Below are 72,089 nucleotides of genomic sequence, written 5' to 3' on the forward strand. Positions count from 1 at the left end.
TTCAAACTATTTGTGAAGATCAACGATGAAATTCACATATGAATTTATATGAAGTTAATGATATATAAAAATATGGTAGGGCTCCATCCACATCACTACAGCAATGAGGTGTCTTTCTGGACATACACTCATGGCACCTAATCCCTGATCTGCGATGTGCCGTCCATTTTACCGTCTCTGCTCTCAGTATTTGGCTGCCGCTGTCACTTGTCTAGTATGTAAGTAAACAAGAACCAGATGGAGACAACAGAACGGCTGGCATGGAGCAGCGAGATCCAGAACAATATGTTACTTTTCAGAAATCTTAACTCTGAGGTTCCACACGTTGTTTTTTTTTTGGACTGCCATCATTTTGAGGGCAAAAATATGGCTGTATTTTCATAAGTATGGCCGTAAATAATGATCATATGGTTGTCTACGGTTTCCCTAGGGGTCTAGTCTTGCAACCCATGGTGGTTGGGTAACTAACTGTGGAACAACAGGTCTACTCTATCTGGAACCAGACTGAATCCCACTAGAAAGTGCAGACTAAAGAGACCAGAGAGTGTGTGTAGCTGAAACCTAGTGTTAGCTGCAGCTGTGCTTGTGAGAGTGTGACATCTAGTGGTTGGAGTAAGGAACAGCGGCCACCTGTCCTAACCTGTGACACTAGAGATACACTTTCACCAAGGTGTAAGAAGAAAAAAAAAACAACACTACACATACCTCACACAACCGCTTCTCCCAATTTTCCCCCATACTCTGCAACTCACTACCTGCCACTTGGCTCTCATCCACCATCAAGACCAGATGTGTCAAACTCAGGCCCTCCAGCTGTTTTAAAACTACAATTCCCATCATGCCTGGACAGCTAAAGCTTTGGCTGTCCAGGCATGATGGGATTTGTAGTTTTGCAACAGCTGGAGGGCCTGAGTTTGACATCCCTGATCTAGACCATCAAGAGGAATCTGAAAACCCATCTCTATTAACTAAGCTACAGCCTAAAATAACCTTACACCACACTTTGACTGGCCGCCCCCTCACCTACTATCTCCCTCCCCTTACCGTGTTAGCCCTGGTGGGTTCTTTACTTTATTTATGTCAGTTTTTTTTTTTTTATGTTACGTTCTGTATGTTAACCCTTATAATTGTATAGCGTTCTGGAATTAGGGCACTATATAAATAATAATAATAATAATAATAATAATAACTATAAGCTGTTCAGATAGTGTGGCATATACCATATTTGATACTGGATATTCCAGCATTGATCTACTCATTCATCCAAGAGATGAAGCCATATTTGTCATATTGTCGACTTGACATAAGGCAGCTCAGACATCCCTGTGCTTTGTTGAGGGACCTCTCTTTATTGTGAACTTTATAAAACCTTCAGTATGAAAGAGAATGACAAATTCACTACTAAGTACTTACATCATACATAAGATAAAAGGTCTACGATACAGTGCTACAAGACCCCGCTGACTTCAGTCACTTCAGCTTTGGGAAATACTTGTAATGACAATAATTTTAGTGTTGGTGCCCTGGGTTGGTCTTTGCTTTACTGTTCCGAAAAAACAAACATATTTGTAGATACACGGCCCTGAGTCCGATATCTGCTTAAAGCGACTCTGTACCCACAATCTCACCCCCCCAAACCGCTTGTACCTTCGGATAGCTGCTTTTAATCCAAGATCTGTCCTGGGGTCCTTTCGGCAAGTGATGCAGTTATTGTCCTAAAAAACTACTTTTAAACTTGCAGCACTGTGCCCAACGGGAGTATCTGTGCCCTAACTTTGCACCACCCCTCCGTCCCTCCTCCCTCCAGGATTAGATTCAGATTTTCTTGGCCTTCTGGGAGGAGTGGCAGGGAGTGGAGCAGCACCGACAGGAAGACAGCTTGATGAGCGGAGCGCTGATCAAACTCGCTTTGTTTAGATTAACAGTTCGCTTATCTCTACCCTAGAGCACTGTGTCAGACTGGAAAGGATACACCACTTCCTGCAGGACATACAGCAGCTGATAAGTACTGGAAGACTGGAGATTTTTAAATAGATTTTTAAATGCTTGCTTAGTTTAGATGAGTGATTTGCTCATCTCTACTCTCTGCTGCCACCTCTGTCCATGTCAGGAACTGTCCAGAGCAGGAGAGGTTTTCTATGGGGATTTGCTCCAGCTCTGGACAGTTCCGGCCAGGGCAGCAGAGAGCACTGTGTCAGACTGGAAAGAATACACCACTTCCTGCAGGACATACAGCAGCTGATAAGTACTGAAACGTTTTAGTTTTTAAAAAAAAATAGAAGCAGTTAAATAATTTGTATAAATTAATAGCTTAATAACTTAATAGGAAGTCCTATGTTCCTATTGTGCATGAAGCATTGAGAATGAAGTTGAGTTTATAAAGGTCCATTTACACAGAAGGATTATCTGACATATTATCTGCCAAAGATTTGAAGCCAAAGCCAGGAACAGACTATAAACAGAGATCAGGTCAGAAAGAAAAGACTGAGATTTCTCCTCTTTTCAAACCCATTCCTGGCTTTGGCTTCAAATCTTTTGCAGATAATCTGTCAGCTAATCTTTCTGTGTAAATGGACCCTTACCTTCATCCTCGTTGCCTTTTCTATGATAAATGCAGTTTCTCCCCTATGCTAATTAGGAGTTTTAGTGCACTGGGGGCGGGTCTACTGCCCTCAATGCACCGATCCAGCTGGCCCCTCCCCTGGTCTTCATTAGTAGGGCTGGGGGCGGGACTTCTGCACTGATCAGTGCACCAAAAACACCTCATTAGCATATGAGACACCTCCCTTCATCCTCAGCGCCCGAAACCCTACAAAGACATATCAGCAAGTTAGATGTTTCCCTTTAAACTGAACTTAGTACAAAATCATAACTTATAGATTTTTTTTACTAAAACGCGCCGTATTATTTGTTAGTAAATCGTTTTTTCGCTTGTTTTAGTAGAAATCTTCTTTGCCTTCATCGGCAGCATAAACTATAAACCGCAATTATATTATCATTCGCTTTTCTTATGTAATAGCTGATTATATTTACTTATTGAAACAGCGGCTTAGTAGAATTTATTTACCCCGCATAACATGACTGCAGTAAAAGCATAGAGATTATTATAGTCATTATGTAAATCCCCCAACCAGTCAGTGAATCAGCACAGGCACCTTCACAAATGCTGCTTACTCTCATTAATTCTGCATTCAGCCATTATGCTACATCTATAACGTTTATCTTCGGCCGTCCAGGCATGATGGGAGTTGTAGTGTTGCAACAGCTGGAGAGCCGCAGGTTCCTCATCCCTTATCTATAATCTTTGGACTTTTTTTTATCTGAGCCCTGTCATCCTATATGACCTTCCCTGTGATGGCCTGAAAGTACAGTTTTATTAAAGGGGTACTCCAGCTAAAAATCTTTTTCTTTGAAATCAACTGGTGTCAGAAAGTTACATAGATTTGTAATTTACTTGTATTTAAAAATCTCCAGTCTTCCAGTACTTATCAGCTGCTGTATGTACTGCCGGAAGGGGTGTATTCTTTCCAGTCTAACACAGTGCTGGAACTTCTGTCAGTGCTGCCACCTCTTTCCATGTCAGGAACTGTCCAGAGAAGGAGAGGTTTGCTACTGCTCTGGACAGTTCCTGACATGGACAGAGGTGGCAGTAGAGAGCACTGTGTCAGACTGGAAAGAATACACCACTTCCTGCAGGACATACAGCAGCTGATAAGTATGGAAAGAGTAGAGATTTTTCAATAGAAGTAAGTTACAAATCTATATAACTTTCTGAAAAGTTAAAGGGAAACTGTCCTCGCTTTCATGCTGCCCAAACCATTTGTCAATAGGGGCCCAGTGGCTTCTACCTTCATAACACCAATGGTGTTATATTCCTGTGCAGAGTCGATTTGATCTTTGAGATATTCTGCAGGGTTATATACAAGTTGCCTAGCAACTACTTGACTTCCTGTCTGGGCGACTACTATGTAAGTGCATGTACAGAAGGCTACATAATAGAAGGACTCTCCTTCCTACATCGCCTGACGTTTTAATGTGTAGTCAATGACAGCAACCACAGAAATAATAAAGAAATCTTGGGTAATGAGAAAGCTTTAAAGATTATATGGGTATTCTCAGAATTAAATGATCCTGTTGATCCTGAGCTTGTCAATGTTCTAAAGCTCCATAGAGAATAGATGGATGTAACGCTGTCAGATGAGACTCACCAGCGGCTATCCCGTCCTGTTATTGCCATCGCCCAATCCAGAGTCTCCTGCACTTATCTAAACTAGCTCCACATGCCCCTCCCCTGTCTAAGCATTGTCGCATTGTTGCATAACCAGCAAACCAGCCTTCCCTGTTGCTGGCTCTGGTTGTCAGTCCTGCCTCTGAAGCCTGCTGCCCTGACCCTTCACCTGTCTGACCACGATACCCATCCCTTCCTCTCTTGCTGACGACCTGGCCTGATGACCTCTTATACTCGGCCTGTTCCCCAGTTTATAACACGGACTCACACCGGGAGCAAAATTGTGATCATCTGGCATATGTCTTGTAATGGAGAGATAATTTCTAGAGATGAGCGAACCGGTTCGAACCGGTTTTTCCCTAGCTTTCTAAAATGGCAGCCGCCATTGCCCGGAACACATCCAATCAGCAGGGATCTTGCACTAGCCCACCCCCTGTGTGACGTCGGTATTGCTTTAAAAGTAGCGGTCACAGGACCGCACGACGCAGTCTGCAGAGAGAGAGGAAGGAGACTGTTAGCAGTGCACAGAGCTCGTCAGTGGGAAAACGCTGCTGCTGCTGCTGTACTGAGAAGATATTGCACAAAAGTACAGACATGTTGACTACTGTTGCTCCTGCCTGGCCTCCAATGACTACTGCTGCTCCTGTACTACATTTCTGACCTTTTTCCAGCATAGACCCTGTAATGGTGAATTTCCTGCATAGACCCTGTAATGGTGAGTTTCCTGCATAGACCCTGTAATGGGGAGTTTCCTGCATAGTCCCTGTAATGGTGAGTTTCCTGCATAGACCCTGTAATGGTGAGTTTCCTGCATAGACCCTGTAATGGTGAGTTTCCTGCATAGACCCTGTAATGGTGAGTTTCGGGCATAGACCCTGTAATGGTGAGTTTCCTGCATAGACCCTGTAATGGTGAGTTTCCTGCATAGACCCTGTAATGGTGAGTTTCCTGCATACACCCTGTAATGGTGAGTTTCGGGCATAGACCCTGTAATGGTGAGTTTCCTGAATAGTCCCTGTAATGGTGAGTTTCCTGCATAGACCCTGTAATGGTGAGTTTCGGGCATAGACCCTGTAATGGTGAGTTTCCTGCATAGACCCTGTAATGGTGAGTTTCCTGCATAGACCCTGCAATGGTGAGTTTCCTGCATAGACCCTGTAATGGTGAATATTGAAGTCTAAAAAAAAAAATTTACTTTGAGATATCGAAAAGATAATGATGTTACTGACATGTAGAGACATAAATTCAACCAAATACACTACCCCCGTATCATATAGATGCTTTAAACTATGAAATCCAATGAAATCTGAAATTCAGTCGAACCCAACTTTCCGAAAAAATCCAGAAATCCAGTCGGAACGAACTTTTGAAAAGTTTGCTCATCTCTAATACTTTCTCACTTCTCCACCCTAACTATTCTCAGGCATTGGAGTAGGCAGCATGGGAAGTGGTGTCAGCCGCTGTTAGACATGTTTCTAGGAGAGACAGCAGGTTGAGAGGGTTTGAAAGGAGTAAGTCCGGAATTACAGGGGGGATTGTTGTGCGCTGACCGAGCGTTCCAGAGCGCACAATGAAAGGAGACAGGAGAGGACATACAGCGAATACTGATCAGATCTGCAGGGTTTCTGTGTGTGGCAGGTAAGAGGTCGGAGCTGGAAGTACAATAAGGTGGAGCGGGGGTTAGGAGAGACGACACCTGTAGCTGAATGCCGGGGAATAGAAAGAGACAGCAGATGCTTCAGTCATTTACCAGAGTGACTCCTGTGTTGTACAGTGATGGTTTAACATGAATCGAAAACGTAACAGTGTATGTGAGTGCTACTCAGAGAGAGAGGGACTGGTGCGGGGAGAGAGAGACTGGTGCGGGAAGAGAGGGACTGGTGCGGAGAGAGAGGGACTGGTATGGAGAGAGAGGGACTGGTGCGGGGAGAGAGGGACTGGTGCGGGGGGAGAGGGACTGGTGCGGAGAGAGAGGGACTGGTGCGGAGAGAGAGGGACTGGTATGAAGAGAGAGGGACTGGTGCGGGGGGAGAGGGACTGGTGCGGAGAGAGACGGACTGGTGCGGGGAGAGAGGGACTGGTGCGGAGAGAGAGGGACTGGTGCGGGAAGAGAGGGACTGGTGCGGAGGGAAAAGGGACTGGTGCGGAGAGAGAGGGACTGGTGCAGGGAGAGAGGGACTGGGGCAGAGAGAGAGGGACTGGGGCAGAGAGAGAGGGACTGGTGCAGAGAGAGAGAGGGACTGGTGCGGAGAGAGAGGGACTGGTGCGGGGAGAGAGAGACTGGTGCGGGAAGAGAGGGACTGGTGTGGAGAGAGAGGGACTGGTGCGGAGAGAGAGGGACTGGTGCGGGGAGAGAGGGACTGGTGCGGGGAGAGAGGGACTGGTGCGGAGAGAGAGGGACTGGTGCGGAGAGAGAGAGGGACTGGAGCAGAGAAAGCGACTGTGGCAGAGAGAGAGGGACTGGGGCAGAGAGAGAGGGACTGGGGCAGAGAGAGAGGGACTGGTGCGGAGAGAGAGGGACTGGTGCGGAAAGAGAGGGACTGGTGCGGAGAGAGAGGGACTGGGGCAGAGAGAGGGACTGGGGCAGAGAGAGAGGGACTGGTGCGGAGAGAGAGAGGGACTGGGGCAGAGAGAGAGGGACTGGTGCGGGAAGAGATGGACTGGTGCGGGGGGAGAGGGACTGGTGCAGGGAGAGAGGGACTGGGGCAGAGAGAGAGGGACTGGGGCAGAGAGAGGGACTGGGGCAGAGAGAGGGACTGGGGCAGAGAGAGAGGGACTGGTGCGGAGAGAGAGAGGGACTGGGGCAGAGAGAGAGGGACTGGTGCGGGAAGAGATGGACTGGTGCATGGAGAGAGGGACTGGGGCGGAGAGAGATGAACTGGTGCATGGAGAGAGGGACTGGGGCAGAGAGAAAGGGACTGGTGTGGAGAGAGATGGACTGGTGCATGGAGAGAGGGACTGGGGCTGAGAGAGAGGGACTGGTGCGGAGAGAGATGGACTGGTGCATGGAGAGAGGGACTGGGGCGGAGAGAGAGGGACTGGTGTGGAGAGAGGGACTGGGGCAGAGAGAGACGGACTGGTGCCGGGAGAAAGAGGGACTAGTGCGAAGAGAGAGAGGGACTGGTACGGATTGAGAGGGACTGGTGCAGAGAAAAAGGTACTGATGCGGAGAGAGAGGGACTGGTGCAAAGAGAGAGGGACTGGTACAGAGTGAGAGGGACTGGTGCAAAGAGAGGGGGACTGGTACAGAGTGAGAGGGACTGGTGCAGAGAAAGAGATACTGGTGCGGAGAGAGAGAGGGACTGGTGCGGAGAGAGAGGGACTGGTGCGGAGAGAAAGGAACTGGTGCAGAGAAAGAGAGAGACTGGTGCGGGGAGAGAGGGACTGGTGCGGAGAGAGAGGGACTGGTGCAGGGAAAGAGGGACTGGTGTGGAGAGAGAGGGACTGGTCCAGGGAGAGGGACTGGTGCAGGGAGAGAGGGACTGGTGTGGAGAGAGAGGGACTGGTGCGGGGAGAGGGACTGGTGAGAAGAGAGAGGGACTGGTGCGGGGAGAGAGTGGGACCGGTTAAGGGAGAGAGAGGGACTGGTGAGAAGAGAGAGGGACTGGTGCGGGGAGAGTGAGGGACTGGTGCGGGGAGAGTGCATTGAGGACATCAATACATGGTGGGTTGGAGGGAAAGCAATAGCTAAAATGAGGAAAGAAGAGCATATCTTTGGGTGTCACAAAGTTATACAAATTTGTAAATGACTTCTATTTAAAAATCTTGACTCTTCTAGTACTTACTAGCTGCTGTATGCCCTGCATAAAGTGGTGTATTATGACACAGTGCTCTCTGCTGCCACCTCTGTCCATGTCAGGAACTGTCCAGAGCAGGAGAGGTTTTCTAAGGGGATTTGCTACTGCTCTGGACAGTTCCTGACATAGACAGAGGTGGCAGCAGAGAGCATCATGTCAAAATACACCACTTCCTGCAGGGCATACAGCGGCTGATAACTACTAGAAGAGTTAAGATTTTTAAATAGAAGTCATTTACAAATCTATATAACTTTCTGTCAGCAGTTGATTTGGAAGTTAGGAGGTCGCACACATTACATGTTGATATCCAAGGAAATCCAACCTTAAACTACGTCTGTACCATGACGTGATGTGATATACGGATGACCATAACTCTGGTAGCACAGTCGCTTCGCGGAGATCCTGGGACTTTAGGGACATCATTATAGGAATCCACATATCTGACTCCATCATTTACGTGAGTATCAAATCTGTTCGGAAACTCAGATTATCAGGTGATTCATATTCAGGAACATACAACGGATTCCTTACTCTCTTGGAATAATATTTATTGTCAGGAATTAAAGGCGGCCATAGCAAGGGGAATGATACAGTGTTATGGTCTCCGGATTATTTCATCACTGTTACTGGACGGTTGTCATTCACATTGATATGTGTACAGACATGCAGGATTGTGTGTTTTGTTCTCAGTCATTGTCAGACGCTGCGGTATGGTCGATCTAGTGTGTTCCTTATATTATTCCCTTTCTTCTTATCTTAGCATAGATATATGTATATACCAGGCAGGTTTACATTCTGTAGATTTACCAACCACATCTGCTGACAGTTTGTTCCAAGCATCTACTACTCTTTCAGTAAAGTAATATTTTCTCACATTGCTTCTGATCTTTCCCCCACCTAACCTCTCTATATCACTATCCTTACCTACCAAACCTTCTCCTATGTCACTATACTTACCTACCAAACCTTCTCCTATGTCACTATACTTACCTACCAAACCTTCTCCTATGTCACTATCCTTACCTACCAAACCTCCTCCTATATCACTATCCTTACCTACCTACCCTTCTCCTATGTCACTATCCTTACCTACCAAACCTTCTCCTATGTCCCTATCCTTACCTACCAAACCTTCTCCTATATCACTATCCTTACCTACCAAACCTTTTCCTATATTACTATCCTTACCTGCCAAACCTTCTCCTATGTCACTAACCTTACCTGCCAAACCTCCTCCTATTTCACTATCCTTACCTACCAAACCTCCTCCTATGTCACTATCCTTACCTACCTACCCTTCTCCTATGTCACTATCCTTACCTACCAAACCTTCTCCTATGTCCCTATCCTTACCTACCAAACCTTCTCCTATATCACTATCCTTACCTACCAAACCTTTTCCTATATTACTATCCTTACCTGCCAAACCTTCTCCTATGTCACTAACCTTACCTGCCAAACCTTCTCCTATGTCACTATCCCTACCTACCAAACCTTCTCCTGTGTCACTATCCTTACCTACCAAACCTTCTCCTATGTCACTATCCTTACCTACAAAACCTTCTCCTATGTCACTATCCTTACCCACCAAACCTTCTCCTATGTCCCTATCCTTGCCTACCGAACCTTATATGTCACTATACTTACCTACCAAACCTTCTCCTATGTCATTATCCTTACCTACCAAACCTCCTCCTATGTCACTATCCTTACCTACCAAACCTTCTCCTATGTCACTATCTTTACCTACAAAACCTTCTATGTCACTATACTTCCCTACCAAACCTTCTCCTATGTCACTATCCTTACCTACCAACCCTTCTCCTATGTCACTATCCTTACCTACCAAACCTTCTCCTATGTCACTATCCTTACCTACCAACCTTTTCCTATGTCCCTATCCTTACCTACCAAACCTTCTCCTATAGCAGTATCCTTACCTACCAAACCTTCTCCTATGTCCCTATCCTTACCTACCAACCTTTTCCTATGTCAATATCCTTACCTACCAACCTTTTCCTATGTCACTATTCTTACCTACCAAACCTTCTCCTATGTCACTGTCCTTACCTACCAAACCTTCTCCTATGTCACTAACCTTACCTGCCAAACCTTCTCCTGTGTCACTATCATTACCTACCAAACCTTCTCCTATATCACTATCCTTACCTACCAACCCTTCTCCTGTGTCACTATCCTTATCCACCAAACCGTCTCCTATGTCACTATCCTTACCTACCAAACCTTCTACTATGTCACTATCCTTACCTACCAAACCTTCTATGTCACTATACTTACCTACCAAACCTTCTCCTATGTCACTATCCTTACCTACCAAACCTCCTCCTATATCACTATCCTTACCTACCAAACCTTCTCCTATGTCACTATCCTTACCTACCATACCTTTTCCTATGTCACTATCCTTACCTACCAACCTTTTCCTATGTCCCTATCCTTACCTACCAAACCTTCTCCTATAGCAGTATCCTTACCTACCAAACCTTCTCCTATGTCACTATCCTTACCTACCAAACCTTCTCCTATGTCACTATCCTTACCTACCAACCTTTTCCTATGTCACTATTCTTACCCACCAAACCTTCTCCTATGTCACTATCCTTACCTACCAAACCTTCTCCTATGTCACTATCCTTACCTACCAAACCTTCTCCTATATCACTATCCTTACCTACCAACCCTTCTCCTATGTCACTATCCTTACCTACCAAACCTTCTCCTATGTCACTAACCTTACCTGCCAAACCTTCTCCTGTGTCACTATCATTACCTACCAAACCTTCTCCTATATCACTATCCTTACCTACCAACCCTTCTCCTGTGTCACTATCCTTATCCACCAAACCGTCTCCTATGTCACTATCCTTACCTACCAAACCTTCTACTATGTCACTATCCTTACCTACCAAACCTTCTATGTCACTATACTTACCTACCAAACCTTCTCCTATGTCACTATCCTTACCTACCAAACCTCCTCCTATATCACTATCCTTACCTACCAAACCTTCTCCTATGTCACTATCCTTACCTACCATACCTTTTCCTATGTCACTATCCTTACCTACCAACCTTTTCCTATGTCCCTATCCTTACCTACCAAACCTTCTCCTATAGCAGTATCCTTACCTACCAAACCTTCTATGTCACTATCCTTACCTACCAAACCTTCTCCTATGTCACTATCCTTACCTACCAACCTTTTCCTATGTCACTATTCTTACCCACCAAACCTTCTCCTATGTCACTATCCTTACCTACCAACCCTTCTCCTATGTCACTATCCTTACCTACCAAACCTTCTCCTATATCACTATCCTTACCTACCAACCCTTCTCCTATGTCACTATCCTTACCTACCAAACCTTCTACTATGTCACTATCCTTATCTACCAACCCTTCTCCTATATCACTATGCTTACCTACCAAATTGGTATACACATTGACACTGTAGTTATGTCTATTTATTCTCTGTACAATAATAATTGTCGCTATACGTATATGGTATAGTAGTAACTCTATATTCCATTGTTATTTAGCAAACATACGAAAATATTACTTGGTGTATGTAGTTTATAACACTAAGCATTAGCTGCCATATGGGTGGATGACAACAGAACAGACCACATGGGGCACCATCAAGGACCTAAGGCCAATTTTTAAGATACACAATTTTCATTTGTTAAAGAATATATAAAAGTTATAAGAAACCACAGACAAGCAACCTTAAGTGCACTCAGAGGAGCCAAGGACAGGACATCCGTAGTCATTATAGATTAGTTTACTTTTGCTTAAAGTACACACAACAATGTAATGACGGCAGCAGCGGCGGAAGAGCGCACAGTACAGCGGTGGTCAGAAGTGTATTACCAGCGCCACCTGCTGCCTGAAAGTGGTTTGACATCAATAATCTCAGACTATGCAGCTCAAGTAGGAGGGGGAATAATGATGAAAATAGAGGGAATCTGTCGTGTGTGGGTAGATATTCATTGGCTATGCCAAAAACATCTGCACTGAAAAAAAAAAAGAAAAAAAAAAAAAAAAAAATATATATATATATATATATATATATATATATGTATATATATATATATATATATATATATATATATATATATATATATATATATTTTAGACTTACCTTGTTCCATCATAGATTTAAAGGTAAGGCTACATTATACCTGTGGCCATGATACATGCTGTATAGCATATTATACAGGAATTTTACTTTACAAGCATTGATTTTAGTGAATGCATTGCCTTCCAAAGCATGGACCCCAGCCCTTTACTTTGCACTTCATTGTATATCCCATTTGAATATATATATATATATATATATATATATATATATATATATATATATATCCATCCAGTACAGGGGTGGACACAGCGAAGTAACTGAGCAAGAGCCATGTATATAGGTCAGTGCTCCCCAAAAGTTAATAATACACACCCTTTATAGGTCGCTATAACAATCAACCAGTAATTGCGAACAATGATTTTCATTAGCTTAGTCTATTACATGCAATTCAATAGACAATAGAAAGCTGATTGTAATGTGGTAGGCGGCCCCTTCACCTACTGAGCCTTCACATACCTTTTTAACCTCTTAAGGACCGGGCCAATTTCCATTTTTGCACTTTTGTTTTTCCTCCTTGTGCTTAAAAGCCCATAGCGCGTGTATTTGTTCACCCACAGACTCACATGAGCCCTTATTTTTTGCGCCACTAATTGTACTTTGCAATGACAAGCTGAATTTTTGCATAAAGTACACTGCGAAACCAGAAAAAAATTAAATGTGTGGTGAAATTCCTCCCTGGGGTTAGGGTTATTCCCCCCTAGAGTTAGGGTTATTTCCCCCTGGGGTTAGAGTTATTCCCCCCTGGAGTTAGGGTTATTTCCCCCTGGGTTTAGGGTTATTCCCCCTGGGGTTAGGGTTATTCCCCCCTGGAGTTAGGGTTATTCCCCCTGGGGTTAGGGTTATTCCCCCCTGGGGTTAGGGTTATTCCCCCCTGGGGTTAGGGTTATTCCCCCCCTGGGGTTAGGGTTATTTCCCCCTGGGGTTAGGGTTATTCCCTCCTGGGGTTAAGGTTATTCCCCCTGGGGGACTTCTAGTATTACAACTCTGATCTCTCATAGAGATCTATGCAGTATAGATATATAGATAAACTGCATAGATTGAGGAGATCAGTGTTCTATTGCTGAAAGCAATAGAATGCCGAGCCGGGATCAGCGCCATTACGGCGCAGACCCCGGCCCAGTATACCTGCGGGGATCGCTCCTCCGCGGTCACATCACGGGGGAGCGGGGATCCCCCACTAGACACCAGGGAAGAGGAAAAGAAGCGATTTAAAGGCAGCTGTCAACTTTGACAGCTGCATTTAAAAGGCTTATTAGCGGGCACGGCGATCGGACCAGATAGCACCCGGAATCACGGCGGTTCAAAGCGGGGTCGCCGCGCGGCCCCCCTCTGAACGCCCTTAACGACACAAGGGCGTACATTTAGGCCCTTGGTCGTTAAGGGGTTAAACAGTGGAAACTAGGACCAGTCAGGTGCTTGGCCTAGTCATTTTTTTTATGTTAAAACCAGGCCTCTAAGTAAAGGGGTTGCAGTGGTCGCCCCTGTGAGTGGGCCTCATAGCACATTGTGCCGTCAGGTTTCTCTGTCACATAAGACCCTGCAGAGTCTAGCATATAAGGTCCAGACTCTAAGCAGCACCGTGACGTTGTGTGTTACATTACATCTAGCGTCTTCCGGCTCCTTTGGTGATGAGATGGGGCACAACTTATCACTGCTGTTCAGCTGCCTGTCCATGTGTGACAGCCAGTGGGTGGGCGGCCGATCAGCAGTGACAGCAGGGATCCGGTTGGCAATAACAATGGTCACTAGTGCACCAAGGATTTGCAAATAGTGTCATGAATTTTGTTTGATAAATTTACAGGACTGTTTTACAATGGAGGCAAAGGTCTCTAGTTATATCCCTGCCTCTAACCCAGCCTAGTCCTGCGTACTGGAAACTATGAATAGACTTACAGGGGGATTCCAGTGTTTCAAATCAATTGGTATCAGAAAGTTATATAGATTTGTAAACAACTTCTATTAAAAAATCTCCAGTCTTCCAGTACTTATCAGCTGCTGTATGTCCTGCAGGAAGTGGTGTATACTTTCCAGTCTGACACTCTCTGCTGCCACCCCTGTCCATGTCAGGTATTGTACAGTGCAGCAGCAAATCCCCATAGAAAACCTCTCCTGCTCCGGACAGTTCCTGACTAGTGATGAGCGAATAGTGAAATATTCGAATATTCGATATTCGTACAAATATCTCCCAGATATTTGAACGTTCGATCGAATATTCAATGCCATTAAAGTCTATGGGAACAAGTATTCGATTATTGAAAAACATCTATTCGACCACTTGGAGGTTCACCAAGTCCACAATGACACCTCAGAAAAAGGGAAGGGGGATTTGAACGCTTATCGAATATTCGACGTACTATTCGATACTATCGAATACCTTACTATTCGATAGAATATATATTCGATCGAACAGTATTCGCTCATCACTATTCCTGACATGGACAGGGGTGCCAGCAGAGAGCACTGTGTCAGACTGGAAAGAATACACCACTTCCTGCAGGACATACAGCAGCTGATAAGTACTTGAAGACTTGAGATTTTTAAATAGAAGTAACTTTCTGACACCAGTTGATTTGAAAACAATTTTTTTCTCACAAGAGTACCCCTTTAACACTAAGGCTATGTTCGCACAGTATTTCCATCAGTCTCTATTTTCAACCAAAATCAGGATTGGAATTGACAGGGCAAAATTATAATGGTTTTTGTGTTTTTAAACCACTCCTGGTTTTGGTTGAAAAGATACTGACTAAAAGACTGATGGAAATACTATGGGGGAGCTTTATCAAACATGGTGTAAAGTGAAACTGGCTCAGTTGCCCCTAGCAACCAATCAGATTCCACCTTTCATTTTCCAAAGAGTCTGTGAGGAATGAAAGGTGGAATCTGATTGGTTGCTAGGGGCAACTGAGCCAGTGTCACTTTACACCATGTCTGATAAATCTACATCTATGTTTCATAAATCTCCCCCTATATATGTGTATATACTATAGTGCCTAAAACAGAAATAATTTGTCACTTCATGGAGCTATTATCACCATTGCTTCTGTAGAATACCTTCACACACGCAGAGCCTAACAGAGCCTGTATTAATCCGTACTTAGGAGCCATACAGGTTGAATGAACGTGACCATGCCAAACGTGTGACCCCTGCATTAATGACATTGCATCAAGCTGCCCACAGCAGGGATTACACAGGAGTGAATGTATCTTACTTTTTTTAAAAAAAATCTCCAGTCTTCAAGTACTTATCAGCTGTTGTATGTCCTGCAGGAAGTGGTGTATTCTTTCCAGTCTGACTCTTTGCTGCCAACTCTGTCCATGTCAGAAATTGTCCAGAGCAGTAGCAAATCCCTATAGAAAACCTCTCCTGACATGGACACAGGTGGCAGCAGAGAGCACTGTGTCAGACTGAAAAGAGCAGGGCCGTCTTACCCATTGGGCATGGTAGGTGGCTGCCTGGGGGCCCCTGCCCGCTGTGACATACCCGTATTTTTCGCTTTATAAGAAGCACTTTTTTTCCTCCCAAAGTGGGAGGAAAAACTAAGTGCGTCCTATAAAGCGAAGACGGCTCCCAAGCAGTGCCGAGCACCACAAGGAAGCCGCCCCGCCCGCCCCCTCTATTGTCGCTCACTATGCATATGCATAGTGAGCGGCCCTGAGCGACCCCCTCCGCCTGCCCCTTCTATTGCCGCTCAGCTGAGCTGATCAGAAGCCCAGGAAAGTGCAATGAGCAGCATTTTCCTGGGCTTCTGATCGGCTCTGCTAAGCGGCGATAGAAGGGGCGGCGATAGAAGGGGCGGGCTGGGCGGGCGGTTCCGGAACTCCCCTGTCCGCCGGCCCCAGCAGCTGATGTCTCCCGGCAGCGCGCTCTCCCGTCATCCTCCGGGCACAGGCAGTGGGGTACAGAGACGCTGCCTGTGTCCCGGATGTGTCGTGCAGCCTCTATCATTCATGATAGAGGCTGCAGGACACTTCCGGCACAGGCAGTCTCTCTGTACCCCGCTGCCTGTGCCCGGAGGATGACGGGAGTGCACGCTGCCGGGAGACATCAGCTGCTGAGGCCGGCAGACGGATGAGTAACTGGTTTGTTGTTTTTCTGTTCGGCAGGGGGGATTGGCTACTATGGGGGGCACTGGCTACTATGGGGGGCACTATATGGGGGGGATTGGGTACTATGGGGGGCACTATATGGGGGCATTGGCTACCATGGGGGGCACTATATGGGGGCATTGGCTACTATGTGGGGCACTATATCGGGGCATTATCTACTATGTGGGGCACTATATGCAAAGATGGGGGGGTTTTGATGGCGGCGGCAGCACAGGGGGGGGGGGGGGGGGTCCCAATTCACACCTCTGCCCAGGGGCCTATAATGCTGTTAAGACGGCCCTGGGAAAGAGTACACCACTTCCTGCAGGACATACAGCAGCTGATAAGTACTGAAAGACTGGAGATTTTTTTAAAAAAAGTATTTTACAAATGTATCTAACTTGTCTTGAAAGACAACGTTTTTTATTTGGACTTGCCATACGTTAACCACTGTCTGGAAAGTCAAACAAAATATCACACAATTCCGTGAAAATTCATCTGAAATAATGAAATAAGAGGTGTAATTGTTTTCTAAGAATCCACAATGTACGTATAAACCTCATTGCTGGCTGCTTAGCAGCTCGTCTCTATTGTGAAAATCAATATGTTTTTGATTGCCCGGCCTGAGAGACATCAATAATTTCTTACATGGATCATTCACGCTCGTCCCGATAATTATTTGTGACTAATATTGATAAATACAGATCAATGGAAATATCATTAGGAACATTACTGCTATTATGGGTATAGTGTGTGTGTCATAGCCGTCCAAGAAAGTACAAGGCGTTTGTATCGGCATTTTAGATATACAGGGAGAAAACACAACAACAATAGAGGAACAAGGAAAATAGAAGCAAATGATGCAGAGAACAGAGGTTTTTTTCTGTGAAGGTACACTTTAAGTGTGGCTGTCGTTATAACTTTCAAAATCTTAATCAATCAACAGTAGATGTAATATAAAGCAAGTTTGCAATATACATTCATTATTTTTTTTGTTGTTGTTATCCTGCTGTAAAACAAAGCTGTACTTACCAGAAATCCAGGTCTAGTCTCCTGACTTGTGCTGGTTTAAAAAAAACAGACACACTGCACACAATGTAGTGAGCGGATGGAGCCGCGTGCTTCATTATGTGCACTGACAGTTTCTCTGCAGCTGTTCAATGAATAGCGGCCGCAGAAAACTGACATGTTTTTTGCGGCGCCGCTAGAGATCCCGGCCGGAGCGTATACTATGTGTATACAGTCCGGCCGGGATTCCATAGACAGCAACGTAACGTATATTTTCGTATTAATCACAGACATTGTTGCAAGCGGCAACAAGGGCCGTACCCTTACGAAAATATATGTTGTGTGAACATGGCCTTAAACTCTAAATCAACTGTAGATGTGAAATAAAACAAATTTGCCATATACATTCATTATTTTTTTGTTGTTGTTATCCTGCTGTAAAACAAAGCTGTACTTACCAGAAATCCAGGTCCAGTCTCCTGCAGGCAGATTTTCTGACTTGTGCTGGTTGATATAAACAGACTAAACCCAGGATTTCCGGCCAGTACAGAGAGTCACGGCTCAATGTGTCCATCAGTCACATGACTGCCTCCTCTCTGTGAGCGCTTAGATGGCCTGGGATACACAGGACTTCCTGTTTTCTGAGGAAAAAAAAGTCAGAAAACAGGAAGTGCCGTGTTTTCCATGATAACTAAAAAAAATTATGAATTTATATATCAAACTTGCTTTATATCACATCTACTGTTGATTTAGATTTTGAAAGTTATAACGAAAGCAACACTTTAAGTGGTTTTAGAGCTTCCGGCATAATGAAGGATGATGCCAAAAAGCATTGTGTTCTTCTTAAAGGGAAAGTCCAGTGCTTTAAAAAAAACCTGTCAGTCGGCAGGGGGTTACATAATAACCAAGCACTACTTACCTCTCCCCATGCCCGTGAAGTTCCCAGTTCCTGGACTGCGATGCAGCGCTGGACAGACACATGGACAGGTAAGTAGTCGTGGTTATTATGTTCCTCCCCCGCCCCTGCTTGTCCAAAAATCATTGCAGCGCTGGACTCCTCCTTTAAATACTTGTGCTACTGTACTGGCACGCTGTGTCAGTACAGTAGCGCGTATATTTAAAGGGAACCTTTCACCCCCCGTCCCGGGGTGAAGGCCGCCCGACCCCCTGCTAGAGCCCTGGATACTTACCCCATCTTGCCCCCGATACTTACCCCATCTCGCCAAGTCGCTGCTGAGATGAGTCCGACGCCCATAGAGAATGACGGCTCCATTCATTCTCTATGGGCGTCGGACTCATCTCAGCAGCACACGCGCCGGGATTCAGACGGGGTCGGGCGGCCTTCACCCCCGCACAGGGGGTGACAGGTCCCCTTTAAAGAGCATCCCGATGCTCAATTGAGCACTATGCTTGACCGAGCATGCTCAGTCAACACTAGTTGTAAACATTTCATTAAAACCATCCATATGTCATGGCAACCCTTCCTGATCCGTCATGTTTCAAGTGCCTACACACTCTTAGTCGTGGGCCGCCATGACATAAGGATGCTTTATAATGTAAGGTAGTGCACTACAACGAAGCTTGACTAAAAACTGACGTCAGTGCTGGATCAAACATATAATTTATGGTAATTGTTTAGACTTTTATGGAGAAAAAAAATATAAAATTCTTATAATAATAGAACATTGATGAATAAACCTTGGGATAAGTCCCAGTACCGCCACAATGTAAGTGCGTCTCTTGTCCATATGGCCTTGTCTGATACTTCACATGAATGGGGCACAGCTGCAGTACCAGAAATACAAACCAATAAATGGACTGAAGAAGAGGCGGCAGCACTTAGCTAATGTTTGGGCTGGACGTCTATAGATTACTTTAATGGCTTATTCTAAGGATCGTCCGTAAATGTTATAGTCCAAAAATCCCTTTAAGGGATTTTACGGCTATAGCTCGATGATCGGATAAGTGTTCTTCCCATATACTGTATGTTTGGACCTGTAACTGCTAAAATTCACTGATCAAAAAAAATTTGATTTTTTTTTTCAATTATAATTAATTAAACGATCGATAAATCAATGGGCGGTAAATGAATGTCATACATTCAGCATCTGGCCGGGTGTTGTCGATCATGAAATAGGTCTACCTACACAATGTGATTATGTGCAAGGCCACACTTATATTGGTGTATCGGAAAACAATTACATACACAAAGGGGGTCATCCAGGCCTACAAAGAGGTCAGCGCGGCATGCGATACATACATATCAATCAACTCTCAGAGCTTCAGAAGAGTCCAATTATTTTTATTGGAAATGAGGTAGAGAGTCGGCTGTGAATTCCTAAGGGACAATACAGAGAGAGGGGAGAGCTATTTAATATGCATTAGCTGTGACTTAGCATGTTTAGGAGGTAAATGGCTGCGGTGATATCGCTGCACATGGGTGATAGAAGCAGCCGCGTAAGACAGGTAAGAAAGCGGTGTATTCTTTCTATTCTGACACAGTGCTCTCTGCTGCCACCTCTGTCCATGTCAGGAACTGTCCAGAGCAGCAGCAAATTCTCCTGCTCTGGACAGTTCCTGACATGGACAGAGGTGGCAGCAGAGAGCACTGTGTCAGACTTGAGAGAATACATCACTTCCTGCAGGACATACAGCAGCTGATAAGTACTGGAAGACGTATAATTTTTTAATAGAAGTAATTTACAAATCTATATAATTTCTGAAACCAGTTGATTTAAATATATTTATTTTTCGTTGATATCCCCCTTAAATCTAGACGTTTAGACAATTGGCAGTGTACCAGGGTTCCCATGCCGGCAGCAGATAACGGGTGATAGCTGGCAATACTGACTTATTCTCAGGAATTAATATGATTCTAAAGCCGTCCTGTTTGTTGATACAAGAGAAGATATTTCTCTACGATGGAAAATTACACACTGGGCCGTTACATCTGGATATTTGCACAGCTGCCGTGTTATTCTCTTTTAGAGATTACTATTGTGTTCCACAAGCTAATGTGTATGTAGAAACACTTGGTAATTGTAGGTTGCAGCTGCTGAGATCTCCTCTGTTCTTCAGCGCCTAGCAGAAGACTCTATAAAAACCGGAACTGTATTGTATCTTATCAGTAAAATATACAGAATTGCCTGCAGGGGGTGCGGGGGTCGATCGTTTGGTGTATTAGGAAAGGATCAGCGTGCAGTCCGAAATAAATGTTATATGCAGTCCAATTGGTTGTAGTAACATGTGGCTCTTACAGAGGGACCTGTGTACCGGGCAACTAGTGTATATGTGCTGTGCTACCCATTAGGTTTGGCTCTGGGATGATGGGTGCCTTTCCACACCATCACCACTTGGTGTCTCATTTCCCCCTGTCTGTTGGCTCTGCTGAAGATGCTGAAGATACTTGTATTCTTTACTCTTCTGTGTTAGCCAATCACTAGCTTGGGTGCCACACACTGTTCTTACACCTCACACCTACTAGCACTTTCCTCACCAACATGAGGCTAGTCCTGGTCACCCTTTTTAGGAGAGTAAGTTTCAGTTCCTGGTGGGAGGGTCTTCTTTAGTAGATGGAAAAGGGAGAGAGAGAGAGAGAGAGAGAGAGAGAGAGAGAAAGAAAGAAAGAGTTCCTGCCAAAGCCTGTATCCGGGCCTGGCCCAGGGCCAGGGCCCTTGTCAGGAGCTGCAGATTTTTTATGAGAGACTTTGAGAAAGCTACTATGCAGTGTTAAGCCCAAAGGTGGGGTAACAGTCACCTGGGTTCGACCTTGCCTACGTCAGGGATAATAGAAACTAGTCAGGACAATCCAACTACCGGATTTGTCTGCAATGGAGCAAATAGCATAAGCTGAAGTACTCCATTGGATCTTACTCGGCTTACTCAGGTAATCATGAAAGGTAAGGTTCGCCCAAATGTTCAATCCTGGGACTCGTACTACCAACCCTGACACTCGCTGGACTTGTTTGGCATAAGGCGGCTTTATTTTCCTATCTTCTTATCAGTCATCCCAGCAGAGTACTGCACTACTTAGGTAAGGTCCCCAAGACAGCCCCCTAACCTACTCAACTCAGCTACATCTCCTTCACCTACTCAACTCAGTTACACATTGTTAACCTACTATCTGCACTCCAAGCACCCCAAAACCAAATGTTCAAGAGAAAGGACACTATTGCTGTGATTATTTTTGGCGCACTTCCTACTGAGAGGTATTAACCTGTATTGCACTGAAGAGTCTTCAAGTAGAGCGTTGTCCTTGGGTAAGTGCTGGACTCTGTGCTCCTTACTACTCGTTGCACCTGGTTCTACCTTTACTACCTTTCTACCAGGTTACAGCATACAGTAAGTACCATTTAGGTTTCCCCCCTGGAGGAAAGAAGAGGGTACTAGCTTGCTCCCCACGTGTGGTCCCAGTGTGGGTAACATCTGGCGCAGGGGCATGGCACCAGGGGGTCAAGCTAGAAAGAGTAGTTAGCAGTCCAGGTCAAAACTGGAGAGGTGGTATAATACACAGGGATCAGGCAGAAGTGGAGTCAAGGACAGGCAAGAGGGTCAAGGCAGGTGGCACAGGTTCTGGATCAACCATTCAGGTGGTTTACAGTAGAGGAAGGAGAAGAGACGAAATCCAGGAGACTTGGGTCAATGCACACAAATCAGGAGAGGATTCAGCACAGCATCGCTTATGGGCAGTAAAGAATCACAATAATGTTCAGGCACCAAAGAGAAGGTCGAGCTGGGTTAAAGGGGTATTCCACTCATAAATATCTTTTGATATGTTGGTGTCCATGGGGATAACATAAACAGCGTAGGCTTACCTTTCAGCGATGCCCTGGTGTCCTCCTGTGGGTCTCCGGTGTCCCACCAAGACAATCCCGCCTCCACATCCGAGATGGACTCGTCTCTGAAGCCAATCACTGGCCACAACACTGTCCGGTCTCAGTGGGACACCAGAGACGCATCGGAGGACACCTAGGGAATGCAGAAAGGTAAGCATACACTGTTTATGTTAGCCCTGTGGAAAGCAACATATAAAAATATGTTTTTGAAAGGAATGCCCCTTTAAAAAGGTTTGACAGGAAGTGGACAGATTTTTTGCACACACTGTAGAACCTTAAATAGATGAAAGAGCCAGTGCGCAACCTATGGGCCAGGAGTGGAACTGCAAAAGTGGAGTCTGCTGTATGGTGGTAAAAGAATGCTGGTTGACCTCAGGGAGATCAACCAAAAGACCGCAGAGACACCATCACGTGTCTCGACGTCTGTGTATTCTAGAACATTGCCCCCTGGGAAATTAAAAATGCGAAAGAACACTGCAGAGACACCGTCACGTGTCTCGACGTCAGTGAACTAGCCAGACCTTCCTCCGGGAAGGATCAACCAAGCCAAGGAATGTCTCCAATCAAAGAGACCACCCAAGCAAGGTAGCTCTCCACTGACAGCTGTTTCGGGGTATTTGCCCCTCATCAGTGTGGAGTAGGATTCTGGCTAGTGGGAGTAATGCCTAGTAAGTGCATGCAAAAGGACGCTGGTTGACCTCAGGTAGATCAACCAAAACACCGCAGAGACACCATCACGTGTCTAAACTTCAGTGTATTCTAGAACATTGCCCCCTGGGAAATCAAATATGCAAAAGAACACTGCAGAGACACCATCACGTGTCTCGACGTCAGTGAACTAGCCAGACCTTCTTCCGGGAAGGAACAACCAAGCCAAGGAATGTCTCCAATCAAGGAAACCACCCAAGCAAGGTATCCATCCACAGACAGCTGTTTCAGGGTATTTACCCCTCATCAGTGTGGAGTAGGATTCTGGCTAGTGGGAGCAATGACTAGTAAGTGCATGCAAAAGGATGCTGGTTGACTTCAGGGAGATAAACCAAAGCACTGCAGAGACACCATCACACGTCTCAACGTCAATGAACTAGCCAGACCTTCCTCCGAGAAGGAACAACCAAGCCAAGGAATGTCTCCAATCAAGGAAACCACCTAAGCAAGGTATCCATCCACAGACAGCTGTTTCGGGGTTTTTGTATGGTGGTGGTAGCTAGAAGCATAAAGTGGGACCCAACAGCAGAGATTACAGGATGATACAGGAGCCGACTGCCGGCCTTACAACCTGCCATCTACCTGACATGTCTATTGGCAACAACCTGCATTACTGAAATAACAACTCAGCCTCTGTATCTGTATCTAAACTTCTGTATTGTGTATTTTCTGAGAACACATACTCGTGCTTACAGATTTCACAGCCATGACACGTCTCGGAGAGTGCAGAACTATTGATTTTGCTAAGATTTTGAGCTACATAATTCTCTGCCCAGAGGCGGCAGGGGTGGAACATTTTACTGAGCATTACCGCTCTTTCATTGTTGAAATCAGTGGGGTCCTTGTTCATGATCTTTCACTCCACCTCACACAGAGCTGCCCGTCATTGTTATTTCTTTAGTACATGGCCATCACAGATTTTAGTTGGTTATATTTTTGGACAATACTTTGTAAAAAACCTGAACTAGACTTCCGGTTCCGGCGCGCGGATGTTAACAGTGTGAGGGAGAAGCTCCGTGCCGGGTGCCTCATTTATCTGTCCTCCCGCCACCGCTTCTGTTTGGGGGGGGCCGAAAAGATTACCGGCTACTCCCAGGACACCTGCGCTGTCAGATGGAGAAGTTTCTGCAGCGTGGCGGAGAGGCGTCATCATCATCCCAGGCGGCAGTGTTACCACAGCGTGTGAAGACAAAAGCTAAGATGGCGGCCGCTGTTAATGAACAGGAAGGTGCAGCAGCCCCTAACCCCCACCCACCATTATCCCAGGACACTGGTATATATACTGATGAATCGGGTGAGCAGTTTATATCTGGATTACATATAAGCTGTAAATCGTTGGCCATAGAAGTGGCGCGTATACTGAGCCCTGATCTTAAGTCGTCGCTTGACTCCACTATAACGGCAGCCCTCAATCAAATAAGAGGGGACATAGACAAACATGCCGACCAAATCAATGAGTTAGAAACCCGCTTAGATACGGTGGAGACAGAACTGACTCATGCCAAAGCTAAACTTCAACAATCCGCACGTCAGATAAAATCACTGCAGGACAAGACAGAGGATCTGGAGAATCGCTCCAGAAGGAGCAACTTGAGAATAGTGGGGTTGCCAGAATCCATCTCAGCTCCTTGCCTGCTTAAAATATGTGCAGAAGAGCTACCCCTGGCACTAGGACTGCCGGCGCCATATACTGTGGAACGGGCACATAGATTGGGCCCACCCCGCATGACACCGGGCAATAATGTGGCACCAAAACCGCGCCAAGTTATAGCAAAATACCTGAACTATGCTGACAAGAATATGATCATGCAGATGTACAAGAAAAACCAGGCAGATACTGTAGTCAGGGGGTACAAGATCCTACTATTTAACGACTTTTCTGCCGAAATCGCGAAGAGGAGGAAGGCCTATGCTCCGCTTTGCACAGAACTGGTAAAGCGCCAGATCCGTTTTGTCTTGCAATTCCCAGCGACGCTGAGGATTTTTAGAGCGGATGGCACCTCGGAAGTCTTCCACAACCCGGATGACGCAGCACACTTTGTGGGCATCAAGGATCCCCAAGCCACGCAAGACAAGCACAAGCGTCGCAGAATGAACAGTCCCGAATCTTCCCAAGACACCATGGACTGAGTGACTTAGCTCGTGTTGGGCCTCTGCTGAGGTTCGACCACCCAGTGTATCCTTCTGAAATATGATCACTTTTATGGTTCTTCATAATTAGCTAATAACTGTTCTAGGTTCTTTCTTCCTAGTTGGGACTATTTCTTTTAGTAGTTATGTTCTTTGTTCTCACATGTCATTGGTAGAACTGTTTCTCTACCCACCGCTGGGGGCGTTAATTTCCTCTAGGTGGCCCCGGTGGGGATATTCCTTCCTCCACGTAAGATAGAATATGTTACCACGTCAGTGCGAGATGGTGGACATACGAGGTCCACGTTTGTCCGCGAAAAAAGTGAAGTCCATGACACACCTTTTGCTCGTGGCTCTGATAAGAGCTTATTGTTCCTTCTTTATTTCTGTTATTGTTGCTAAGTCGTTTTTCTGTCCAGCCTATATGTTTGTCTGTTTTTCCGCCGGCAGGGGGTCCAGACTGTCAACCATCTGCCTCAGCAGGGGTGTTCGGGTGCCTCGCCAACTCACTTCTGATCAAGTAGCTACATTATGAGGATAGTGATCTGGAATGTAAAAGGTCTGCGGTCCCCAGCGAAACGCATAAAAGTCCTGCGTCATTTAAGGCGCCTAAAAGCGGACATCGCCATGCTCCAAGAGACTCATCTCTCGGGGGCTGATTATTTTAGGATGACTAGATTGTGGGTTGGCGAGGCACATGGATCCCCGGCAATAGATAGGAAAGCAGGGGTACTCACGCTACTACATAAACACTTAAATTATACTGTCATTTCGCAGTCATGCGATACAGAAGGGAGACGCCATAGTCTATTGTTGGAAACTCCAGCGGGGAGACTGTCCCTCCATAATATATATGCCCCCAATTCTGATAGACGTCCCTTTTTCTCCCAACTGGAAGCAATTGTACTGCAGGACGGGGAAATGAACAAGCTAATAGGTGGTGATTTTAACTCTGTGTCTCATGTCACGGAAGACCGCAGGAGGTCTAAAATAGTTGGTTCTGCCAACCTCTCTTATGATACATATATCCAGCCACTATTAGACATGACTGGTCTCACAGATACGTGGCGCCACACGCACCCCACTGAAAGAGAATTCACACACTATTCTCACTCCCAGAACGCATGGTCCAGGCTGGATTACTTGCTTGCCTCCCCATCCCTCCTTCACAAAATTGATGATGCACATATCCATGATCTGGTCATCTCAGACCACTCCCCGGTGAGTCTAGTTATCAGGGAAGACTTTCCTAAGGGACAGGACAGGGTATGGAGATTCCCCTCCTATTTAGCTGGAGACACAGATTTCCAACAGCTGCTACAACACTGGTGGCTTGAGTTCTCCTCTGATAATGCGGCCCACACCACAAACCCAATATTATTCTGGGAGACTTCTAAAGCAGTCATGAGGGGGAAAATAATGGCTTACACAGCGGCTCATAAAAAGAAGGTAGCTCTTGAATACAACAAAAGGTCCAATGCACTCCGACAGGCATACACCACCTTCCTTCAACAACAGTCTCCCCAAAACAAAGACAAGTGGGTAGAAGCTAAGTGCAGTTTTGATAGGGCACAGGATGACTTGGAAAATTGCTGCAGAGACCAGAGGTTTGCTGACCTATACCGGTTTGGCAACAAAGCCGGAAAGATGCTGGCCAACTTGGCTAAAGGCAGATGGAAACCCACACACATCAAGTCGTTACGTGATTCCTCTGGATCTCTGCAGCAGGATCCGAAGTTGATCTCACACATACTAAAAGACTATTATCAGTCTCTATATTCGCAGGGTCCGCTGGACTTGGAGGCAGGCCGCCTTTTCCTAGATTCTTTACAACTACCCCAACTAACTGGAGATAACCTTGACTCCCTAAACGCACCGATCTCAACGGCGGAGGTCCGTGATTCCATTAAATCTCTAAAAAATAATAAAGCGCCCGGACCGGACGGGTTTTCTGGGGAATATTTCAAAATACTATCTGATAAATTTATCCCGGATCTCGTCAACACTTTTAATGCTATCCTGACTGAGGGAGAGCGTCTACGCTCGGGAGACTTAGCTCATATAAAGGTTCTACACAAAACGGGAAAGGACCCGACACTCCCCGGATCCTACAGGCCAATATCCTTGATCAATCAGGATCTCAAACTATTGTCAAAGATATTGGCCTCTAGGCTTGGCTTGTTTCTCCCAGATCTGGTTGGTCCTCATCAGTCGGGTTTTGTTATGGGTAGGTCCGCGGTGTCCAACCTGAGGACCGTTCTGGCGGTTCAGACTGCGGTTGCCAGACAGCGGTACTCCAACCAGGCCCCAGCCCTTTTCATAATAGACGCCGAGAAGGCATTTGATAATGTCAGCTGGGCTTGGTTGGACATGGCGCTGGACAAATTTGGCATCAGAGGCCATTTTCGCACTTTTCTCAAGTCCTTGTACTCTAACCCCTTGGCACGGATACACACTCCAGGGACCCTGTCTGAGGTCTTCCCCCTTCGGAAGGGCACCAGACAGGGCTGCCCACTCTCCCCATTACTGTTCAATTTGGCCCTGGAGCCCCTGGCTCGTCATCTCATCCAATCTAAAACGTATCAAGGGATAATGGTGGGAGATCAAGAAGTTAAAGTGGCCTGCTTCGCTGACGATACCCTCATATTCATGAACTCCCCCAGCAATCATTTGTCGGCACTGGTTGACACCCTGATCCATTTCGGGACGTTTTCGGGGTATAGAATCAATGTCGACAAATGCCAATTATTGCCCCTTAATGGAAACTTATCATCCAGAGACATATCTGAAGACCTGGCCATCACAATCAATAATTCATATATCACATACTTAGGAATCAAGGTCGGTAAATCCCCCACTTCTATCTACAATTTAAATTACCCACCTCTCATTAAAAAAATAGAACAGGAGCTCTCTAGATGGACATCCCTCCCCCTCTCCCTAGTTGGCCGTATTCACCTCCTTAAAATGATTTCCTTCCCTAAACTCCTGTATCCCATGCAAACCATCCCCCTGCTCCTTCGCCATGTGGACCATAACAAATTGAAAAGTATTTTTGTAAAATTCATATGGCAAAGAAAAAAGCCCCGCATTTCATACGAAACACTCTGTTTATCCAAATTGGTGGGAGGGGTTCAATTACCACATATTAGGATGTACAACCTAGCTGCTATGTTCCGGCACGTCAGGGATTGGATCCTGCACACTAATTACCACTCTAACTATGCTCTGGAATCCAGTCTAGTTTCCCCGTGGTCATTGGCAGCATTATTACATTCTAAATATGCACTCTTGCCGGGGTGTGTACGATCCAATCCACTTGTCATTGACACTATCTCGGCCTGGAAACAGATCAGAAAACTCTTTAATTTACCCTACACAGTGTCCAAATTTTGCCCCTTATGGAATTCCCCAGCTTTCCCTCAGGGCTCGATTAACAAATTCTTTAGGGAATGGAAGACCCGTGGGGTGACTTGCTTTGGAGACCTACTAGATCAATCCACAGGCACCTTCCTATCCTGGGAAGCATGCTCGGCCAAATTCGGTCTGGCTTCCTCGCAATCGTGGCAATTTATACAACTAAAATCCCACTTTAAAGCTCTAGCCACACAATGTGAGAAGCTGGAAAAAGCAAACTCCTTTGATTCTCTTATAGGCCCAGCAGGTAGACATGATTCCTTGTCAGACATCTATAAAAACTTAAAAGATCTACACCTTAAACCAGTGGAACTTAAATCTCTTAATAAATGGTCACCCTGCCTCCAAACCACGGACCTCCCAGATAAAATAAAGAAAGGCATCTGGTATGTCAGACAGGCAACTCCCAGTGAAATATTGAGAGAGACACACCTCAAAATGGTCCACAGGGCCACATATGCATTCAACATCCCGTTTAAAGACACTCAAATAGTACATCTAGATAAGTGTCCGAAATGCAATTTGCCCAAAGCGGACTTACTCCATTGTGTATGGCAATGCCAGCAGGTGCAGGAGGTCTGGAGGGGTGTGCAAGTATTTATCAAGAAAGTGTGGCATGCTCACGTTCCGCTAGACCCTCTTGCTTGTGTATTTCACCACATTCCCAAAGACTCCTCTGACCCCTCTTCCTCCCTGGTAGCTCACAAAGGGATTCACCTATTCCTACTAGCAACACTCAAGTGTATATTGCGTCATTGGCTTCAATCTACCACCCCCAAACTTGAGGAAATTCAGGAATACATGGAATCCCTGCTACATCACGAACTGATTACAACATTGAGGAATAAAGAACTGTCAGCGAAGACTTTCTTTCTTAAATGGAAGGACTATATACAGGCCTGGACCTCAGATGACAAGAGACACCAATTAATGTTTCATTTTCGTTTGACCTCTTGGTACTGCCAGGCGGATCTCAATGACTCGCTGGGCAATCTCAAGATTCACGACACATGACGCAGGCTGTCCTCTATATTAACATACGCACGCCTTGTCTAGTTTAGATCCACAACGCTACCTGGCGGCCCGGTTCGCCTAATATCCTCTATTCCCTGAGAGGGACAGCCCCATGTCCGGGTGGGGGACCTTTGGCGATATGTTGCTCCTGCCGGAGAACTTGGAACTTAGAAAATTGAATAATGTTTTGTGGCTGGACGGATTAGTTTATTGTTTAGTTGGTTTCTAGTTATGATTTGTTAATTGTCATTACTGGTCATTTTACCCTATGTTGATCTGAACGAATAATCAAGCATATCGGGTATGGATCACAGTGCCATCATTAGGAAATGAGGGTCAGTAGGGCCCTAGAAATGCGGTCATTTGCAAACTTGGGTTATGGGTACTACTGATTTCACAACGCGCTGTACATTATTCCGTGATATGGGGTCATACCATCCTACTAAGGTTATCTTTGCTGTGATGTAGAAGAGATGTACAACGAATAATATGTCGATATGCATGTCCCTATCCTGTACTATTGAAAATCCAATAAAATATGTTTAAAAAAAAAAAAAAACCTGAACTATTACATGGGGGTCATGGTTGGAGAATAGTGTAGTAAGAACACTTGCAGATTGCTCCTGGACATTTCCCAGATTTTAGAACCTTAATCATGGCTAATCATTAAAGGATACTTTACTTTATTTGTGTTTATAAATCTCCAGTACTTATCAGATGCTGTATGCCCTGCAGGAAGGGGTGTATTCTTTCCAGCCTGACACAGTGCTCTCTGTTGCCAACTCTGTCCATGTCAGGAACTGTCAAAAGCAGAGGTTTTCTATGGGAATTTGCTGCTGATCTGGACAGTTCCTGACATGGACAGAGGTGGCAACAGAGAGCACTGTGTCAGACTGGAAAGAATACACCACTTCCTGCAGGACATACAGCAGCTGATCAGTACTCGAACACTGGAGATTTTTAAATAGAAGTAATTTGCAAATCTGTATAACTTTCCCACACCAGTTGATTTTAAATACTTTTTTTTGCCGAAGGTCCCCATTTAATACTCCATTTTCCTATAGTACCGGACTGCTTTGTAGAGAAGTGAACCTCATGGGATCACAGGACCAAACGGACCCCTCCCCCCCTTAATGGATCAGTGCTTGTGTATATGATGACAATGTAGGATATGAGACCACATATAATCCAAGCAGTTTAATTGCAATGCGTTTTGGCCTGTTTAATGTCAGACAGGCCTTAGTCAAGCTAAGCTAACACAGGTTTTGAGACTCTTAAATGGGGCTCCACGGGCTCTTTTTTTTGCCTATTCATGTTTCCCAGGGAGCAATGCAACTAGGATTTCACTGCATTGAGTGTTTTCACTAGCAGCCGGCGGTGTTATCTTTGGCTGGTCTCCCTGAGATCAGTGATCTGTGTCCTGTAAGACTCTACTAGCTTTTGCTCCCACCTAGCGAGAATCCTGCTCCACACTGAAGAGGGGCAACACCCTGAAACAGCTGTCTGTGGATGGATACCTGGCCTTGGTTTTTCCCTTGTCATTACATTGACTTATAGGTGGTTAATATGGTGGTTTTGGTGGTTTCCCTACAAGAGCCACCCCCCCCCCCCCACTGGGCCCTTCCTGAAAAGATATCTGGCTAGTCCTGTGTTTTGAGACTCTAAAATGAAGCTCCATGGGCTCTTCTTTTGCATATTCATGTTTCCCAGGGAGCAATGCACCCAGGATTTCACTGTATTGAGAGCTTTAGCCAGAAGATGACAGTGTAATCTTTGTCTGGTCTCCCTGAGATCAGTGATCTGTTTCCTGTATGAATTTACTAGGCTTTGCTCCCACCTAGCCAGAATCCTGCTCCACACTGATGAGGGGCAACACCCTAAAACAGCTGTCTGTGGATGGATACCTGGCCTTGGTTTTTCCCTTGTCATTACATTGACTTATAGGTGGTTAATATGGTGGTTTTGGTAGTTTCCCTACAGGAGCCACCCCTTGGCTTGGCCCTTCCTGGAGGGATATCTGGCTAGTCCTGTGTTTTTAGCATTGGCTGGGCCCTTCCTGGAGGGATATCTGGCTAGTCCTGTGTTTTGAGACTCTTAAATGAAGCTCCACAGGCTCTTTGTAGCATATTTATGTTTCCCAGGAAGCAATGCAGCTAGGATTTTACTGTATTGAGCGCTTTAGCCGGCATCTGACAGTTTTATCTTTGGATGGTCTCCCTGAGATCAGTGATCTGTTTCCCATTCACAGTAAAAAAGAATAAAGCAGGCATACCTACCTGTCCACACTCTGGTCCCAGAGCAGGGGAACAGAGCCGGTGCCATAGGGCATCGGGAGGAGCTTGGATTGGTAAGTATGACTGTTCTATTGTTTTTTTTTTTACTACAGCATCTTAGGTTTTATAAGATGTTTCTAGAAGACACATTAGAACTCCAGCAGTAGGCCAGCAATTGACGGCATACCACTGGAATTCTAATGTGTCCTGCAAACACCTGTTGCATGTTTTACTTTCTAATTTTTGTATCTTTTATTTACACATCCCTTCAAGGGGCGAAATATACAAAAATTAGGACAAAAAAAAAAGCAACAGGTTACTGCAAGGTGAACCAAGCAACCACCCTTCTGCCGAGCAGGGTGGAGGGGCACCTGGTTAAATACTCAAGTCTCCTATCGATTCCGATGGGAGTTCGTTACTCGAATCAAGCACTCAAAGATTTTTTTAAAGAAACGGCGAGTAAGAAGCACTTGAGCATTTTAGTGCTCGCTCAACACTATTTAAGAGACTACAATAACCTGACAATGGTAGATTTTAGATAGAATGTATATATTTTGTGGATTACCAAATGGGCCTTTGGACCCCCTTAGGCAAGGTGACACTGCACCCACTATAGTGTATGCTTATAGTGTATTAGGACTGTAGAGGGTTCTGCACACAGTACATGAAAGCTGTAACGCAACTTATAAATACACATCATGTAAAGAGCCATGTGCGATTCTCCCAGCATACATATATAAATGGCTCCTATACCTGCTGCCATTAGGCAAGGAGTTAGTTTAGGTTAGATGCCTATGATGTAGGGATTTAGTGTTTCTTCTGTAGAAATAACCATTCCACTGTGAACATGTAAACTAATTTGCCTTTATAAAAGGTTCAGACTGCAGTCAGTACACACACCTCTAAATTATTCAAGACTGGATACCTGGAGCTACATGTGAGACACATTTAACGATGGAGGGAAAAAAAAAAAAGCGCCATCCTTCTCCAAGGGATTAAGCCGAGATAGTTCATGAATTTAAATTCAACTTGAAAGCTCCAGACGCTATTCTTATGTCATAAGAGTTTTAATGAGGAATATTTCTAGCGACTCTATAGATTATCATATACTTTGTAGCTGCAGCTCGAGATGTCAGACCCGGAATGTGAAGCCGGAGCAGAATCTTGATTTGTAGAGGAAAATATAACGTAAAACTAATATATAATAGTGTAAAATTGTTAAATAATGATGATGATGATGATGATGATGATGATGATGATGATAATAATAATAATTAATGTTGTTATTATTAATATTATTATTATTATTATCTCATATATATCAATTAATTTGGTAAATTTTTAGTGTTGGGGTTGGAGCATTGGGGCACTCGATCAAGCTCAATGCTCAACTGAGCTCCTTATTGTGCTAGGGCAAGACCTTCAATAGCTGATTGATCATCAGTTATATCCTGCATTTTTTCTTCTCTAACTTTTGTATATTTCATCCCTTAAAGGGGTACTCAGGCAAAAATTTTTCTTTCAAATGAACCGGTCTCAAAAAGTTATATACATTTTTCATTTACTTCTATTTAAAAAAAATCTCTAGTCTTCCAGTACTTATCAGCTGCTGTATGTCCTGTCCAGGAAATGGTATTTTCTTTCCAGTCTGACACAGCACTCTCTGCTGCCACCTCTGTCCGTGTCAGGAACTTTTCAGAGCAGTAGAGGTTTTCTATTGGGATTTGCTGCTGCTCTGGACAGTTCCTGACACGGACAGAGGTGGCAGCAAAGAGCACTGTGTCAGACTGGAAAGAATACACCACTTCCTGCAGGACATACAGCATCTGATAAGTACTGGAAGACTTGAGATTTTTTTTAATAGAAGTAATTTATAAATCTGTATAACTTTCTGGCACCAGTTGTTTTGAAAAAAAAAATGAAAATTTTGATGAATAACCCCAAAGATCCCTTTGAGAGACGAAATAATACAAAAAAAATTAAAACAAAATAAAAAATAACACCTGATTAAATGCTCGAGTCTCCCATTGATTTCAATGGTGTCCGTTACTCGAGTGGAGCACTGAAAAACTCTCGTTCAACGCTACTAATCATCCTACACTGAATAATGAAGAATTAAGACCAGCACTTGACTTGACAATCCACTACTTATCTGTTCTTATTTACAGTGATTGCACGGTGTAGACTGAGCAGCAGAAGCAAACAATCCATCTGTCAGGCGCGCTGCCATGTCTGACTCTGCGCAGCCATCTCACTCGGATGCCTCAGGCCATTTGACTTTGCTGAGGATTCTAAAGGATGAGTCATCTCGGCCCCGATCCTTGCCAGGCGCTCCTGGGAAAATGGCTGCAGCGCTTTCTACTTGACAATCACCAAGTCATTTTCAGCTACATTTTCGCAGTAATTATTTGTTCTTTTTTTTCCTCTGTCTCTTTTGCGTTTGTTTTTTATAATGTTTCATTTTAGAATTGTATAATGGAGAACAGACAGCTTGTGGTCCTTTGTTTAGAGCCGCCGTCACTCCAGCCAGTAGTCAGAGGGAATTATTTACACCGCTAGTACAGGAGGATTATTAGGTCTGTGGTTATATCCTGCATCCTCTGCTACTATACTTGCATTGTAAGAGATTGTTGGCTGGTAAACTAAAGGTGACATACTAAATCCTGTTTCCTGGCATCAATTATGCATGTAAATAATGTTAAAGGAAATCTGTCATTTGGTTTATTTTGCCTTAAATGAGGGCAGCATAAACTAGTGACAGAAATGCTGAACAGATAGGTGTATTACTTCCATCATTTTGTTTAGCCGTTCTCCTAATATGCAGGAGAATAGGATTCCTGCTGCACCCCTCCCCCCGCCCTCCAGCTGCTGATTGACGGTTAACTTCTTATACACAGCATGGATAGATAACTGCCAATTATCAGCTGGTAGGTGGAGTTTTCGGCTTCTCATGAATATCCAGGACTACTGGGCTCATGCACATAATGGAGAGGACCACTTATTGTCCATGTTATTCAGGAGGAGATCTCTGGATCAGCTGCACAGAACAATGTAAGTGATACATCATTCTGTTCAGCTTCTCTGTCACTAGTGTATGATACCCTGAGATAGGACACCATAATACTACTGACAGAGTCTCTTTAAAGAGGCATGGTCACAATTTGTTTCAAGAAATCCACAGGGTTTGTGATCACAAAAAGAGCTGCGTCCAACTTCGTCAGCCACCAGTATTCTAAAGCTGAGTGATCTGACTTGATCATGTCATAGGATTGGATGCATGTATGGGATAGGATTGGGACTATGGATAGGGTTGCTAAAATGGTTTCAGTTGACCCTTATTTTTCAGATTGGTGAAGGGTCTTAAAGGGGTTATCGCCCTAAGAGCGAAAAGAAGTTAGTATATAATTTGATCAAACCATATTGCCTCATGTACCACGTGCAGGTCTTCTGATATACATGAGTCCCTACTCTAGCCATGGTGCAGCATTCGCCGGCCACCACCACCGCAGCAAAGCCAGTGCCCAAAGGGGGGAGCAACCAGTAGCTGATGATGTAGCACAGCTGACGTGCGCATGGTGTAGCTATGTGCTGCATAACAGGCACGGGGGGGGGGGGGTGGTGTAGTGTAGGTTTAGATCTCTACTTGCTGACTGTGAATGAAAACCTTCTAGTTCCATCCAGACTCTAACAGAACATCTATAATACAATATGCAGAACTGAGACACAAAGACAGGTAGGCCTGCATTCACTGACAGCAAGCAGAGATAGAACTATACCTTTCCATATTACAGAAACCTAGGCTTAGGGACACATGTAAGTCTATGGAAGCAGCACAGGTGCATGGAGATGATGCAGATAATGTCTCCTGGGGGTCGGGTTACCAAGTCAATAGACAGGAGAGGAGATCACATAGGGATAGGGAGCTGAGCGTGGTCAGAGTGGACTCAGAGTAGAGGATTTTAGACATCCAGAGCTGGTAAGAATGAGAAAAACACAGGGAAAGTGTGCAAGATAGGTTATACGTGTATATTAGACATAGGGTGGTATTAGGAAGGGGGATTTTTTATAATGTCTGTGCAAGTACTGATAACATGATGAACACCCCCAAGCAACCCAAAGTAGAAGCCAGTGCATTTACTTTTATAGCAAGGGGGTGCAATGACTAATCCTATCCCACTAGAATCAGAATTTCCTATTTTTGTTCAGAGATTTACTGTACAAACAACAGATAATAAAAAAAAAAGAATAGAATCCATCTTCTAGAACTAGAAGCACAATGCGAATAACAACACCCAGAGCTGTAATCCATCAATATATATTGCTATTTATTTCGCCTATTCCTTCCGCGCTCTCCAACATGTCATATTTAGGCCATTGTGCATTAAAAGCCTCATGTTTTATCCACAGCTGTCATTCCTCATTACCTTTACATTACCAGTCCTTCCCTCTATGTCCCTGTTTTTATTACATTCTAGAGCAGAACATTACGCACCAGGCATACACTAATGGACTGATTTAACAAATGGAGAATAAACTCTTGCAAAGCAAGACCAATACGGATACTCTGGGAACCTCTGTAGCTGCTAAAAGCTCTCATTGTCATTACGGATCACAGAGAAGCCCGTCACCTTTGTTATTCCAGAAACTAGCAGGTCTCACCAGTAGTGGAGCATTTTGGTGGATAACAAACCTTAGATTTATTTTATTTGCATTATGAACTTGCCTCCCCTCTGGCGGTGATCCATGTAGCGCCATCGGAAGCCCCATCCATTACCCCAGCAACCAGCCCAAGGGACATCAAGGCTAGTCACCAGGACAGGAGGCGGGATAGGATGCCCACCCAGTAAGAGGGTGTCTGGACGTCTGACTACTGCCTGCCGGCCTTATACACTTCTCTGGTTAGACTATGCCTGTATCGACTTTTTCTCTGGTTCTGTTTTGGCTCTGATGCTGTCTTTTGGTTCTGACCTATAGATTGCTCTCTGACTGTCCTCTGCTTCCTGATTTTGTCTCTGACATGTCTGTCAGTTCATACTCGGTCTGTATGACTAAACCTTTTGCACTTAGGGTGGTACACGGGCCGATAGGGGCCCAATAATACCTGTAAACGAGCGCCGATCTGCTAGATTGCTGCTCGTTTACTGGGCCTATAACACAGCTCAGTAATCGTTTAACAAGGGCTGCAAGGACATCGTTACTGATGTCCTTGCAGCCCTTGCTTTAACTATATACTTTACCTATCCATGCTTCAGGGCTGCTCCTGCGGTCTACTTCTCCCCTGGTCCCGTGCGCTTTAGCTTCAGAGCGGCCTGTCCGCTGACAGGCCGCTCTGAAGCTAGAGCGCACGGGACCCTGGGAGAAGCGGACCGCAGGAGCAGCCCCGGAGCGTGGATAGGTAATGTATATCGTCAGTCGCCAGCCGCGCACCTCTATTACACGTAGCGATGAGCGGTCGGCGCCCGACAATTATAGGTTCTAACTAGGGATGGTCCGAACCTGCCGAGGTTCGGGTTCGTACGAACCTGAACTCTCGGCAATGATTCCCGCTTTCTGCCCGCTCCGTGGAGAGGGTGGATACAGCGGGAGGACCGCCTGGAAAACTGGGATACAGCCATAGCCATAGGCTGTATCCCAGTTTTCCAGGCGGTCCTCCTGCTGTATCCACCCTCTCCACGGAGCGGGCAGACAGCGGGAATCATTGCCAAGAGTTCAGGTTCATACGAACCCGAACCTCGGCAGGTTCGGACCATCCCTAGTTCTAACTATCAGCCGATGACAATGATCTTCGGCTGATTGTTGTCTATTACACAGAGCGATAATCAGCCAAATCGGGCTGATTCGGCCGATTATTGTTCCGTGTAATAGTACCCTGACTGTACTGTCATCCAGTTGGGGGCCACCAGTTGGTTCAAGAGAGGGCAGCACTGCCCTAACTTACGCAAAAAAACAGGCCACATCACAGACCACATCAGATCTCTTTCATACCTATGCATGAAAGAGATCTGAAGTGGTCTGTGATGTGGCCTGTTTTTTTTGCGTAATAAGTGAAGCTTACTCTGGGGCACCAGATCAGTGAGTTATCCCAGCTGGTCCAGAACCTTGCACAAAGGGTTCCACATCAGAAAAGTTTATAGTCTAAAAAAGGAAGCAACAACTTCTTCAGGGATGCCTTAAAGGGGAACTTTTAGCAGGTTATATTAATCTAACCTGCTAATAGCCCTCTATAGCGCCGGGGACGGTGTATGTGTTACCTTCCTCCTCTGTGCCAGTCCCGCGCTATTAGGCCTAATTCACACATGAAACCAATGTTATCCAATGGCCCTGTTCACACATCCGTACGTGTATACGGGGCCACGATCGCTGAGGTAATGGAGTAGTGCCAGAAAGTGTCAGAGATCTGTATTTTACTTCTATTAAAAAATCTTGAGTCTTTCAGCACTTATCAGCTGCTGTATGTCCTGCAGAAAGTGGTGTATTATTTCCAGTCTGGAGGGCAGAAGTAGCCAAGTTTATTAAGAGGCGTGCACAAACTTTTTTTTTTTTTAAACTTTTACCTATTTCCTATGTTGTCCCATTTGTGTAGGAACTGCCGGCTCAGCCAATATCAGACAGGGCATCATGGGATGCAAGACGTATAGAACACTGGGTGATGCTGGAATGACAGTGGATCAGGGCAGGTGAGTATATAAATATGTATATACAGGGTGGTCCAAAAATAGGTGGACAGTATGGGCCACATGTATCATCCGGCGAATGGATGATTTTCGGCGGAAAGTGCCGATTTGCGTCTTTTTTTGTTCAAAAATGGCGGATTTGCGAATAAAATATTCGCAAATCGGCACTTTCCACCGAGTACGCCAGGGGGCGGAGAAGGGGCGGAAAGTGGGCGGAACTCAGAGTCCGCGCGATTTACCATCCGTTCCGCCAAAATGTAAGCCGAAAACCTACTCCAGTCCTCAGCTGGCGTAGGTTTTCGGCGGTGCGCAACGGCGCGCACGGGATTTATGTAGAGGCAGTCCGCCTCTACATAAATCTCCGTAGCGCCGGAGCTGCGGGGGCATTTTTACGTCCGGCGTAAAAAACGCCGGACTTAATAAATGCCTCCCAATGTGTAATAGGGTTATAAAGAGGGAGATTTATCAAACATGGTGTAAAGTGAAACTGGCTCAGTTGCCCCTAGCAACCAATCAGATTCCACCTTTCATTCCTCATAGACTCTTTGGAAAATAAAAGGTGGAATCTGATTGGTTGCTAGGGGCAACTGGGCCAGTTTCACTTTACACCATGTTTGATAGATCTCCCCCTTCATAACCCTATTACACATACTGTCTACCTACTTTTGGACCACCCTGTGTGTATATATATATATATATATATATATATATATATATATTTTTTTATATATATATATATATATATATATATATATATATATATATAAAATACCCGGATACATTAATAAAAATAAAATGTCCTTTAAATCCCCTTTAAGGCGGTAACAAAAAACTTGCCTGGTCACAAATAATGGGTTGCATAGTCCCTGTATATAGTAACTGTACTATAGTACATTGCCTTATAGTGAATGCAAATCCCAATCAATGAGCTGGTACCAGTAACCTATATAACCTGCATATAATAACATTTCCTAGATTGTGGCTCTGATTATTCCCCAGCTCTCTTGGGATAACGCAGGTCTTTAATATTTCACAGTATTTAATTCAGACCTTTAATGAAATCATTTTTTATTCATAGCCTACATATCACCGCTATTTAAGTATTCCACATGGTAATGTTCAGAAAATCAATTTGGATGTGCAGAATTAATTGGCTGACGTGAAAAATTTATGGTAAATAATGCATGCATTTCATTCACTTCAAGAAGTCCGCAAAGTTTTTACCACAGTATATCAGGGGAGAAATAATCAGGTAATGGGGGATTCAGTTACTATCATAGAGAAGAAAGTCGGGAACAGACTGGTTTATAGGACAAACATTTGTGCGGGCATGGCATCCGAGGGGTGATTCAATAAGGTAGAGGATAGAGTGTTTCCTTATCGCCACCTTTGTATTGCTCCTCTCTATGGTGCCCAACATTAGGGGCATTGTCATAAAAAAGCCCTCCTGGTCCATCTAGTCTGCCCTTTTAGTATTTCCCTTCATATTATCTTAACATAGATATGTCTTTATCCCAGGTATTTTAGATTTACCTACCACATCTCCTGGAAGTTTGTTCCAAGCATCTACTACTCTTTCAGTAAATAATATTTTCTCACGTTGCTTCTGATCTTTCCCCAACCAACCTCTCACTGTGTCCTCTTGTTCTTGAGTTCAGTTTTTTTTTCTAAATACACTTCCCTCCTGAACCTTTGTTATTGTTGTCACTGCCCTCCACCTCTGATTCCGCTTCCTCCCCCTTACTAGGATTCTTTTCACTAATCCTTCCACCAACATCGAAAGGCCCCTAGTAGTGTCCCGCTATGGGTGGTCCACTAAGTTTTATTCCACCTGGGTAAAGTACCTCTTTCAGGTATCGCACAAAAAAGGGTAAAGGTGCTTATTTGTATTTCCCCACTAGGTGTCGCACTATTTCTATGTATGTGTCTTTTGTCCGTGTATAGGAAGAAAGAGCCAGACAAGAGAGAGAGTTCCTGCTGCAGTGAAGCCCTGACCTAGCCCAGGCCAGGACCCTTGTCAGGGACTAGAGGCTTAACAGATTCTTCTTATGTAAAAAGCCTATTCTAAGATGCAGTTCTAAACCCTCAGGAGGGATAACCATACTCTTAGGTAAACCTTGTCCACGCCAGGAATTGTTCTCCAGCATTCTCAGGACAGTTACCACAGAAAGGAACTGATCCCCAGTAAGACAAATAGCAACAAGCTAAAGTATCTTGCCAACTACGCGCGGCTCTTCTGGGAGGTCTTGAAAAGTCTGCTACACCTAGTAGTAAAGTGCTCTCTGAGAAAAGGGGCATGAAAGTCAGGGCTGCGACCCCTACATTCTCAGGATTCTCAGGATTTGAATTACGAAGTCATCAATCACAAAGTGATTTCTAGAGTTGAGATGAGATGAGGGTTCGTCGAACTTTGGCACAAACATCGGATTAGTCCGAACCGAGCCTTCAACAAACCGCACTAAAACAACTAAACAAGGGCAGGCATTTAGCTGTTTTAGTGTGGTTCACAAAGTTCACTCATCAATACTTACCTATCTGCATTCCCCCGGTGTCCTTCTCCGTGGTCTGATATCTCCCACAGCTGCCAAAATCCTGTTCAGCCAATCACTGACTGAAACTGTACAGCACCGTGGCCAGTGATTGGCTGAGCAGGCTGTCACTCACCAGAGTGACAGCCTGCTTAGCCAATCACTGTCTACTTCTCTGTCTTGTCTTAGTCAGAGATTGGATGAACAGGCTGGAGGTGGCTGAAGACTCCAGAGACCCAGAGGTGGGCACCAGGGGAGCACAGACAGGTGAGAAAACCATTTTTTTTTTGTGTGTGTTTTGAGCTGCATTGAGCGCTTTAACTAGCAGCCGGCAGTGTTATCTTTAGCTGGTCTCCCTGAGATCAGTGATCTGTTTCTCTTATGGCTCTACTAGGCATTGCCCCCACCTAGCCAGAATCCTGCTCCACTATGATGAGGGGCAACACCCCGAAACAGCTGTCCGTGGATGGATATCTGGCCTTGGTTTCTTCCTTTTCATTACATTGACTTATAGGGCCACTTAATATGGTGGTTTCCCTACAGGAGCCACCCCTTGTCCGGGTCCTTCCGGGAGGGATATCTGGCTAGTCCTGTGTTTCGAGACTCTTAAATGACATTTCACAGGCACTCTTTTTGCATATTCATGTTTCCCAGGGAGCAATGCACCTAGGATTTCACTGCATTGAGTGCTTTACCTAACAGCTGGCAGTGTTATCTTTGGCTGGTCTCCCTGAGATCAGTGATCTGTTTCTCCTGAGTTTTAGATATGTAGCCACCATCTTTTCAAACTTGTTTGGAACAAATCTCCATTTTGGGAAGTTTGGTTCGCAGATCTCTAGTGATGTCTTATCCTAGCAAAATTTCATCACTTTATAAGATAGAAATTCCTCTTTAAAGCGGTACTCCAGCAAAAAGCTTTTTCCCAGTAAGTGAAACACATTACAAAGTTATATAACTTTGTAATATGCTTCAGTCACCTATCTGCCCCCCTTCCCTATCTTACCCCCCCCCCCCTCAACCTCCAACCAGGAAGTGAAGTAAACTCATTCTTACCTAATGACTGTTGACCCCAGACTTTTCTGTGGCAGCCATTTTGTAACAATGACATCATCAAGAGGGAGGCGGGTCTAAGCCCTGTTAGGCCAGCCTCCCTTTGTCAGATCACTCAGGTTGTTCAGCTCTGATTGGCTGAGCAAGATGTAAGCCATCTAACAGTTTTACAGAGTCAGTTAGACATCGCAGGAGACAAAGTGCATTATGGGAAAGCCCAAACCAGGAAGTGAAGAAAAAATGAAAACACAAACTGGAGGTTCAGGGACCTGCAAACAGCGGGAAATTTAAACGGAGGCAGACTCCGGAGGGATTATAAGTGTAAAACTATGTTATTGACTGATTGTTTTTATCAGTGCCTAAGTACCCCTTTAATCTTGTAAGTTACCAGATATTTAGTTTCACCTGCCACTTGATGAACCCAATATAAATCCAATATATGAAGCGAAATATAATCTATATATAATTATTTTATATAAAGTTTTTTTTTTTATTATGAATTATTTCTAACTACTTTCTATTTTTCCTTAGGTGGAAGCTTAGCTGTCACATGTCCATGTCATACTTACATTTTCCCAGGAGTTAGCTGCCACATACAATATACTGTAGAAACCGTATTGTACAGTGCGGACAAACCTGCACAGATCGAAAAGCCATACATTTCCAATGGACTCCTCCATTAATCACTGTCCATTTCTGCTATTGGTAAGGGAGGCATTGCCGCTGGACATTACAGCAGTGTTCAGTTTACTCAACGCTTTTGTTATTGATCATTACTCACTCAAGCGAAACAGAAATTGACACCATCCTGCAAACAAGTAAATGACTTGGCTCTTAACCCCCTAAGGACGCAGACAGTTTTCATTTTTTTTTCGCCATCACCTTCCAAGAGTCATTTTTTTTCAATTATTTTTTTTTTTGTTTTAAGTTTTACTTTTTAATAGCACCCTTTATTTTACCATATACTTTTTGTTATATATATATATATATATATATATATATATATATATATATATATATATATATGTGTGTGTGTGTTCTGACACCAACCTTTATTCTAAGGAGCCATGTGACTGCTTTCTGCAGAGTGAACTTTATCTTTTAGGGGTACATATGACTTTTTTACATGTGGTGATACTAATTATGTTTTTTATTGCATAGGGTTTTTTTTTTATATGTATACATGATATTTTTATGTTAAGAGGATTTGAACGTTCAATGACAAGAACATAACTTTGATATGTTGCTGCCTATGGTGAGACTAACAATTCCTTCCATACTTGTTATTATTTATTCAGTCTTCTTCCCCCAGTTCTAAGCTACTGATTGCTGCTGAAAACACAGAAACCTGTGTGTGAGCTTTTCTCTCTGTCTCCCCCTCCTCCCCCCTCCCTTCTGAGATGGCTGATGTAAACAAGTTTCTGGCAGGCTGTATCTGCAACAATGTAACTTCTTTGTAATGCTAGGAGGGTTATTCTAAGGTCAAGTTGCTGATCAACTCACTATGATTAACCCTCCTGGCATTAAAAAGAAGCTACAAAGTTGCAGATAAAGCCAGCCAGGGACTTGTTTACATCAGCCGTTTCAGAAGGGAGGGGGGAGAGGGGGAGATGAGTAAGTAGCCTGAAATTTTAAATGTGTGAATGCCCCTTAACTTTACCAAAGATTTAAAGGGGTATATATACTACTAATGCTAAATTATTGTAATGTGTGCATGGATTCAAAGCTATTAAAGGGGCATTTCACACATTATACAAGTTATACAAAGTTATACAGATTTGTAAATGACTTCTATTACAAAAAAAACTAAAGTATTTCAGTACTTATCAGCTGCTGCATGCCCTGCAGGAAGTGGTGTATTCTTTCCAGTATGACACAGTGCTCTCTGCTGCCACCTCTGTCCATGTCAGGAACTGTCCAGAGCAGGAGAAGTTTTGTATAGGGATATACTACTGCTCTGGACAGTTCCTGACATGGACAGAGGAGGCAGCAGAGAGCATTGTGTCAGACCGGAAAGAATACACTACTTCCTGCAGGATATACAGCAGCTGATAAGTACTGGAAAACTTGAGATTTTGAAACATAAGTAGTGTACAATTATATATATATATATATATATATATATATATATATATATATATATACCAGCTTTGTTTCCTGGGCGGTATACAGTAAAGTCTTTTTAGGTGTTATCATTTCAGAGGCCATTAATCACTCGCAAAAAACTTTTGTCACTTTTCAGTGTTCCGCATATTCCTAAGTAAATGCAGCGAGGCCTTCTCATTACTTATCTTCAAAGAACATGCGCTGTCCCAGGCAGTCTTTGAAAGCTTTGTCTCTTCCCGCAGCCGCCGCGCTTCTTAAGGACATTATTTTACTTTATATAGATAAAAGCTAATTATTGGAAGGTTTTTTTTTATGTTTAATGAAGCTGTGGAAGGTAGTTCATTAAAACGATGACACAATGTTACACAGGATCTATTGTTTTTATCATGTCCGCCCGATCCTTGCCAGTGAGGAGTCTATGTTTCATGTAAAGTAGTTTTTCTTTTTCTTTTTAGTTCTTTGTTCAGGAGCTGCAGAAGCAGATAAGATGTCACTTTGAAACTCCTGTAGACATCAGGGCACCAACATCAAATGTTTAAAGGGGTACTCCAGCGAAAATCTTTTTCTTTCGAATCAACTGGTTTCAGAGAGTTATATAGATTTGTAATGTACTTCTGTTTAAAAATCTCCAGTCTTCCAATACTTATCAGCAGCTGTATGTCCTGCAGGAAGTGGTGTATTCTTTCCAGTCTAACACAGTGCTCTCTGCTGCCACCTCTGTCCATGTCAGGAACTGTGCAGAGCAGGAGAGGTTTTCTATGGGGATTGGCTACTGCTCTGGACAGTTCCTGACAGGGACAGGGGTGGCAGCAGAGAGCACTGTGTCAGACTGGAAAGAATACACCACTTCCTGCAGGACAAACAGCAGCTGATAAGTACTGGAAAACTGGAGATTTTTTTTAATAGAAGTAATTTACAGATCTGTATAACTTTATGACACCAGTTGAATATAATATATATATAAATATTTTACCCCTTTAATATCCCAAATATGAAAATACTTATTTTAGACATTTTGTGCTAAATAACAATTGGGATGTAGCAGGGTTCTCATGCTGGCAGCAGATAGGTGATAACTAGGAATATTCCAGTACTTATCAGCTGCTGTATGTCCTGCAGGAAGTGGTGTATTCTTTCCAGTCTAAAACAGCCCTCTCGTACGTCTTTGACAAACAGACCCCAGAGCAGGACATGGATTAAACATTGCTATCCGATTGTACAAGCAGTTTTGGAGCGGGGGTTGGGCACAGATTCCCTTTGATACTTACAGTAATTGTAACACAATGCTGCAATATGTCCTAATTCTTCTGCTGGGATCTTCAGTCCTGATGAAGTTTTTCATTGAGACACCGAAACCCGTTGCAGCATTGTGTTACTTAATTAAAAGCTGTTGCTTCATAGAAGATTGGTGCAAAAGTGATCTCTTCTTCTTCTCTCTTTCTTCTTTTTCCTTCTTCTTTTTCCTTCTTCTTCTTTTATTGTCTTCTTCTTTTTCTTCTTTCTTTTTCCTTCTTTTTCTTTCTTCTTCTTTTTCCTTCTTTTTTTCTTCTTCTTTTTCTTTTTCCTTCTTCTTCTATTTCTTTTTCCTTCCTTTTTTCTTCTTCTTTTTTCCTTTTTTCTTTCTTCTTCTTCTTTTTCCTTCTTTTTCTTCTTCTTCTTTTTCTTTCTTTCTTCTTTTTCTTTCTTCTTCTTTTTCTTTCTTCTTCTTTTTCTTCTTTCTTCTTCATACTTCTTCTTTTTCTTTCTTCCTCTTGTTTTTCCTCTTCTTCTTTCGTTTCTTTTTATTTTGTCTTCTTTCTTCTTCTTTTTCTTTCTAGCCACCCAGCCCCTGGTAGCAGATACAGCCTTCCTCCTGTGAGGCCCACCATACAGTCTTGCATATGCTTAGCACACATCTGTCAGGTTAGTCGGGGTAATTAGCTTCGTTCCCAATTCATATAGCATCGGGGAGCGTCTATATTTTTCTTTGCCCTCTTCATATTCCGCACCTATCCCTTCCAAAACGCCTATTACTTTATATTAAGACAATTGCGTTAAAAAATCCAGATTGGATTTTCCTATTTTTGTGCGGCTTCCCTAGGAGATGGCGCATGTAATTAAATGTGAAATTAAACTGATTGCTCGGAGGCAAAGAGGAAACCAATAGGAAGGACCTGCGGATGACATCCCTGGGTAAATATTAGGTTAGTCTCGGGCCGGAATGGCCGTGTCTGTGACGTCCCGCTTGCTGATAAATAAATCACTCCGGACATTTGCATTTCGTCTCCATCTCGCGGTGACGATTACAGATGAGTCCGTTCCTCCATGTAATCTCTGTATACTGCACCAGCCCCTTGCAGACGTTCAGGTCTGACCGACCCCATTACCGGGCGGAGAGAAGGAGACGGCTTCCCGGCTAATCAAGAAGAATGGCCCCAATTATGTTTTTATGTAAATCTTCGGAATTTAAATAGATGTTGTTTTCACGGCCGCTCTGATTTGTTTCACTTAAATTGTTTTTTTCCCCTTTTGTGACCTCTTTTTTTTTTTTTTGGCGGAGGCGGGGGACGTGCTTTTAAGCCATATTACTGGGTGAACTCTGGGTCATGCTGGCAATTTGCCAACGACTGTACGCGTTTGCTTAGAGAAATATTCTCAGTTTAACGTCCTTTGCATTTATTTGCATGGAATAATAGAAATCCCGTAAGAATGATTGTATCACATGAGCGAATCATTGGCTGTAATGGACCTAGTGACGGGTTTTATGGGACTAGTCGCTATGTACCACTATGATCCTGTCAAACGCCCATTAACAATAATTGGATGATGTAAGCATTTTGTGCATCCATATACAGTTATAGGGGACATCCTGGCCTTAAAGGGGTACTCCAGAGGAAAAACTCTGGTGCCAGAAAGTTATACAGATTTGTAAATTACTTCTATTAAAAAATCTCCAGTTTTCCAGTACTTATCAGCTGCTGTATGTCCTGCAGGAAGTGGTGTATACTTCAGGGTAATGCTGCCACCTCTGTCCATGTCAGGAACTGTCCAGAGCAGCAGCAAATCCCTATAGCAGTGCTTCTCACTTCCAGTCCTCTTGGCCAGGTTATGTAGTATTTCACAAGTGATATGATTATAATAAATGCATCGGGTATTATCATAGGTGTTCTTAGGATGGGATGGCCTCAAAACATTACCCATTGGTGGGCCATGAGGACTGGAATTGAGAAACACTTCCCTATTTAAAACCTCTCCTGCTCTGGACAGTTCCTGACATGGACAGAGGTGGCAGCAGAGAGCACTGTGTCAGACTGGAGAGAATATACCACTTCCTGCAGGACATACAGCAGCTGATAAGTACTAGAAAAAATATAACTTTCTGGCACCAGTTGATTTGACTACTTTGCCGGAGTCCGCCTTTAAGTTTGTGAAACTTGAAAACGAGACAATGTTATTATATGAGCGCCTATATGTAGAGGCACTCACTCTTGCATACACTTGGTAACTGAGGCATAACGGTAGGTATTATTCGTACAAGCAATATGGTACTGTGCATGGGAGGAATACATCACAGTATATCACAGGGTCAGTCATGGCTGATATACAGTAGTTGGCCTATACCTTCTTGAACAGTAAGTCTATGTTCACACAACGTATGTTTTACATAAATCACGGGCGTTGTTGCAATGTGCAACAGCGGCCATGATTTACACAAAACACGTTGTATTGGGAATGGATGGAATTCCGTCCGGAGCCTATAAACATAGGGGGAGATTTATTAAACATGGTGTAAAGTGAAACCTGCTCAGTTGCCCCTAGCAACCAATCAGATTCCACCTTTCATTTTCCAAAGAGTCTGTGAGGAATGAAAGGTGGAATCTGATTGGTTGCTAGGGGCAACTGAGCCAGTTTCACTTTACACCATGTTTGATAAATCTCCCCCATAGTATACGCTCCAGATTTGATCCCTAGCGGCGCCGTAAAAAGCTGACATGTCAGTTTTCTGTGGCCGCTAATCACTGAATAGTGGCTGCAGAAAACCTGTCAGTGCACACAATGGAGTTTGCGGCTCCAGCTGCTCGCTCCATTGTGTGCAGTGGCGAATTGGGATGCAGGGGCACACTGATGCACCCGCATTCCAATTCATCAGGAGTGAAGATCATCCACTGCAGTACCAGGATTATCTTCTACGATACTGGCCGTTCTGTGACCAGATGGGTCACGGAACGGCCGTTGTCTTACGCCATGTGAACTGCAGTACCGGGATGATCTTCTGCGATACCGGCCGTTCTGTGACTGACCAGGTCACAGAACGGCCAGTGTCTTACACCATGTGAACATGGCCTAACAGTGTATATTGGAGGCACAGTCTGGCTGCTACGGTGCTGATCAGAAATTGATAAGAGAACTAGAGATGAGCGGAATTTTCGGACTTTCAGTCCGAAAGCCGCTCACTCCAGTGTGATGCCTGTGATTGAGCGAAGATGCCGTCGGACCAAAAGTCCGGCGGTTCGCTCATGTCTAAAGAGAACAAGCAATTACTATCGACGAAATCCTTTTGATTGCCCGATACGGTATTGTTACCGTGTATCCATAGAAGATATAATTACAGCGACTACGCGATTATCCTGTAACAGGAAGCAGGTTGATTCTGTGAAGTGAGGAGAAGACGTTTTACCCCGGATCAGGTCATTGTTTGTATTGGATAAAAGGCGAGAAAATAGAATGACCCAATTATGTCTAATTCACTAAAAGCCGCCGTGGGAGAACTAGTTGGCATAATTATGTCTTAATGGCTCTCCATTAGGCGAGATAGGTCAACAACGTATTTCAAGAGCGTGCTAATTCTACTAATTGCCGTATTACTTGATTGTTACACAGATCCAGGCGCTAGGAAACATCAGGTACAGGAACGCAATGCATTGCTATCACAGACAGTCACATATGGCGCTTACTGCTTTGTCTTGTCTAGAAAATGATCAAAAATTTTCAGGTTAACCAATGTCGGCAAACTTAAAGGGGTCAACTGGTGCCATAAAGTTATACACATTTGTAAATTACTTCTATTTAAAAGTCCCCAGTCTTTCAGCTGCTGTATGTCCTGCAGGAAGTGGTGTATTCTCTCCAGTCTGACACAGTGCTCTCTGCTGCCACCTCTGTCCATGTCAGGAACTGTCCAGAGTAGCAGCAAATCCCCATAGAAAACCGCTCATGCTCTGGACAGTTCCTGACATGAACAGAGGTGGCAGCAGGGAGCGCTGTGTCCGACTAGAGAGAATACACCACTTCCTGTAGGAAAGATTTGATAGAATTTTTTTTTACTTATCAGCTGCTGTATGTCCTGCAGGAAGTGCAGTCTGGAGGGCAGGAGAGGTTTTCTATGGGGATTTGCTACTGCTCTGGACTGGGTCAGACTGAGATCACTGGGTCAGACTGAAAAGAATACACCACTTCCTGCATGGCATACAGCAGCTGATAAGTACTGGAAAACGAGAGATTTTTATTATTTTTTTTTATAAAAATAACTAACAAATTTGACACTACTTGATTTAAAAAAATTTTTTTTCTGTTTATGGAAACCAAAGCACAAAGGTTCTTAAAAATTGAAAAAAGTACAGGTATACTTAATCTCATAGCCGCTGCTTAATATGGACAAAGGAAAGACTACCGTTTTCCAGCAATGTCAGGTTTAAAGGGGTATTCCGGCGAAAATCCTTTTCTTTCAAATCAACTAATTTTTGTAAGTTATATAGATTTGTAATTTGCTTCTTTTAAAAAATCTCAAGTCTTTCAGTACTTATCAGCTGCTGTATGACCTGTTTTCTTTCCAGTCTGAGGGTACTATTACACCAACAGATCTGACAACAGATTATCTGCCAAAGATTTGAAGCCAAACCCAGGAGTGGATTTGAAAAGAGGAGAAATCCAGTCTTTCCTTTATGACCTGTTCTCTGTTTATAGTCTGTTCCTGGGTTTGGCTTCAAATCTTTGGCAGATAATCTTTCGTCAGATCTGTTGGTGTAATAGTACCCTTACACAGTGCTCCATGTCAGCAACTGTCCAGAGCTGCTGCAAATTCCCATAGAACGCTTCTCCTGCTGTGGACAGTTCCTGACATGGACAGAGGTGGCAGCAGAGAGCACCGTGTCACACTGGAAAGAATAAACCACTTCCTGCAGGACATACAGCAGCTGATAAGTATGGGCATAGTTGAAATTTTTTTTATATAGAAGTAAATTACAAATCTGTATAACTTCCTGAAACCAGATGAATAATATTTTCGCTTGTGTACCCCTTTAAGGTTCTTGTAATCTTTCCCCTTCTGAGAGCTACTATACATGTAGTGGTCTCATGGTGTTAAATAAACACTTGTAAGTGATGGAAATGTTCTGTTTATACAGGTAAAACAGTAGGATACAATACAAATCATGTTTTACTGTTATCCTTTTACTTCGTTTTTTCATTGGTGTAATGCAGTCTTTAACAGAGCTGAGATTCACATGCTCAACACTAGATGGCAGTATTTCATAGGTGTAAATCTCCTATATTAATTTTGGGAACTTTCAAAGCACCCGCACTGTAACCAGCATATAAAAAATATACATAAATTCTGTGATATGTAGTATTGGTTTATGATCTGCAACTCCTTAAAAGCGCAGAGTTAGAAGTACAAATTATGTACAATATTGTATATATTATAGAAGTATTCTATTAAATAGCTTGGTGATACTGTATGTGCCAAAGTTGTAGATAACTGTAGAGCCTAATATATATATATATATATATATATATATATATATATATAATGATGTGTTTTAAAATGTCTTCTGTTATTTCTATACTTCATCTTCTAAGTAACAATAAGACTAGTGAGGTTTAAAAACTAATCCCACCATCTAATACTACAGGCTAATGATATTGTCCTGGATTAGAAACACATGGCCATTTTTTTTTTTTTTTTTTTGAAACAGCACCCGTCCTCAGTTTGGGTGTGGGGGATTTGCATCTCATTATCATTGAACTGAATGGAGCTGAATTGTAATACCAAACACAACCTGAGGACAGGGGTGGCGCTGTTTTTGCAAGAAGAAAGCTTTTTTGTTTGTTTGTTTGTTTTTAAATCCTGTATTATCCCTTAATGGGGTATTCCGCTCGAACCAAACTTTTGATATGTTGCTGACCATGGTGAGAGTAACAATTCATTCCATACTTGTTATTATCTATTCAGTCTCCTTCCCCCAGTTCTGAGTTGCTGCTTTCTGCTAAAGAAACAAAGTGTATGCGAGCTTTTCTCTCCGTCTCCCCCTCCTCCCCCCTCCCTTCTGAGACAGCTGATGGAAACAAGTCCCTGGCAGGCTGTTTCTGCAACTCTGAAGGTTCTTTGTAATGCTAACATTACTAATTTGCAGATAGGGACTTGTTTACATGAGCCCTCCCGGAAGGGAAAGGGGGAAGAGGGGAAGACGGAGAGAAAAGCTCACACACAGTTTTTGCTCTTTAGCAGAAAGCAGCAGCTCAGAACTGGGGGAAGGAGACTGAATAGATTACAAGTATTGAATGAATTGGTAGTCTCACCATGGGCAGCAGCATATGAAAAGTAATGCTTAAAGCCAATGTAACATCAGCTACCTTCGGTGTTAGTCTTGCCCATCAATGAAACGGCACCGTCGCAGAGAAGGCGGTGGTGCGATCCCTTTTTGAACTGTGGCTTGGTTCCCGTGTGAAGCACTGGAGGCGGGCCGAGTGGGCGGGGGTTTCCTCCTAATGGGGGTGGGCCGGCTCGCCTCCAGTGCTCCCCCCCCCCAGCCGGTGCCTGGGAAGAGAATGGCGCTGTAAGCGGGAACCAGGCTGTGGTTCAAAAAAAGGACAGCATCACCGTCTTCCCCACTCCGGAGCCGTTCTATCTATCGGCAGGGCTTAAAGCAAATGTACTTTATGGTACATTCACTTTAAGAGGAATTCTGCTTTAACTTCAACATGCCAGATCCTTAAGTTTTTGGAGACATAAGCGGTCAGAGGAGTCTAGCAGCCATCTCCCCATTCAGAATACATGCACATTCAGCCGAGTCGAGCGTGCAGGTAAATGTGGAGATGCTAGACTGTCAGACAAACAAACATACAGACGGCAGCCATCTGAAATGTGTGACCAGCTTTTCTCCTAAACAAACCGATATAAGGCCCTATTACACGGGACGATTATCGTGCAAAAAATCGTTATATCATTCGAATTTAAACGATAATTGTTCTGTGTAATTGCAGGCAACGATCGGAAAATCGTTCGTATGTCGTTGATCGTTGATTTAGATCTGAACCTGAAATTATCGTTAATCATTCGCTGTAATTCCACGTTCGTTCGCTCACGTTCCGCATTTGTTCAGTAATTGTTCAGTGTAATTGCGCATTGTTCATTGCTTTGCTGGGATCAGAAGGAATAAACGACCATCGTTCTGTGTAAGGGTACTATCACATGAATCGATTTTTCAACAATAGACGAACTCTATGGCGAACAACCTGAAATCGTTCACCCATTTACACGGAACGATGACTGTTATTGTATTCATCCTGTCATCGTTATTGCGTTCGCCACTACTGCGAACGCCCAAACGACGTCTTTATTAGCAAACGATCAGCGATAAAAATAGGTTCAAATTTTATTAAACGACCGACGATTTCTCGTTGGTCATTTAATCGTTGTCTGCTATTATACTAAACGGTTATCGTTCAAATACGAATGATTTAACGATTTTTCGAACGATAATCATTCCGTGTAATACCACCCTAATATGGTGAACGATTTCAGGTTAACGATAATCTCGTTTGCGATCGTTTATCCCTTCGGTAAGGTGAGGGTCTGTTAGTGATTGGGAGCCGCTTTATTACAGAGTCTCATTTCTTATTCCGCCAAGAACACTGAGCAGCACAGGAAATCGTCCTTTCTTACGGCCTTTATTAATTGCAGGTGGACCGGGAATTAGAATCAGAAACAAAGTAAATTAATACCAGAAAACAGGACTAAATCTTGGTCTAGATAATGATATTCTTTTTATTAATCCCTTGATTTTTTTTTTTTTTTTACTTAAGAAAAAAAAATCACCATTGGTTCTGATCAATTTTTGCAATATATATACTCATTTTATTATTTTTAAAGTTTTCTATGTTTAAATCAACTTTATAGATATGGTCACTAGGTGTCTCCCTTCACTGCACATTTCCACGTCCAATTCAGTAGCAGGGAATCTTGGGAGTACTCGCATTGTACGGTCAGCTCTTCTTTCACACAGCACCAAAACCTCTGTAACCAGACAGTGACATTATACTGACTGAATTGTTACATAACAAAGAGCATTGTCTGGTTAGCTGCAGAGCTGATAATAGAATGAATTAATAGAATTAGGTTAATTAGGTTAATGATATAATTAACCTAAGGTAATTGCCCTCAGGTGATATACAACCTGCATGATAAACAGGTGTCTGCGAGGGGGGTTAGGAGAGGGGAGCGCCTCTATTAGACGTCACGGTCCCATCGCTGTATCCGCTAATCAAGCATTTAAATGCTCTGCACGTCCCTGGTGTCTGGTAGGATGGAACAGGATGGAATTTTTTTAAAGGTTTTAATTTTTTAAAAGCTGTCAAATAAAATAAAAGTTACACAAGTTACATATCGTAATCGTACTGATGTGAGGAACATAAAGAACATGTGAGTTTTACCCTAAAATGAACACAAATTCTGTTTGTTTTTTAAAATTTTGACTGCGGTACCAAATATATTACCTTATTTTTAGTTTTACACCTTTATGAGAAAAGGGGGAGATGATTTACATTTTTTGGATTTTTTTTATTTTTTTTACCTTTAGGGTATAAACCCACACACCGTATAAGCAGCGTATTTACTGCTGCGATACGCAGCAAATACGCAGCAAACACGCAGCAAATACGCAGCAGATTAGATCTAAATAACTGAACACAGCATCAAATCTGCACCAACAAATCTGCTGCGTATTTGCTGCGTATTTGTTGCGTATTTGTTGCGTATACGGTGTGTGGGTTTGTACCCTTAGGGTACAAACACACACACACCGTATACGCAGCAGATCTGCAGCAGATTTGATGGTGCAGATTTGATGCTGTGTTCAGTTTTTTAGATCTAATCTGCTGCGTATTTGTTGCGTATCGCAGCAGTAAATACGCTGCATATACGGTGTGTGTGTTTATACCCTTATACTTTATACGTCCCCTAGAACACCTTTATAAGCAATCGTTTGATTGCTTACACAGATTAATGCAGTTCTATTACACTACAATGATTTGTAAAATTTACACTCTGTAAGTAGAGTCTGCCTGAGGCAGATAGTATTAGTAGAGTTGACATAGGAGCTATAGAGGCCTTTATAAGGTTGCATTGTTAACTGATTGGCATTGCATTGTGGGGGGTGCCAAGTGGAGGTCTAACAGGGTGGGCACCTGTTAAAAAATCACCTAAATTTAAGCGTTTAATTGAGCACCATCATTGGGATTTCTGATGTCGGTCATGTATGGGGTGGGCTCAGCTCCCTTGCCCGCACCATACACCCCTTCCCCTGCCTATCACGTTTATTTATGTGTGGTAGTCGGGAAATGCCAAGCTAACAGATATGGTTTAAGTCAATTTCTGGGGATGCCGATCCAGGTAATAATTCTGATTGCCACTTTGAAGTCAGTAGGGAATTTTTTTAGGGCATTTGATCTCCTTTGGGACAACTATAATAGACTATTATGATGGTAATTCAGAAGCTCCTATCACCAGTACCCATATTCCAAACAGTGATAAGGCATCACTGGAAATCATTGCACCATTGCTGTAATATTCTAGTAGTAGGAGAATTAAAGGGGCACTTTTAATTAAAAAAAACCCTCACGTCTCCCAGTACTTATCAGCTGCTGTATGAACTGCAGGAAGTGGTGTATTCTTTCCAGTCTGACACAGTGCTCTCTGCTGCCACCTCTGTCCATGTAAGGAACTGTCCAGAGCAGTAGCAAATCCCCACAGAAAACCTCTACTGTTCCTGATATGGACCAAGGTGGCGGCAGAGAGAGTACTGTGTGAGGCAATGTTCACACATTGTATAACACTGGACGTTCCGTCACGGCCGGGAGGATCTTATCTGACCACGGAAAGGACGGTCACGGAACGTCCAGTGTCATACAATGTGTGAACATAGCAGTTCATACTGCAGTACTGGCCGGATGATCTTTAGCGCCGCTGAGTTCTGATGCAGGTGCATCAGTGTGCACCTGCATCAGAACTCCCCACTGCACACAAAGGAGAGTGCAGCCAGAACTGCGTGCTTCATTGTGCGCACTGACAGGTTCTCTGCGGCCGCTATGCAATAAATAGCGGCCGCAGAAAACTGACATGTCAGCTTTGTGCGGCGCCGCTAGAGATCCCGGCCGGAGCGTATACTATGCGTATACTCTCCGGATGGGATTCCATAGACGGCAACGTAATGTATATGTTCGTAGTAATCACAATCGGCAACAACGGCGGTACTTTTACAGAAATATACCTTGTGTAGCATGGCATGGAAAGAACACACCATTTTCTGCAGGACACACAGCAGCTGATAAGTACAGGAAGACTGGAGATTTTTGAATAGAAGTAAATTACAAAGCTATATGACTTTCTGACACCAGTTGCTTAAAAAACTTTTTTTTCCCCTCCGTAGTACCCCTAATTCTTTTTTTTTTTTTTTTTTTTTTACCAGCCAGCTTTGTATTGTCATGCAGTGCCTCCTCATTGGTCTAGTGCCTAGGTGTCAAACTCAGGCCCTCCAAAACTATGATTCCCATCATGCCTGGACAGCCAAAGCTAAAGCTTTGGCTGTCCAGGCATGATGGGAATTGTAGTTTTGCAACAGCTGGAGGGCCTGGGTTTGACACCCATGGCCTAGTTTAATATATCATGCAAAGCTTCAAAGGCCTATCTGGTAACATTGACGACCATTAGTTGGCCCATTGTATTGAGTCCTAACAAGTGATCCAGCAGCACACGGTAACATCACTAGATGGTCACCCAGCAGCATATGAAGAATAGCTTTGTACCTATACCAATATAATGGTTATACTGTAGTTTGCAATTCTAATCACTTTGATGATGCATCCACAAGTTTGTTGGCACTGCTAGCATCAAAAGTTGGAAAGGTTTTTCCTAAATACTTTGGATTGGATTTACTTGGATTAGATTTACATAGGAGCTACTATGCAGTCCTCACATAGTTATCTTAATGAGATGAACAACCTATTAACTACAATGAGTTGTTCCTTTATTCAAGATTCACACTTCAATGAAATTGACCTAGGTCACACAGTACCTGGATGTATACTGACCTGTGGAGATCAATTGGATCATTGTTAGATAAGTCTGGATGTACAATTGGTGTCTGACCTCATTGGCCAGCTGAATACACCAATATATCTGCTTGCTCTTCCCTGCTGTTGATCTTACCAGGTTGGTCAGTCAGGTATTAGAGATACAGAAATGACTGTGTACCACCTGGGGGGGGGGGGGGGGGATGAAATTGGGGATTAACCCTGTAAAACACTATTATATGATGTGATTTATAGTTCAAAGCCATGGCTCCACCCAACTACATGAGGCCTAAACCCACCAATTTGGCGCTAGAAAGAGAATGATGGGATTGGAAAACATAGCTACCGGCCAATCCAAGCCAAGCCACCCAAACCCAGATTAGTTCTGAACTTTGCAAAAAGTTTGGTTCGCTAACAGACTGAACTTTTTGCAAAGATCAGAACAAGTTGTGGAAGGTGGCAGCCACACATGTAAAAAAAAAAACAACAACAAAAAAAACATATTCTCACTTGTCCGTGTTCCCCCAGTGTCTTCCTGTGGCTCTCCTGTGTCTTCAGCTGCCTTTAGACTGGCTGACTGGGACGTGATAACACCCCGGCCAGTGATTAGCTGAGCGGGCTTTACTGGAGAAGACAGGACGGGACCAGGGAAAAAGGACACCAGGGGAGCATAGACAGAAACAAAGGAGCACGGGCAGGTAAGTATGAGGAGTGACCTTTTGGAACAGCAGTAAAGCTGTTTTTTAGTTCCGTTAGTTAAAGTTCGGTTCGGGACGAATCAAAACTTTACATCAAAGTTCAACGAACCTGCTGAAAAGCTTGCTCATCTCTAAATCTGACCTACAGCTATCAAAAAATTTTATGTTTGCCAATGATTGTTCACTTCTAGAAATGAGCGCCACTGGAGCATGATCTAGTCTGATCGTTTCTATATAAATACCGGTGGCTGAAGAAGTTGGATGTAGTCCTAGCGAGTCCTGGAAAGCATAGATAAAACCTATGGCCTATGTCTGTATCCATGTTTTCTAGGACTCCCTATGGCTACCTCCAACTTCTTCAACCACCAGTGATTAAATGCCGAACTATCGGATTCGAGCATGCTTGAGTTGTGCTCATCTCTATTCACAACCAGTCATGTGTGAAAGAATATTCTTAGGCTGCATTCACACATCCCGTAAAATTGCCCGTGGACAATTTTAGGGACCATTGAAGTAAATGCAGCCATTCACATGATCCGTGCCCGATAGGCACCACGAAAAAATAGGACATGTCCTAGTGCGGATCGCGGCACTGATCCCCCCACCGCCCGGCAAAGAAGACAGGAGATCACCATGTGCTCTTCTGTCATCGCATCTACTACTCACCTATTCCCCCGGACCGGCCGGCTTCATGTTCACCAGAAGTGGTCTGGACTACAGCGTAGTCCCGACCACTTGCGATGAGAGCGTGTAGTCGATCTGCACTGGGAAATAGGTGAGTAGTAAATGCAATGACAGCTCTCGTGTCATCTCTGCTGCCGAGCGGGGGGTATCCGTACCGGGCAGCGGTGGGGCTCCAGATAGGTGATCGGTGCCGCGATCCACCTGCAGATCGCAGCACGGATTGTGTGAATAAGGCCATAGAATGTTCCCAGAAAGATCAATCAGTGTCATTGATCTTGCATGGAAAACATAAAGAAAGGGAGAACTCCATGGAGTAGAACACAGAAGTCAAACCCAGGCCTTCCATCATGCCTGGACAGCAAAAGCTAAAGCTCTGGCTGTCCAAACATGATGGGAATTGTAGTTTTGCAACAGCTGGAAGGCCTGAGTTTTACATCAATGGTAGAGAAGAACTTCAAACATAAATTGTGGCTTTTCCAATCTCAAATAATTCAAAACTCATATGGTCCTTTTGTGCAATGGGAGGCACAACACTCAAAACTCAATTATTTCGCAAAATGGTCAACTGTTCGTCACAGCCATACACATTTTAGTCCATACTAGCCATTAAAGGGCTTAAAGGGCAGCTGAGCTGTAATATTACACAATTCCCATCAAACCTGGACAGCAAAAGCTAAAGCTTTGGCTGTCCAGGCATGATGGGAATTGTAGTTTTGCAGCAGCTGGAGGGCCTGAGTTTGACACCCCTTTTCTAGTCCAAGGAGACTGTGTCTGATAATGCACCATTCTTGACCCCATTCATTTGAATAGAAAGAAAGCCACCATGATTTTCCAATCACAAATATCCCCTTTGAACAATGGGGGAGATTTTTCAAACATGGTGTAAAGTGAAACTGGCTCAGTTGCCCCTGGCAACCAATCAGATTCCACCTATCATTTTCCAAAGAGTCTGTGAGGAATGAAAGCTGGAATCTGATTGGTTGCTAGGGGCGACTGAGCCAGTTTCACTTTACACCATGTTTGATAAATCTCCCCCAATATGTATAATATATATATGTATACTGTATATACATAATGTTCACTGAAGGTGGCAGAAAAATTTTATATTCTATCTTTAGCGCTGGGTTATTTTTAACCCATTAGCCCCAGCAACATTGACGGGTGACTAATCTTACTGTTGTGACGACTCTCTGGAATTCTACTGTTAAATTTGGGGACGAGAGCAGCCAACTTTTCTTTACGGTTAATGATTGTGAAGGAAACAGTCATGCTTTACTGCAAGACACAAACCAAAGTTTATGTTTAAGAAATCAGATCAATTTCGAGACGTACTAACATACACGCCTAACCGGTCGGGTGGCTTTTGTGGGAGCCATAAATCAATTAACCTTAAAAAAAATCATATCAAAGCCAGTTATCCAGTAATCTGAGAAAAATTCAAGCAATTTGGCAATGTACATAGGATACAGTTATGTGTGGGACTTGAAATACCTTGAAATATTTTTGTGTTGTTTTTACAGCTAATACCTTCAATGTGGTTGTGTAACATCAAAACTATTCACATGGTTTATTATAGCGTAGCGGGTTATTTTTTGTTCACCTAAAAATAGGGCAGCTATTTCAGAATGGTTAAAAAAAATCAAGGTATTCTATATATATATTCTTTCAAAGTAATTTCCCATAGCCCAGATACTGTATTTAGCTGGTTGGAGGTAGGCTGAAGACTTACTGTTAGTACCAGGTCATGTTTGATGGCCAGTCTGGATTTCAACGTCCTGTGATGTTAGTGATATAGAAATCCAGACAAAGGTTAAAAAAACAAAAAAAAACAAAAAGAAAACATTTGGTTAATCCTTTCCGTTAATTTTATAAACATTACAAATTGAGGCATACTTTAAATGTCTATGGCAGACACGTGGGCTGTTGCCTATAGACAGCATGTAATAGTACATAGCTCAGTGAATAATCAGGTATGTTGGGATTTCAAGGTAAAAATAGTGAAGAATTTTCTTAGTGGGGAAAACCCTGACCAAACCCTTGACTATTCATAGGAATTCCTCTGAATCTCATTGGGTTCAGTTTATATGATATGAGCTTGATTTTAAAGGGGTTTATTGGGCAAGTGTAAGGGCCCTATTCCACCGGACGATTATTGTTCAGACTATCGTTAAATCGTTCGAATCTCAACGATAATCGTTCGTTTGAATAGTAGTTAACGATTAACGACCGAACGAGAAATCGTTGATCGCTTTATAAGACCTGGACCTATTTTTATTGTTGCTCGTTCGCAAAACGTTCGCAAATCGTTTGCATTGAATAAGACGTCGTTCGGTTGTTCGCAGTACATACGAACGCAGTAGCGAAGAAAAAACTATTGCAAATACGATCATAAGTAACGATTATCGTTCCATGGAAATGAGTGAACGTTGTCAGGTATTTCGCAATAGCGGTCGCTTGAGATTGTTAATCGTTAACGATTATGCGAACGATAATCGTCCGGTGGAATAGGGCCCTAGGGGTCCTATTACTTGGAGTGATTTTTAACGATTAATGACTAACAATAAACGTTCACAAATGAGTTTGTTTATCGTTAACCTGAAATCGTTCACCATATTACACAGAACGATGGTCGTTAGTTACGATTGTTACTACAATCGTTATTGCGATAGTTACTATAATCGTTTATTCCTTCTGATCCCAGCAAAACAATGAACAATGTGCAATTACACTGAATGATTAGTGAACAAATGCGGAACTTGAGCGAACGAATGTAGAATTACAGCGAACAATTAACGATAATTTTACGTTCAGTTCTAAATCAAAGATCGACATACGAGCAATTTTTCGATCGTTGCCCGCAATTACACAGAACGTTTATCGTTTAAATTCAAACGATATAGCGATTTTTGCGCGCGATAATCGTCCCGTGTAATAGGGGCCCTTACTGCATTTATGAAACCCCGGTCCCGAAACCCTTCCCGCTGCAGAGATATCCCCGTCAGAAGCCACGCATGCGCTTATCAGAGATGAGTCTGACGTCCATAGAGAATGACTTGAGCTGTCTGGGGAGAGCGCGTGCGGCTTTGGATGGGGATATCTCTGCAGTGGGATGGGCTCCGGGACCGGGACTTTGTGGATGCAGTAAGTATATGGGTCTGCACCGGGGGGGGGGGGGGGGGGGGGGGGGGGGGGTTTGGCTGGGCTCTCGGGGAGGGGGGGGGGGGTGACAGGTTCTCTTTAAGCACATGTAGAAAATACTAAAAGCTGGTATACTCCCCTGCTCCCCTGCAGCTCCTAATGTCAGATCTTCTGGTCCTCACTGCTTTGCTTTTCTACCTCAATCTGATCATGTGCCATTCCCCCTCAGCCATATTGGGCTGAACAGGAAGTAGGATGAACAAGAGCACAATGGGAACTAGAGGTTTTGACACTGGGAACTGAGAGGGAGGTGGGAAGGTAAGTATGAATTTATTATTTTATTATATGGAGAGCCATATACCTTTTTTAAATTTGCCTCTTCACTTCCCATTGTATACTGGCCCTTCTCTTTGAGAAAACCGACCCTTTTTTGCTTAAAGTGACTCTGTACCCACAATCTGACCCCCCCCCCCCCCCCAAACCGCTTGTACATTCGCATAGCTGCTTTTAATCCAAGATCTGTCCTGGGGTCCGTTCGCAGGTGATGCAGTTATTGTTCTAAAAAACAACTTTTAAACTTGCAGCCTGTGCCAAACTGGCGTGGCCTAGAGTGACTGTGCATTAGGCTGGCACAATTTCTCCATCCCTCCTCCCCACCCTCTTCATCATTAGGAATGCCCCAGGCAGGTATTTTCCTATTCATCAGCTGTGAGAACACGGCACATGGGGTGGATTGTTAAGGCACCTGTACAGTGTCCACTGCAGATGAATAGGAAAAATCCTGCCAGTGCTATTCCTAATGATCAAGAGGGCGGGGAGGAGGGACGGAGGGGTGGTGCAAGGTTAGGGCACAGATACTCTAGGCCACGCCAGTTTGACTTGGATTAAAAGCAGCTATCCAAAGGTACAAGTGGTTTGGGTGGGGGGGGAGGACACGTTGTGGGTACAGAGTTGCTTAAAAATTTTTTTTTTTACCTTCATCCTCAGCGCAGTTTAATCTCTGTGTTAATGAGGCAGTTTGGTGCACTAGGAGCGGGACTATGACCCTCTGTGCACCGCTCCACCTCCGATGGCCCGCCCCTTCTAATGAATATTGGGGCGGCTCTCTGAAGTGATGTTACTCTGCTGCTCATCAAGTGCACGAAAATGGTGCAGAGGATGAAGGTAAGAAACTTGTGCTATATCTATGCTTGTGCATATCACCAGACTTCTAACCTGCTCATAGTTTAATAGTTTCAGTTCCTGACATAGACAGAGGTGGCAGCAGAGAGCATAGAGTCAGACTGGAAAGAATACACCACTGCCTGCAGGACAAACAGCAGCTGATAAGTACTGAAAGACTGAAATTTTTAAAAAATAGAAGTCGTTTATAAATCTGTATAACTTTCTGACACCACTTGATCTGAAAACAATCTTTTTTTTCCAGAGTACCCCTTCAATTCCTTGAAGACATAGTAATCGTGAAGGTTTGATAGCTTCCCTATGAGGGTTGAAATGATTATATTTGCCCTCTGCATGGATTAGGATTTTCTTTTGAGTATCACATGGTTTATAGATCATATAGATTATGTAATTTACATCTGTTTCTAGTTGCTCCTTTGTATTATAATAGTAAGTTTTGCCTAATAGTCTATAGATATTCGGGGGTCACTGACCTTGTACAGTACAATTCAGTATACGACCCATCGTGGTCATTCCTATTGGAAAGTAAACAGTTACGGTATCATTTTTTCTTTGCCTGTTAAGAGCTGCGGCTTGTATGAGCTTCAGCCTGGCGTGTAGAATTTTTTTTTTAGGACAAATCCAGCCAGGCTTCCAGCCAAACCAGAACTCCACGAGTGGATTCTAAAATAAAGTTGTAGGGCGGTGCACAATGTCTACTGCGCACAGTCCTCCTGGTTATTGTTATTAATAGTATTTTGCTACACATGCCACTCTACAATCTGTGGGTCGTCTTTGTTTATTATGCTGGCATTATAATTGTTGTCCTTGTTTTTGTGCTTTTCAGTAATGTGGTCCGGTGCCAGCGTTATAGACAGACATCTTGGCTCCGTGTGCTGAACTTATTGACTCAGGTGCTTGTTTTGTTTTTGCAGATGGAGGTTTATACCCAACTAATCTTGTACTTAAAATAGATTCGTTATTTTTCATATTAATAAGTTACTATTTGTTGCAATTATCTGAGAAATGGGATCTTCTAAGGTGCCCGGTAAAGATGAACGAGGGCGCTCTATCCAGTATCAAGCTACTCGAGAGTACTGCGTGCTGCTTGGGTGCTCATGTACAAAAATCTTGTTGAAAGACATAATGCATTCTCAAAGACTTAAAGGACATGTCCGGCAAGGGGTGGGGGTCCACAGGCCAATCACTATCTTCTGTTCTATAACACTTCCTGGTTCGGCCGTTCAAAACTCCCACCCCTCTGTTCATCGGCTCAGATGGTTTACAGCTTGCTCAGCCAATCCAAGCCGAGCAAGCTGTCATTCATCTGGTGACGCTAGTTAGGCCAGCCTCACTCTACAGATGACGTTTTCGATACAAGATGGCGGTGGTTGAAGTGGAGGTGTGGGGGCATAGGGAAGGGGGACCAGACCGGTAATGAAAGCACATGACAAGGTTATCTATCTATGTAATGTGTTTTAATTACTTGGAAAAAAAAAGAATTGCTGGAGTTGTCCTTTAATAAAGTTTACCTGTTACAATCGGACCTTCCTGATCAATGGAGAGATCCTCTGCTAATCCGGCAGGTCGGGTTTCCATGTATATGGAGATGTAGTCAGATGACAATGGGGGCCAGACTGTGACATTCACATTAACCAGGTACCTTCGCTCTGCCGAGTTGGGGGGCACCTGGGTAACTACTCAATTTCAATGGGACTCGTTAATTGAGACTTCAAGTACTTTAGGGAGCCAATCTAATGGAGCCAGTCTGCTAAATCAGTACTCGCTTACCGAGCCTATACACGACTCGATATTCACGCCTGAGGGTTGCACAGACATGGTTAGCTTTAATTAAAAAAAAAAGTTTATACTTACCCATGCTCCCCCAGTGTCCTCCTGCCTGTTCCCTGCACCCCGCCACCACCACTTCGGCCCCATCTCTTCAGTGACAGGCCGCTGAGCAATGATCAGTTTCTCAGCCGATCATTGACTTTATAACACAGACCGATATATATGCTGGATTCGGTGTGATTCTGCAAATTATCGCTCCATATAATTGGGTGTTAGGAGCACTCCGGACACCTTAGAAGTTGTGCTCATGTCTAGTGCAAAGGAATTAAAATTTTACAGGATGGAAAACACACACCATCAGCCCAATACTTAGGGTAGTATTACACAAAGTGGTTATTGTCCGTACTTGACCGATTACCGTCCATTGCGTTGCTGTTTTGTGTAATAGTTGCATAGTTAGTATGGTTGAAAAAAGACGCATGTCCATCAAGTTCAACCTAGGAGGGGATGGATGGAGGGAAGGAGGGTCGATTCTACACATATTTATGTTGTTTTGGTCTAAGAACCTGTCTGAGCCTGTAGTGAATAGAGTTGATTGAACCTTGGGAAATCTTAGGTTCGATTGAACTCGAACATTCACGAACCTGCCGCATTTAATTACTGAAGCCTTCCCGGTCCGTGGGGAAGGAAGAGAGTGCACGGGTACTGCCTGGAATTCCGGGATTCAGCCTATTACCTAGGTAACCGGGCACTCTCCTCCTTCCCCACGGACCGGGAAGGCTTCAGCAATCAAATGTGGCAGGTTCGTGAATGTTCGAGTTCGATCGAACCTAGGATTTCCCAAGGTTCGATCCACTCTAGTAGTGAAGCCTCTCATAGTAAAGAAGGCTTGTCGCCTCCGGAGATTGAACCTGTTTTTCTCCAGGCGTAGGCAGTGCTCCCTTGTCTTTTAACCCCTTCCCGTCACTGCACTGTAAATTAATATTGAGGCTGCAGCAATATTAATTTATGATACAGGATGACACAGACACAGGAGCTGTGCCTGTGTCATCCGCAGGTCAGTGATAGCCAGAGACTATAGTCGGGCTATAGGGCTTCAGACAGAGAATTCTCTGTTAACCATCGGGGCTCTGTGATGTGATCACAGAGCCCTTATAGTAGCCTTGGCTTCCGGTTTCCTGGCTATGGAGGCCGGTGGGAAAGGGAGGGACCTCCTGTACCTCCTTCTCTTCCCTGCCAGCCTCCATAGCCAGGAAGACGGAGCTCTGCCCCCTCCCCTCCCTCCCCTGCCGCTGTCACAAGCTTCTAACAGCGGCAGGGGACAGAGGAGAGGGGGCAGAGCTAAGGACTTCAGCTTATGGAATCATTGTGATCCCATAAACTGAAGTCCTAACACGACCTGGGCATCAACGACCCATGGTCTTGAAAGGTTTAAGGGTGTTTTACCTGGAACATCTTTTCCCCATATTCCTCGATGGGGCCATTTATTTATTTAAATAAATAAATCATATCTCCGCTTAAATGTCTCTTCTTGAGACTAAACAAATGTAATTCTTTTAATCTATCCTCATAACTAAGGGTCCATTTACACAGAAAGATTATCTGACAGATTATCTGCCAAAGATTTGAAGCCAAAGCCAGGAATGGATTGGAAAAGAGGAGAAATCTCAGGCTTTTTCTTTATGACCTGATCTCTGTTTATAGTCTGTTTCTGGCTTTGGCTTCAAATCTTTGGCAGATAATCTGTGAGATAATCTTTCTGTGTAAATAGACCCTAAGATGCTCCATTCCCGTTATTAGCCGCCTTTGTACCTTTTCTAGCTCTAGGAAGTACTTTCTATGATTCGGTGCCCAGAACTGGACAGCATACTCCGGATGAGGCCGCACCAAAGCTGGGGGGGCTGTCCCATCATTGTAAGGTGTTTTTTTTTTTAAATCTGACAACCCATGTAACCTTGAATTCTTCTTTCTTAGGAAAAAAAAAAACTCGAAAAGCATTGTTTTTGCTGTATTTGCACAAGATTAGAAACTTTCTTCCTGTGTGTACACAGCACTAAGATGGTCATTGACTTTAGACAGCTGTCATGCTAAACACTTTCTAGGCCAACAGCTTTTCAGGCATGATCGGCCTAGCAAGTTTTCAATGGGGGGAGGGGGAGTAGGCCACTGCCAGATACCTAATTTGCATATATACACAATAGATGGTTTACCATTCATAATAATAGGAGAAGGACAGCGTAATGATTAACGAGGAAGTCAGTGGAGTATGTGTTACAACACAAGACCCATACACGTAATGACATCATAATACTGGAATAATCTGCACAGTGATGTCACAGCACATAGTGACATCACAATACTGGCACCAAATGATATTGTAGAACAGGAGTAATGTATGCAAATGTGTCACATGGGTATAGGGAACACATAATTATACAAGTGTAATGCAAACAGTACTGTCGGACTGTAGTGATACTCAGCCACTATTTTACTGCTCAAAAATCATATATTGGGCAGTTTTCTGGCCCATTTTTGCTGCCATGTGTTGGCCATATGATTAGTACAGTGGTACCTTGGTTTAAGAGTAACTTCATTTAAGACTATTTTGGTTAAAGAGCTCACAGTTTTTCAAAATTGTGACTTGGTTTAAGAGCATTGCTTTGGTTTAAGAGCTCCCTGTACTGGGTGGGAGGGGGAGTGGAGGAGGGGCATGGTCTGCATAGCGGGGTCTACAGCCCTGTACTCTGACCCAGGAAGTCTCCCTCACCTTCCAAATCATAGCAGATCCACTTCAGGCTGGGGCTTACATCAGGGGACAGGACTGTGGAGGTAATCTCTCCATAGCTGTAATCCCTCTCTCCCCGGACAGAGAGTGCTGCTATACTGTGCCCACATCTGCCCTGCTCATTCCTTCATGCTCCCTGCTGTATCTGTCCGCCCTTGTGTTTCCCATCCTCTCCATTACTGTACAGTAACTTATAATATCACATATTCAGCTGTTTCTGAATGTTTGTTCCATCTGTTTTACATGTTATTCAGAATAATAAATCATTATTTTTGGGGTGTGGAACCAATTGTCTGCATATCAGTAATTTCTTATGGGATAATTTGCTTTGGTTTAAGAGTGGATTTGGATTACAAGCGAGGTCCTGAAACGAAATATGCTTGTAATCCAAGGCACCACTGTATTATTATTATTATTATTATTATTATTATTATTCTTTTTTTCTTTTTTTTTTTTGGGGGGGGGGGGGGGGGGTCTAGCAAACACTATAGCCCCTGTTTGCAAATGGACCAATAACAGACTGTAATATTTGCCAAAATATGGCCCATATTTATTATTACAGCCCAAGAAAGGCCCTGCACTTAAAAGTGTGGGGCAAAATGTGAATGTACCATTTTCAACAACAGTTTCTTTATGCGCACTTCGGCCTGCTTTATGCACTGGAGGCAGGCCCAGCGCCCCAGTGTAATCATATCCTCTCCCCTTGGTGACACAGCCAAACATGATTGTAATGGAGGTGTATCACCGAGGTAAGGGGATATCATTACACTGGGGCGCTGGGCCTGCCTCCAGGGCATAGAGGAAACTGTTGCCGATTGTGGAAACTGGGCGGCATATGGAAAAATGGACCGTGCCACTGGGATCTCTGACCAGGTAGTGTGAAAAAAAAAACTTACTAAGCGAATTGGTACTATCGGTTTAAGGATCATATGGGGTGGTGTAAATATAATATACAAGTCCCCAACCCGGTCCCAGTCTTCCCTATCTCATCACAGGACCTGCCCAATTATCCAATCAGAGACTGACACAGGACACAGCTGCAGCCAGTGATTGGCTGAGCAGGAAGTTCCAGTGGTAACGAGACATCACAGGAAGTGGGAGATTCGAGGACCATAGACTCATAGTAAATGAATATTGTCTATAGGGAGATTACAGCACAGACTTTAAGGGGTTGTTCAAGATTAGAGAAACATTTCATCCAGAAGCAAGCTACACCTGTCAAGAGGTTACGTTTGGTCTTGTTGCAGGTCAAGTTCATTGAGGAGAATAGGGCTAAGCTGCAATACCACACACATCCTGTGCATGTAAGTGGCACTGTTTTCAACAATGTTTTTCTAATGTGAGCAACACAAGTAATGGTTCGGTAGAAGATTCACAGCAAAATCCATCCATCACGCATTGCTATGACTGAGTATCTGTTCCATCTCAGTGGATATATATAGTCTCCATTATAGATGATTAGTATCCCCATGTAGCCCTGTATGTTCTGTGACTCGTGACGTAAGAAGGGAATCCTTAAACCTCTTTATTACTATTGCTCAGGTCATTGCTGCTTAGCCCTCACCTCCAGCCATTGTCTGTACTCTTTGGATTAGACAGGCGGCTGCAAATACTTAAGCTTCTCTGTTCTCGCTCTGCAAAGAACTGTCTGGTCCTTCAAGGAAAGACGAGGGGGCAAGAATGATGTCAAAGGACAAAAAAAAACAACAATTCCTGTTTACATAAACCTAATGGGATTCAGCACGATCCTCTACTGCGCCAAGGATGTATTTACAGTATTTACTTACAGTACAGGACCATTGCACTATAATAGAATTATTACTAACCCTGATGTGTAATTTAAAGGGGTACTCTGGAGATTTTTTTCTTTTTCAAATCAACTGGTGTCAGAAATGTATACAGATTTGTAAATTATTTCTATAAAAAAAAATCTCCAGTCTTCCAGTACTTCAGCTGCTGTATGTCCTGCAGGAAGTGGTGTATACTCTCCAGTCTAACACAGCGCTCTCTGCGGCCACCTCTGTCCCTGTCAGGAACTGTCCAAAGCAGGAGCAAATCCCCATAGAAAATCTATCCTGCTCGGGACAGTTCCTGACATGGACAGAGGTGGCAGCAGAGAGCGCTGTGTCAGACTGGATAGAATACGCCACTTCCTGCAGGACATACAGCAGTTGATAAGTATGGAAAATCAAATATGCAAAAGAACACTGCAGAGACACCATCACATGTTAGCGTATTCTAGAACATTGCCCCCTGGGAAATCAAATCATATGTTCTTTTGCATATTGGTTCTAGAGTACACTGCTGTCGAGACACGTGATGGTGTCTCTCTGGTGTTTTGGTTGATCTCCCTGAGGTCAACCAACATCCTTTTGCATGCACTTACTAGTCATTGCTCCAACTAGCCAGATTCCTACTCCACACTGATGAGGGGCAAATACCCTGAAACAGCTGTCTGTGGATGGATACCTTGCTTGGGTGGTTTCCTTGATTGGAGACATTCCTTGGCTTGGTTGTTCCTTTCTGGAGGAAGGTCTGGCTACTTCACTGACGTTGAGACACGTGATGGTGTCTCTGCAGTGTTCTTTTGCATATTTGATTTCCCAGGGGGCAATGTTCTAGAATACACTGACATCTCTGCGGTGTTTTGGTTGATCTCCCTGAGGTCAACCTTTTGGATAAGTATGGGAAAACTGGAGATTTTTAAATAGAAGTCATTTACATATCTGTATAACTTTCTGACACCAGTTCATGGTGTTTTTTGTTTTTTTTCTGGAGTTCCCCTTTAAGGTGAAAAATATTGAAAAACTGGATTCATCAGAACTGTGTATCCTATGGCTGTCCTGGCTGCATGCCTTTGCCTAATATTCCCCATCTATAGAGGAAGTGCATTTATCTCTCGTTTTTATCGTCATTCTTTGAGCATGACTGTAGACACAACACAAGTTTATTTTTGCACCGTGGAGGTAATATATTTTAAGCTGACTGTTCAGTGGTTTCGCTTTGACAACCTCTCATTCTGCGGAGCTCGCACTTAGGTGGCACGCTGGATGACATGCTTACATTAAATGACTCTTTCATCAAAAACACATTGGCCTTGATTTCACTAAATACGAGTGGGAAATGGTAAAAATGTCCCTTTTCATCACTTTTCCCAAAGAATATTCTTAGATGCTCCGCTACTTCCTAAGTAAAATATAGTGATTACCTAGGTGGGCTGAAACGGCAAACATGTTTATATCCTGTGCTTAAAGGGGAAATCCACCTTCGTACTTTCCACACAGAGGTGATCATTTTCCAGCCCATATGCAAAAGTAGTAAACACAGATGTGGGAGGACGGAGTCTGACATTTACTGGTTCAGTCTAGGATTAGTTTCTCACTGGAGATGAGCAAATCTCGAGCGCTATCAGGTTTGTCCGAATCCGAATGCTCTGCATTTGATTATTGCCGGCTGAAGAAGTTGGATGCAGCCTAAAGGCTGCCTGGAAAACGTGGATACAGTCATAGGCCATAGGCTTTATCCATGTTTTCCAGAACTCCCTAGGGCTGCATCCAAGGCAGATTTGATCCCCGCCAAATATTTGCCATTCACATAAAGTGTCACTGTCTTTTTTTTATTTTTTAGCAGAAATCAATAGTACAGACGATTTTAGGAGACTTTGTAATTGGGTTTATTAGGCAAATATGCCATTATCTGCATTCAGAAAGACCCCCCTCTCCTCTCTCTCATTCACTGCTCATTATCAGGAAATTCCAACTCTTTTACGTGAGTCGTGCCCTGTGTAAACTATGGAGAGGGGAGGGGGAGGAGGGAGGAAGGAGATTAGTCGCCAGCAGAGAGCAGAGATCAAGGGATTACACAGTGGGAGCTGTGTGAAAGCCGCTATTCAGAGGTCAGAAAGGTCAGTGCTGACTGCCAGAGGAGAGAGCCTGGTGATGTAGCTGGAAATTAACTCTTGTTAAACCTGTTGTCCTGTTTAAGTGCCTCATCTCCCTCCACCCCTCCCCTCTTCATAGAAAACCATGAAGACAGGGGGGAGAGCTTCAAACTGCTTTTTCATGATAAAAATGCATTTTTCGGCTAATAAACCCAATTACAAAGTTTCTTAAAATCGTCTGTACTATTGATTTCTGCAAAAAAATTTAAACGACAGTGACACTGTAAGCCCCTATTACATAGGGCAACATTCCCTGCTCTCTGCCGCAGACATTTCACGCGGCGGCAAAGAGCGGGTAAGTGCAGGAGGGGCTGCGGGGAGGTGCATGGGAGGGTGCTGCCCTGGTGATCGCTAGATCGTCTGGGCAGCCCATAGAGGATAGCAGTGGTCTGCTGTCACCACTCCTATTCCACAGAGCAATGGCACCAGATCGCTGCTATCACTGTCGTTTGTCTTTCAACATGTTGAAAGACAAACAACAGCAACGATCAGCCGTCTTCGTTCATGTCTGCTGATCGTTGCCTTCCATTACACGGGATGATGTTGGATGTTGGACGAATACGGCCAATAATCGTTCCGCGTAATAGGGCCTTTACTAGTAGTGATGTCTCCCAGAAATGATTATCTCCCATGGATGATCACATCGAAGCCGTTAATCAGAATCAGATTATGTCACATATCCAATCACCATTCCCATTTACTCTTAAGGTTACAAACCCACTTGGCGGGTCTGCAGCGAGTCTCCATGCTGCGTTTTTGCAGCGAGACTCGCTGCAGATCCCGGCCCTATGCTTTTAATGGCAGACAAACACGCAGCAGGGATGTACATCCCTGCTGCGAGTTTGTCTGCAGCCCTCCCCATTAACCCCCCGGCCGCCGGAGCTGATACTTCACCTGATCCCGGCTCCGGCGGTTCCCGATGTCTTCAGCAAGCCGGAGCGGGGATCAGGTGAAGTATCAGCTCCAGCGGCCGGGGGGTTAATGGGGAGGGCTGCAGACAAACTCGCAGCAGGGATGTACATCCCTGCTGCGTGTTTGTCTGCCATTAAAAGCATAGGGCCGGGATCTGCAGCGAGTCTCGCTGCAAAAACGCAGCATGGAGACTCGCTGCAGACCCGCCAAGTGGGTTTGTAACCTAAAGAGATTTTCCTAACTCAGTTAAAGATACAACGTACCCTCGCTTCCCGCCATCTAACTTCTAACTCCGCGCTGGTCTAATGTTGTCATCTCCTTTTGCGAATGAAACGACATCCACATGTGGTGGCCAATGCCTGCAGATGGTGCAGCAACATTGTGGATGTAGTAATCTATTCTAGCTAATATCTCTCTATCCATATACTCACAATCTCTCATCTATCTATCTATCTATCTATCTATCTACAGTATCTGTGTATCCCATTTTTATCTATCTATCTTCTATCTATCTATCTATTATCTATCTTCTATCTATCTACAGTATCTGTGTATCCCATTTTTATCTATCTATCTATCTATCTATCTATCTATCTATCTATCTATCTCCTATCTATCTATCTATCTATCTATCTATCTA

The 72,089-nt window shown here is 43.9% G+C and overlaps 1 long non-coding RNA gene across 2 annotated transcripts; it reads left to right on the forward strand.

Moving 5' to 3' along the window:
* Positions 1 to 4,735: 4,735 nt before the first annotated feature.
* On the forward strand, positions 4,736 to 44,348 carry LOC138772235 (uncharacterized). Of its 2 annotated transcripts, XR_011359727.1 has the most exons (6): positions 4,736 to 4,943; positions 33,827 to 34,058; positions 38,242 to 38,335; positions 39,411 to 39,505; positions 42,442 to 42,615; positions 44,153 to 44,348. It is a non-coding gene; the product is annotated as an uncharacterized lncRNA (long non-coding RNA). The 2 variants fall into 2 exon arrangements; XR_011359726.1 differs by lacking the exon at positions 39,411 to 39,505.
* The last annotated feature ends 27,741 nt before the right edge of the window (positions 44,349 to 72,089 follow it).

This window comes from Dendropsophus ebraccatus, chromosome 14 (assembly GCF_027789765.1).
Source record: "Dendropsophus ebraccatus isolate aDenEbr1 chromosome 14, aDenEbr1.pat, whole genome shotgun sequence".
Taxonomy (NCBI): Eukaryota; Metazoa; Chordata; class Amphibia; order Anura; family Hylidae; genus Dendropsophus; species Dendropsophus ebraccatus.